The following is a 72,089-nucleotide window of genomic DNA, read 5'->3' on the forward strand; positions in this document are numbered from 1 at the left end:
AAAGTGTTCAGATGAGCCCGGGGTGGAGGGGTCCGGGGGGAGAGGGGGGGGGGGGGTTGGGGGCGGGGATGGGTTTGGGGGGGGCGGGAGGGGGGATGAAGGAGCAATAATCAGATCTTCACGCCTCTGGCGCAGCGTTTGTTATGTAGGGATAAAACATTTTCTAAGTGCGTGAACATTGTGCTGTGCATCGAGCCGCCGGAGATGACAGGAATCACACTGATTTGTGCGCCAAGAACGCCCCTTTGTCGTTTTTTTCAGAAGATTCCGCCCAATGTCACATGATCAGCTCCATTTGGCCTTTTGTCATTTAAATCTCATTTAGTGTTGAAGAAATGTGTCAAAACATATTTTATTGGCCACAAAATGCAGCTGTCAAATCTTAATTATGAAAATGCTTTATTAACTCAGGAAAATTGTTAAATATTTGACTTTGAGTTACAGTTCTGAATATTTAATTGACTGCACATTCATTTGAATTCTGCTTGCGGGTTCCTTCTGTGGGTCCATTGGTATGTGCACTCAATGAGGAAGAAATTCAATTCATACTGCCTGTTTACTGGTTGAAAAACAGGTGCCTCACAGTTGACAATTGAAGGAGGGGTGGGGGGGGAGGGAGGGTTCACCTCAGCCTCCCTGTTGGTATTCACAACCACATCAGACAGGGGACCAAAATCGGGGGTGAAAGAATAAGGGACACTTCACTGGCAGAGAGGATGTGTGAGGTGCTGACACGGCTGGAGGAGTGAGAGAGGGAGGGGGTAGTGGTGAAGAAGAGTCATGGGGACAGAGATTTCAAGGGATCTACACTCACAGCATTGATGGCCTGGAGGAGGCCCAAATGAATTGCTCAAATAAAAGATTGTACCCTTCACAACACTGCACATGTAAAAGTCTTGTCTTAAGTTCTGCTTCATCCACTCTGTCAACACTGTTAGGACACCATGGGCAAGTGCTCAGTCAATTCCAGCCCCATTCGTCTCAGAGTCACAACACAAGTGAATTAGCCAATAATTCTTATAAACATACCCGAAATCTTTGGCCCTTGGCTGTCCAATAATTACAGTCACAGGTTTGCAAGTTTAAACACAATTACTGTCTATTCATAACCAGAACAAATATGAAATATGCAGTAAATACAGCTGCTTAACAACAAGCTAATACCTGACTCCCCCTTTAGCTGCTCCACCATCTATCCACACACACAAGACAAAAGCACACAGAGAGGTGAAAAGGGGTAAAAAATAGTAAGGATTAGGATCAAAAGATATGAGTTCTTGCTTCAGATGATGAATTCTTTAGTGCATTTTCTACACAATATACGTGTGGATTAAAGTCTCTGGTTTACAGCCAGTAATGATCTTCCTTGCAGTTAGCAATACCTTACTCGCAGCTTTTCTAGGAGAGGCCCCTGGCTTCACATCAGCCAGATTCTGGTCTCTGCTTGAATCAGCCTTTTCTGCAGAGAGCATTGCTTCCCACAGTGACCTTATGCTGAGAATTAGCTGATTATTTCTGGAGCAAACAGAATGGGGAAAAGAGAAGTCTTCTCCCATAGCTGCCAAAGTGACACTGAAAGCCCTTTCATGGGAACAGATCTGATCATCACCTGTTACCAGGCAGAGCACTGCATTTTAGGCCAATTCTTTGGTCACCAGCTAAAGCAGTCAAACTGAGTCATCGCTGATCTCTCCTATTACTGAAATCATCTGTTTGCATTAAAGGAATAGGCCATGGCTTCTTTCTGCTTGAATTAAAATGGCATGCTGCCTTAAAGACACATGTCCATAAATAATACATGGATCAAAAATGAAACAGCAAAAATAAAAGAAAGGGGACATGAGGGGATAAACAAGAAAAAACTGTTAGGACACTTACAACATCCTTCTCCCTTGAAGTTCCATGCTGATCCTACAAAGGTCTGTGAAGCTCCCAGTTACTCCTTGGACTCCCCCAACATACAAACTCTTCCCTTGACAGACATACTGACAGTCCAAATTCTCCGACCTTCTTGTACCCCACGCATTCACAATCCCCTTTCCCTACCCCACTTTCACACAGAAGCCCCTCTCCCCGCCCCTCCGCCTGGGGCTTGCAGGAATTGCCCTATCCCGTCGGCCTGCCAGACACCCACTTCCCCTTGAGAGAGCCTGGCAGATATCCCCACCTCCTTGGAACTGCTGGAGACCCCCTCCCACTCCTTGCACCTTCCCAAAATCCCCTTCCCCATTTCTGCCTGCCCAGGGTTTCCTTTCCCCTTAGGTTTTCCTGGACTCCTCCCCCTCCCAGACTTGCTCTGATTCCCCCTCCTCTGTGCTGGACCCAAATACTCACCTTGGACTCAGGTCTGAGGGCTTCCACCAGCCTGACCCTCCCCCCACTACCAGACTCCCTTCCTGCCACCAGACTCTCCGAACCCAAGCCACCCACCTTCTGGAGCTGGATGATACTCAGGGAGGAGAATGCCAGCCAGTGCTGTTGCTCCATCATAGCTGAGTGTCTAGCATGCGTGTGCTGCGCTGGCAAGATGTTCAGACAGTGTCAAGTGGTCTCCTGAGGAATCTCTTCACTTGCTGCCCGAAGAACTTGGGACAAAGGACATTCCAGGAAGCCCACACCCAGGTCAAGGGAGAGGAAGCTAAATTCCAGGTCAATTTCAGAATATTTGGTCACCCTGACACTGGACCATAGATTAGCATGATCGATGGCACAGACTATGCACACTGGCATACTTCCTTATTTACTGAGATTAAGGACTACTGTCATATGCTCTTGGTTCTGACATGTCAATTCTGCCAGTTTCACATTGACAAAGTGTCACAAGAGTTGAAATGACTAAGAACAGACAGTTTTGTTGATTGAATAAGCTCATCAATTGTGGACATTAAACCAAGTTATTGTGAGGTGCAAAATTGATGAACTTGCATGATGCATCAACCTTACAGTGGTCAATCATTCCAGACAAGTATCCACTTCCTATGATCCAGGAACTATCGGTATCATTTCATGATTCAACAGTCTTCATGAAGCTCGAGATGTGACATAGCAATCTTCTGACAACACTGGTGGAGAAAAGCTGTGATATCTTCGAGCTTTTGTTATTCACACAGGTTTGTTTCAGAACGTCCTCTGAATTAAGTTCACGACCTAGTACATTGCAGAAGATTATCTCTTCCGTCCTGCCAGATGTTGAGGTGATGCTCAACCTACTCGATTATGTCATTGTCCATGGAAGAGACAAAGCAGAAGAAGGTGAGGGATTATCAGCGGTCCTCATTTGATTCGAACAAGACAATCTGAAACTCAATGAGGACAAATGCGCATTTGTGGCATCCAAGATTGACTTTCTCGGGTATAGAGTAACAGCACTTGGAGTAAAGCCTACGCACAACAAATTCAAAACTATTCATGCACTTCTGACCACATCTAATGATAATGAGTTGGCATTGCTCCTTGGTGCTACCATTTTTATCACAAATTCACAGAGATTGCCGAGCCTCTTCAAAAACTATAGCACAAAAATGCACAATGGGAATGGACATATTAATCAGAACAATTTCAAGGTCTAATATCTTGCAGATTGACACATTAGCTGAAATGCTTATACTATTGTAGACAGCATTAGTGATAGCAAAGTGACTGACAACACTGAAGACGTTTGTTGCAGTGATTTCACACAGAAATGTGTGAATTTTGTTACATGAGAAGAGTTAAAGGTAGAATTGGCAACAGACCATGTACTGTAGAAATAAACCAGTAACTAATTAACTTTTTGCCACCCTACACATTTTTCTGTCCCACCGGCTTCGATGCTGCTGGAGTTGGAAAGTCCCGGCCAATGTGCATTGCATTTTACCCATGGAGGACATCCAGTTGTTGCAAAGATGTAACAATAATCCTGTGAAGCGGTTCGGTGGTCAGCAATAGGTTGCTGCATAGAAGAGTTCATTATAAGCAGGGTACCATTTACACTCAGTGAAATTCTGTCAAACCATGTCCCTTACTGCCACAATTGACCCCATGGCCAACAAAACCTTAGTAACAACTACAAGTAGTCATTATTGAAGAAGTACAAACAGTTCTGAGCAATCAACGTTTTATGCTTGTTGTTCAAGATCTATATAGCAAATAGTCGGAAATCGCTATGACAATTTACATACCACCGCTTTGGTCATTGACATTTTATACATGTTGTTTACAGAATGGGGTTTGCAGGAGACCATCACTACTGACAATGGGCCACAGTTTGTTTCCAGTCAGTTCATGGAGTTCCTAGCAAGCTACTGAATTCACCACCATTTGAAATGAAAATCGCTTATTGTCACAAGTAGGCTTCAAATGAAGTTACTATGAAAAGCCCCTAGTCGCCACATTCCGGCACCTGTTCGGGGAGGCTGGTACGGAAATTGAACCGTGCTGCTGGCCTGCCTTGGTCTGCTTTCAAAGCCAGCAATTTAGCCCTGTGCTAAACCAGCCAGCCCTGTGCTAAACCAGCCTACGTCTTTTGACGTAGCAATATCGAATCATTGAATCCCTACAGTGCAGAAGGAGGCTTTTTGACCCATCGAGTCTGCACCAACCCCTCAAAGAGCACCCTACCAAGTCCCAATCCCCTGCCCTATTCCTGTAACCGCATTCAACTTTTGGATACTAAGAGGCAATTTTAGCACGACTAGTCAACGTAACCTGCACATCTTTGGACGGTGGGAGGAAACCGGAGCTCCCAGAGCAAACCCAGGGGGAGAATGTGCAAACTCCACACAGACAGGCAGTCGCCCGAGATCGGAATCAAATCCAGGTCCTTGGCCTGTGTGGCAGCAGTGATAACCACTGTGTCACTGTGTCGTCTAGATGATTATACAGGCTGACATAAGGCAGTCTGAGAGCTATTCTGTCTGGGTGAAAACATTTGAACAATCCATTCAAATCCTACTTCACACACAACGATTAACCCATATTTCTAACTGTAAAGACACTGGCCAAACATATGACTGGTCATAACTTTTGCACATCACTGATCACTCTTAAGCTGTCACCACGATCCGACGAGAATGTCAGAGTGAAAGCAGAAGAAAATTACAAAGTGACCAGGTAAAGCAAAAACATGCTTCAGCAAGCAAACATGTTGCGTTAGGTCTGAATCGAGCAGGCACACCCAACAATTTTGAAGTAGGTTAAAACTTTTAAACAGCTTTAATATTGTATGGTTTACAGATACAGGCATTATAGTTGGGAATGTCATGTCAATACAGATTAATACATCTAGTCATCAAAGAAGCTGTTAGGAATCAACGTTTCGAGTCCGTATGACTTGTTGATGGACTCAAAATGTTAACTTTGACGGTTAATGTTAAGGCTAACTCGGTTTCTCTATCCGCAGATGCTACCTGACCAATCGAGATTTTTTTCAGCATTTTCTGTTTTTATTTCAGATTTCCACCTTCTACAGTATTTTACTTCTATTTGGCTGCTTTGAATTCTTCTTACAAGATTTAAGATTGTGTGCTGAATTTTCGTCGGTGGGATTTCCAGTCCCGCCGATGGCAGACCCCCCCCCACAATTTGCCAATTTCCATACCAGCCTCCCCGAACAGATGCCGGAATGGGGCTTTTAACATTAACTTCATTTGAAGCCTACTTGTGACAATAAGCGATTTTCATTTCAATTGCGATGCAACTTAAATCTAATTTCAACGTTTTGCATGTTCCAATTACAGACAAGAACTTCTAGCTGTTCACACCGGTGGATCTTCCTGTCCTACCGACGGCGCAATCCCGCCGTGGGTTTGCCAGTGGCGTGGGTTGGATTCAATGGGAAATTCCATTGACAGCAAGACCGGAAGATCCCACCACCAGCTAATGGTGGGTGCCTCCCGCAGCCGAGAAACACGCCATGGAGAAGCCAGAGAATCTCACCCTACCGAGAATCTTTAATTGAAAGAGTCTTTTCACTCTTTCCAGTTGTAGTATCATAATTATCACAAACTCTCTGTCTGGAGTCCATTTAAAATAGGTACAACACATAAGAATAGAAAAGACATCTGGACTGCCCCAAACTGTTGCTGCATAGGTTGCAAAGTTTGTCATTCTTGTTTATCTGGTAAAAGGTTTGAGGAAACAATCAAACAATCAAAATTGTAATCTCAAAAATATACAAGTTTCATTCTTCATGGATATAACATTCTTTTTTTAGTGAAAACTGGCAATTGTGAGTTTCAAAGAGTGATAACCAACGTTTTCAGTGAAATATGGTAGAACACATTTAAATCTTCACAGAAAGATTTAGCTATTTATTCATTTGTAAAGTTTGTTGTCACAATCTTCCATTATTTCCCTTTAAAGAAGATACATGATACAGGTTTAAGGACATCGATAATAGTGTTTCAAAGAGCTAGATGATAAGTGTTTCTACTATCCATGTATTATAAATATTGACAATAGTGCATTCTTATATATTTTTATTCAATAAATTTGCTTTAAAATTAAAAACAGAAGGCAGGCTGATGTGGTGCTTCTGCAGTAGTCGTCACCAAAGTAACTAACAGGCAGGGTTTTCTTATTGTTATCCTGAATGTGTTATTAATTATTTAGACATCTTAGCTAGATGCTAAAGGCATCCTAAAATACAGATTTGAGATAGTAAAACTAAAAGTTCTAATGAAAAAAATTAGAAAAAAAGAGAATTTTAAAATATTACAAACATTGAAAATGTTTTGATTAGCAATCCTGCAGAAAAGGATCCAAGTGCATGTTTTCATTTGGGCTGGATTCTTCTGGTAGTCACTTCCATTTCCCTTTGAATGGTGACTTGATTAAGCAAACAGCCTGTTTTAGTATTCAATTCCACCTAACATAACCATGCACTAAAGGACATTTGAAGTCCTAATTTGGGATTGAAGAAAAATGATTTAAAAGGAACAAAATTCATTTGTGTGGGACCACTGGAGGCAAAGTATGAGGGACAGAGCACTGCTTTCTGTGTCACCAGTGGCTTCTGGTGCAGCCTGCATGGCTAGCCCTGTCCAAAATTATACCTGTGTCGCTGTCCCCAGAATATGCTGGCAGACTGTGGAATGACACCATCCTGACGTTGCACAGCCAAGAAACCAGGATCCCAAATTTAGGAAATACCACTCCGGGCAACAAATTCATGCATTGGTCTGGGAAAAAAAGGCAAGCATGAAGCTGCCAGATGGCGGCACGGTAGCACAGTGGTTAGCATTGTCGCTTCACAGCTCCAGGGTCCCAGGTTCGATTCCCGGCTTGGGTCACTGTCTGTGCGGAGTCTGCACGTTCTCCGCGTGTCTGTGTGGGTTTTCTCCGGGTGCGCCGGTTTCTTCCCACAGTCCAAAGACGTGCAGGTTAGGTGGATTGGCCATGCTAAATTGCCCTTAGTGTCCAAAGGGGTTGGGTGGGGTTACGGGTATGGGGCGGAGTTCTGGGCTTAAAATGGGGGTGCTCTTTCCAAGGGCCGGTGCAGGCTCGATGGGCTGAATGGCCTCCTTCTGCACTGTAAATTCTATGTAATCTATGTAATAGATAGGCCTTGAATTACCATTATTTAAAAGATCAAGGACCCCAAACTGTGATCAATTCTTTCTGCTACAAATCACCTGGAATTACTGTGGGGTATTCTGGAGATATTTTGTATTCAGTTCCTGGATTTTCTGGAGAGTGTTGCTGCAGCTTCAAAGGCAGGGCAGAGGGTCTGTGCACGCAAAGGCTGCAACAGGGATAGGGGGTCCACTGACAGTGAACCTTGGCCTACAGTATGAAAGGGAAATGGAGGAGAAGCTATGGACAAGGCAGGTTCTGCACCATCCCCTCTGCCAACTTGGAGCCAAGCTCCACCTTGCTACTTGTCATTTGATGAGATTTGAGGATACCTTTTCATGCCTTCATCCCATCACAGACATTAATTTAGTTATTTTAAATGGATTAACTACTTCGCTCAGAAAACTCTAAAAAGGAATGTCTCACAAATGTGTTACATTCATCGACTAATATTACCCACAGTCATTCCAGAACTGCAATTATTTTAATTCACAAGGGAGATGAAAGGCAAATAACAGAAGCTCTGCAACAAAGTGGTGTCTTGCAGCAGGCATTATCTCACAAAACTGCAGTAAATCATTCGGAAGACAAATAATTCGAATGAGGTTAATGAGGTGCTACTGTATCAGAACTAAGCATCTGTCCCGTAAAAATAATGATCAAATTGCAAATCTTACAATGAACTAAAATTAATTATCTGTCTCACACATAAATATAAAATAAATACATAAAATATACAGATATATTTGTGGAAAATATAATTACTCAGCTTATTAATTGCCATTGTTGAAATTAACCTGCAGGAGTTAGGTTGTTGGGAACCATGACTGTCTCAGAAGATGGTTTAAAGGTCAAATTGATCATCATTATCATCAATCAACCTGAGGTCGTTCCAGAGATCCAAAAGTTTGATTTGCCCACTTGTCCATGGGTCAGTTGGCAAGTGACTCATAATAAAGTTTCTTGTGCCTAATTAAATGAGACTGCTGGTGCTCATTGCACATGGACAAGAATTGCTGCTTGGTTAGAATGTGAATTTTACAGTTGATTCTATTTTATGTTATGTATTATTGGGTCCTTCAGCTTTTTAAACTGGATTTGGCGTCAGCTGCCAACTGCATCAGGTAGAACTGAGAGGGGACAATTGTTAACGTTTAAATCTATCAAGATTAGGTGAGACTTCCAGAATATATCACCATTAGACGTTACCACACTCGAGCTTGGCCCTTAGTTGTTATGTTTCAAACAAAAACCATTGTTGAATATGGAATTGTCAAATATCTGAAAGGCTTCACGTCAGTATTGTTGTGTTATGTACTCTGGGATAACACAGGCTGCAACTGGATGCAGCTTTAACCAAAAGATACTCCAGACCTTGAAGTTAGTTCAATTTGATTTATTGAACCAGTAGCACAGTTAGCACAGTTCTCTATGCGTTCGACTCTCTGCTAACCAAAGTGTGGTTACTCTGTCTGTCTGACTGAACCAGACTAGCTCTTCGCCGCGTGTTGGAGGTGCGATACTGTACATACACCCTGACTCGCTCTGTAGATGATCATCAGTGGAAAGAGGCGGAGTGTGAGTGCCTCATGCCTTTTATAGTGAGATACCACCCCTTAGTGTCCTGCCTGTTCATTGGTCATGTCCTTTACTCTGTGTTCATTAGCTGCCTGTCTGTGCCTGTCTGTATAATGACAAGTATTTTGTCACAGGAGGCGCTTGTTTTCTTTTTCTAACATCTTCAGGTCCAGACTCTATTTTTAAATAAAGACCGCCCAAATTATTTGGCTTTTTTCGCTGTCGGGAGCTTATGGTCCCACCTACGCCGTACCCCCAACCTGCGGCAGTTAGGGTTGGGTTCAACAGGAAACCTTTTTGACAACGGCAGGAACAGAAGATCCCACTGCCAGTCACTAGTGAGCCGCCCTCCGCCGCTGCAGAACACGCCACAGTGGGGGAAGAAAATCCCGCCCACCTACTTCATACAGCTAACCTGGCGCTGAAAAGGTGCAGGCCAGGAAATATACAGGATGGTCAATAAATCCAACATTTTGATTGGCAGGATTCCCACTGGGAATTTAAATGAGGGCACTGTCCATAAAAGGGACATCAGCCAAGTGTTTAGCTGGACTGTTCTAATTTGCATATCAATAGCCTCTGGTGTGCACTTCAAATTATCAATAACATTTAAATTTTCCATTCTCTGTTTCCTAAGGCAGGAATTTACCTTTCAAAATCCATTACATCCCCAAATATTCTTAATTATTTCAAGCTCACATAGAATCCATACCTCTTAGCTGGTACAATAATCTATTATGGAGACAGAAAACAAATTTGGAATATTTTAAAGGAAGGATGATTTGAGACTTGGAATGAGCTCAATATAAACATTATTGACTGAAGTGACTGATCTTTCTTTACTCAGACCTTGTACACAGTTCTTTTCTAGATATTCAGGACTTCTGGTGATGGATAAATTAGTGCATCTTCAAGAAATGGTTGATCATTTACTACAGCTAATACCTGTGTAGAAGGTTTTACAATACATTGTTATTTTCTGCACAACATTATCATATAGACCACTCATGTTTGAATTAATTCACTTCAGTTCATTCCACAGATATGAATAAAATGGAAAGAAGGTACTCAACAATGTCACATTTTTGTTAGTTCAGACAGATGTTTCTATGATGATACAAAAAACACCAATTACTCAATAAGGGATTGCATAAACATGTTGTCAGTTCATTTATTTAGACCGGACACTTAAGAATGTGTATACATGGATGGAAAGCTTGAATACATCAGAGCTGCGCTGTATTCTTTTCAAAGGCAAATGTGAAATTAAAAATGGATCACGTGCTCCAGTGGCGAAATCGGTCCGTGCACGATACTTATACGACAGTGCAATCAGCGGGCAGTGCTGAGATTGTGAATTTGAGCCTCACCTGGAGCAGGTGTTTTTTGTGGAAGCCCTTGACCCACCCTCAGAATTGACGGCGCTCAAAAGGCATCTCGACAAATACATGGATAGGATGGGTATAGAGGGATACCGCACCAGGAAGTACTGAGGGTTTTGGCCAAGGGTGGTATCATGACCTGTACAGGCTTGGAGGGCCGAAGGGCCTGATACTGTGCTGTATTGTTCTTTGTTCTTTGTTATAGACTTCCCTTTTAGCGATGGCATGCTGATATCCCTTACAACTTATTACAACATCCCCCTTTCTTTTAAAAGACAATTGAATGTTGCAAAGAAGTATAACTATTTACAATAAATGTTCATGTTTAGTTACCATTACAGAAGCGTAGAGGTAATAGAACATAGAACATAGAAAATACAGCACAGAACAGGCCCTTCGGCCCACGATGTTGTGCCGAACCTTTGTCCTAGATTAATCATAGATTATCATTGAATTTACAGTGCAGAAGGAGGCCATTCGGCCCTTTGAGTCTGCACCGGCTCTTGGAAAGAGCACCCTACCCAAACTCAACACCTTCACCCAACACCAAGGGCAATTTGGACATTAAGGGCAATTTATCATTGGCCAATTCACCTAACCTGCACATCTTTGGATTGTGGGAGGAAACCGGAGCACCCGGAGGAAACCCACGCAGACACGGGGAGGACGTGCAGACTCCGCACAGTCAGTGACCCAAGCCGGAATCGAACCTGGGACCCTGGAGCTGTGAAGCAATTGTGCTATCCACAATGCTACCGTGCTGCCCTTGAGAACAAATAAATCTACACTATATCATTTAACCGTAATCCATGTACCTATCCAATAGCTGCTTGAAGGTCCCTAATGTTTCCGACTCAACTACTTCCACAGGCAGTGCATTCCATGCCCCCACTACTCTCTGGGTAAAGAACCTACCTCTGATATCCCTCCTATATCTTCCACCTTTCACCTTAAATTTATGTCCCCTGCTGATACGCACGGATGTTTTCATGGTGATCTTCCCTGAAGGTTTTATTAATGGCTCACAGTAATCTGTGGGATTGTCATTCTTGTACATTGTTCCTGGTTGAATTAGGCTCTAGACCTTGATGCAACAGGTTGAGGAGCTGTAAATGATCTGATTTATCTTCACTTATGCCTCACCATTGTGTAGTGACTTCATAGGACCTTGATTCCAAATGAATCCTTGTCAGCTCGGCTGGTTGCCTTCTGTGGAATCCTGGATGTGAACGTATTGTCCCAACTGTAAATTTAGCAGTTTTGTACTTGCATTTGTATCATGCACATTGGTGATCTTCTCTTGCAGTTTGAAAAGTTGCTCCCTAGTTTCTGAGAGAGTAGAATGGATAAGAGTAGGTAAATTGTATGCACTGGGCTGCCAAACATGAGCTCTTCTGGAGATGAAACAGTTGCAACTAACGGTGTTACACCCAGACTCTTGATTGGTCTGTCCTAGTTTGAGAATTTGGGATTTCACTGTTCATATAATTCATTCAGCTAGATTGTTAGATCTGAAAAATGAAAAAAAAAAAGAAAATCGCTTATTGTCACATGTAGGCTTCAAATGAAGTTACTGTGAAAAGCCCCTAGTCGCCACATTCCTGCACCTGTTCGGGGAGGCTGTTATGGGAATCGAACCATGCTGCTGACCTGCCTTGGTCTGCTTTCAAAGCCAGCAACCCTGTGCTAAACAGCCCCTCTAATATCTAATATCTCGAGGAGAAAAAATAGTATGACCACTTCTCACACATATCCTGGAATGTCTCATCAATAATTTTCAGACCATTATCCGTAATAATCTCCCCGGGCATACCAAATCAACTGAAAATAGCATTTTGAGTGTGCACAGCAGTTGTGCTTGATGTATTGTGCAATTGTCAAATAATAGGGACGATGAAGATGAAACCAGTGCCATGGACATGAAAGAGGTCAGATGCAATTTTGGACCAAGGATGGGTAGGAACTTAATGTGGACTCAACGGGTTTTACTGACTTGGCGTGTGCACTTGGCATGCCTTGCACTTCTTTACGATGACTTCAATGTCTCCCAGCCAACAGACTGTCCTTTTTGTGAGTCTTCTCATCCATGTGTGAGTGATGAAGTTGTTGAAAATATTCTGCGATGGTGACCTGCCAGCCTTTAGAAATTACTCCTTGGAAGATGTCTAGCTCATCCGGGTAAGACCTGAATTGAGCCCAGCCATCCTTCAATGATGGTTGTCCACAGTATGGAATACTTTGCCATTACCTTTTGTAGCTGATGGCAGTTGCATTGCACTTAATGGACCAGATCAATTTGAAGAACATCTTCAAGTTTGATGTCAATTAAGTTAAATTGTATACCCAAGGATATAGGGAAGGCGGTGGCGAAGTGGTATTGTCACTGCACTAGTGAACCAGAGTGTTCTGGGGTCCAAGGTTCAAATCCCACCCCTGCAGATGGTGAAATTTGAATTCAATAAAACGGAATCTGGAATTAAAGGTTTAGTGATGACCATGAAACCTTTGTCGATTGTTGTAAAACCCACCTGGTTCACTGGTGTCCTTTAGAGGAGGAAATGTTTTCATTTTGAATACTGTCCTTGACTGTCTCAAATGTTGCGAATAATGCAAGTAAATGATATGAGGGTAGATTCAACGTTTGAAACAACCTCATAACTGAGACCAGGCATGAAGTAGGGAGTTTGAATGTGGGACAAGAGTCGCGGGAAAGATAAATTAACTTGGAGTATTTAATTAATGTCTAATTAACCAATCGCCTGTTAAGTGACTGACTCTTTCCTGAACAAATCAAGGGGGGGAGGTCTCAGCTGAGAATTAGAACCAATAAAACTAAGTAAGGGGCTAAACCCAGATAAGGATTCACTTAAGAATGTGATCCATTTGACTGATTAGAGAGAAGAATTTTAGCCATCGGAGGTCCTTGAAGCATTCGTGAAAATTACTTTTAAAAAGGCCTTGTGTTGAAATGACTTTTAATTTGTAAATCTGGAGTCACTATTATTTTGAAGTTTTTGCTTTCACTCTTCAGTGTCCCAATGTACACTTGATACTATCACTTTGATCCTGCACCTTGTTTTATGCAATTTACTGTTCAGCAACTCCTGAAGCCACCCGTTATAATCACATTCACTCTCCCTTCCTTGCTGTTGATCTCGCCCACACCCTGGTCACTCAACTATCCCAACCCAATGCTGGGTTGATGTCACTCGATGTGCTGTCCCATTCACTGAACCGACAGGCGGTATGGATCCATTTGCTTACAAGTTATTTACTTGAGCATTATCTTGCCGTGTGTCTTTCTGTGCAGCCTCCACACTTAGAATTCAATACTCTGCGATGCTGCAACCAGAACATGGAGGGTCATCTCACGCCATCTAATTTGATCGAAGGCCGTTCACCATGTCATTCCTATACTTAATTATGCAAAGAAATTAAAATACTGCAGATCTTGGAAATTTGCAGGAAGCAAATAAAGTACCAGAAATACTGAGCAGGATTGGCAGCCCCTATGGAGAGAGAAAGAAGGTTAATGTTTTGTGTTGAATATGGCTTCCAAAGTAATGGCATTGGACTAGAAACATTACCTGTGTCAATCTTCACAATGAGCAACCTGATCTGAAGGTAAAACAATAGTTTGATTCGTAGATCATGGAATTTACAGTGCAGAAGGAGATCATTTGGCCCATATGAAATGAAAGAGAAAATGCTGTTACCTCCTCAAAAAACTCTATCAAGTTAGCGAGGCAGGACTTCACCTTCATAAAACCATGCCGTCTATCACTTATGAGTCCATTTTTTTCCAAATGAGTATAAATCCAGTCCCTGAGAATTCTCTCCAATAATTTACCGACTAACGACGTAAGGCTCACTATAGTTTCCAGGATTATCCCTGCTACCTCTCTTAAACAGCGGTACCACATTAGCTATTCTCAAGTCCGATGGGATCTCACCTGTAGCCAATGAGGATATAAAGATGTCAACCAAGGCCCCAACAATTTCCGCCCTTGCTTCCCTCAGTATTCTGGGGTAAATCCCATCCAGTCGAGGAGAATTATCTACCTTAATAACTTTTAAAAGACCCAGTAACTCCTCCTTTTTGATACAAAGAACAAAGAACAAAGAAATGTACAGCACAGGAACAGGCCCTTCTGCCCTCCAAGCCCGTGCTGACCATACTGCCCGACTAAACTACAATCTTCTACACTTCCTGGGGCCGTATCCTTCTATTCCCATCCTATTCATATATTTGTCAAGATGCCCCTTAAATGTCCCTATCGTCCCTGCTTCCACTACCTCCTCCGGTAGCGAGTTCCAGGCACCCACTACCCTCTGCGTAAAAAACTTGCCTCGTACATCTACTCTAAACCTTGCCCCTCTCACCTTAAACCTATGCCCCCTAGTAATTGACCCCTCTACCCTGGGGAAAAGCCTCTGACTATCCACTCTGTCTATGCCCCTCATAATTTTGTAGACCTCTATCAGGTCGCCCCTCAACCTCCTTCGTTCCAGTGAGAACAAACCGAGTTTATTCAATCGCTCCTCATAGCTTATGCCCTCCATACCAGGCAACATTCTGGTAAATCTCTTCTGCACCCTCTCTAAAGCCTCCACATCCTTCTGGTAGTGTGGCGACCAGAATTGAACACTATACTCCAAGTGTGGCCTAACTAAGGTTCTATACAGCTGCAACATGACTTGCCAATTCTTATACTCAATGCCCCGGCCAATGAAGGCAAGCATGCCGTATGCCTTCTTGACTACCTTCTCCACTTGTGTTGCCCCTTTCAATGACCTGTGGACCTGTACTCCTAGATCTCTTTGACTTTCAATACTCTTGAGGGTTCTACCATTCACTGTATATTCCCTACCTGCATTAGCCCTTCCAAAATGCATTACCTCACATTTGTCCGGATTAAACTCCATCTGCCATCTCTCCGCCCAAGTCTCCAGACAATCTAAATCCTGCTGTATCCTCAGACAGTCCTCATCGCTATCCGCAATTCCACCAACCTTTGTGTCGTCTGCAAACTTACTAATCAGACCAGTTACATTTTCCTCCAAATCATTTATATATACTACAAACAGCAAAGGTCCCAACACTGATCCCTGTGGAACACCACTGGTCACAGCCCTCCAATTAGAAAAGCATCCCTCCATTGCTACCCTCTGCCTTTTATGGCCTAGCCAGTTCTGTATCCACCTTGCCAGTTCACCCCTGATCCCGTGTGACTTCACCTTTTGTACTAATCTACCATGAGGGACCTTGTCAAAGGCCTTACTGAAGTCCATATAGACAACATCTACTGCCCTACCTGCATCAATCATCTTAGTGACCTCCTCGAAAAACTATCAAGTTAGTGAGACACGACCTCCCCTTCACAAAACCGTGCTGCCTCTCACTAATACGTCCATTTGCTTCCAAATGGGAGTAGATCCTGTCTCGAAGAATTCTCTCCAGTAATTTCCCTACCACTGAAGTAAGGCTCACCGGCCTGTAGTTCCCGGGATTATCCTTGCTACCCTTCTTAAACAGAGGAACAACATTGGCTATTCTCCAGTCCTCCGGGACATCCCCTGAAGACAGCGAGGATCCAAAGATTTCTGTCAAATCTTTATTATGTTAACATAATCCAGACTGTCCACACACCCTACCCACGAATCGTTTTCCACAAAGTCCCTTTCCTTGGTGAACACTGATGCAAAGTACTCATTTAGTACATCGCCCATTTCTTTTGGCTCAAAGCAGAGATTCTCCCCACTGTCCTTAAGTGGTCCAATCTGCAGTCATAGTTCAGAAGTGGATTTTACAAAGTTTTCCAGTGCAGGTCCCACCCCAATTTGAATGAATTATGGGCGCGATTCTCCCAGCCCCGCGCCGGGCCGGAGAATTGGCGCAACCGCGCCATGCAGCCCGACGCCGGCGCGTGATTCTCCGAGGTGCGGAGAATCAACACCATTTGCGTCGGCGCGTTTGGCACGCCGCTGGTCACGGGTCGCTGTCCGCTGCAGGGCCACCGATTCTCAGGCCCGGATGGGCCGAGCGGCCACGCGGAAACGGCAGAGTCCCACCGGCGCCGTTCACCCCTGGTCGCTGCCGGCGGGACCACTGCGTGAAGGGTCGGGGGGGCGGCCTGAGGAGTGGGGAAAAGCGCTCCTTCACCGGGGAGGGCCTCTAATGGGGTCTGTCCCGCGATTGGGGCTCACCGATCGGCAGGCGGGCCTACTTTGTTCCGCTTCAGGCCCCAGAACCCCCGCGCCATGAAGCATCTGGGCCGGAGCGTTGAAGAAGTCCCCCGCACATGCGCGGGTTGGCGTGGCCCAACTGCGCATGCGCGGGTTGGGGGGGCCAGAATCGGTTGTCCCCGTGCCCATTTCACGCCGTCGTGAAACACAACAGCGTCACGATGGCGCGAACACTTAGGGCGCTATTCTCCCCCCCCCCCCACACCGGGTGGGAGAATCGCTGGGGCGGCGCGCGAATCGCGCCATGCCGCCCCGACCCCCGCGGAAACCAGCGGTGCGCGATTCGCACCGGGCCGCTCGGAGAACCGGCAAGTGGCGATTCTCCGGCCGGATGGACAGAGCGGCCGCTACAACACAAAATATTCTCGCCGGCACCGTCCACCCCTGGTCGCTGCCGGCGGGAACTCTGTGGGAACGCTGGGGGGGGCGGCCTGTGGGGGGGGCAAGGGGGGCTCCTTCACCGGGGTGGCCTCCGATGGGGTCTCGCCCGCGATCGGAGCCCACCGATCGGCGGGCGGCCTCTCCCCCCCCCGGGCCTACCTCCTTCCGCGCGCGGCCCCAGAACACCGGCTCCATGTTGGTGAGGGGCCGGTGTCCGTAAGACATTCCCCACGCATGCGCTAGATGGCGCGACCCAACTGCGCATGCGCAGGATTGGGCTGCCCCAACTGCGCATGCGTGGGTTGGCACGGCACCCATTTGGCGCCGTGTAAGGACGCTAGAGCGGCGTGAACCACTCCAGCGCCATGCTGGCCCCCTATGGGGGCCAGAATAGGTCGTGTCCGGGCCCTGTTTGCGCCGTCGTGAAACGCGATGGCGTTCATGACGGCGCGAACACTTGGCCTCAATATCGGAGAATCGCCCCCTTAGTCTCCATTTTGGAGAATCACGCCCCATATGCTTTAGCAGGGTTTCTAACAAATATCCACAAAAACTCCAGCAATTGGAGCAGGAGACGCCAGCAAAAGTTCGAAATCCTTTCTGGCCAGAAAATCTTTAAATGCGATAACATTGCAACATTGATAATTTCCAAAGGTTTCTTTCAACTCGAAAGGTGTGTATCAGAATATAAAATTATCAGATATGAATTACTTTGACAATGGCCCGATGCTACATTTGTTTTTCTTAGTGCTTAGTTCACTTGGACACAGACCTCAATTGTCCAACATTCTTCCTGCTATTAATTCTCCTGTTGCAAGACTGACAGTATACCTCTGCTACAGCTCAATCATGACCAAGGACACTAAGGCACTGATCTTCACTCCTCCAAGCCTATTCCTGCCCGTACTCTTTATATTGTAGGACCAGCAATGCACACTTCACCCTTGTCTAGTCCATAATCTTGGGTGGTCTTTGTGGTGTTGGGTGCTCTGAGGTACAGATGAACCAACACGGTTGCGATTGGTACAACGCAGTTTTATTCCAACTAGTTATTTACACATCTGACTTGGTACTCAGCACGTGGTGACTGTGTGAGTGTCTTGTTTATGAGGTCCTGGCCTTGTCCTGTCTCCAGATGGACTGGCCAGCAGGTGTCGTGTTTCTTGTCTTATACTGTGTCTGCTCTTGTCTGTGATTGGCTGTCATGTTATGTGTGCTAATTGGTCTGTTGGTCTGTCTATCATGATGTGTGTTGTGATGTGTGTTTGAATATCATGACAGTCTTGTTTATATTCACTAAGGTGCTGCCCCTTCCATCAAAGCTGAGATAACACTGAGGATTTACAAGTCAGTCGACCGAGTTTTTGTTTTGCAGAATCCAAGGATTAACTCTTCATTTGACACAATGTAGGCAGATTGTTTTCGAATAGTCGCATTTACTATGAAACTGACTAAGTTTGAAACTCATTCAACTTCTTTGCAGTAATCAAGCAATCAAAATAGAAATAATGACAACAGTAGAGGATGGTTTGTAGTTCCTCTCCCGGAATACCATTGGATTGTCTACACACATTAATCTGTATACAGTAACTTTTTAAAACCATATTACTACATCCCTCTAGAAAGAAATACATTGTCAAACATTTGTTGAATTTATATAAAGCAAAGCTTTAAAATCGGAAATTTTCCTAGGTCTATTTCCAACTACATAGTGTGATGTTCTTTGCTTTCTGAATGAGGATGGCTTCGAAGTGTAGTGTCTCACAAAGAACATCAAGCTGAGTTTTGAACAAAGCTAATTTATTTACACTACAACTAAATAATTTGACATACTTGCTCAGATATAAAAGATTACAGATTCATTAAAACTACGATTCTATGATTCTAATTAAAGAACTCCTGACAACACGACTATTCTCTACCTCGCCTAACAACGTTCTCCCCGAATCAAGAGTATCACCATTGATCGCCATGTCGTGGTTGGATGCAGTTACAGTAAATTGTTAAGCCTTCAATATTCTTGGATTTGGATTTGGATTTGATTGTTTATTGTCACATGTACCGAGGTACAGTGAAAAGTATTTTTCTGCGAGTAGTTCAACAGATCATTAAGTACATGAAAAGAAAAAGAAAGAAAAGAAAATACATAATAGGGCAACACAAGGTACACAATGTAACTACATAAACACTGGCATCGGGTGAAGCATGCAGGGGTGTCGTGTTAATGAGGTCAGCCCATAAGAGGGTTGATTAGGAGTCTGGTAACAGCGGGGAAGAAACTGTTTTTGAGTGTGTTCGTGCGTGTTCTCAGACTTTTATATCTCCTGCCCGATGGAAGAAATTGGAAGAGTGAGTAAGGGAGGGGTCTTTGATTATGCTGCCCTCTTTCCCCAGGCAGCGGGAGGTGTAGATGGAGTCAATGGATGGGAGGCAGGTTTGTGTGATGGACTGGGAGGTGTTCACGACTCTCTGAAGATTCTTGCGGTCCTGGGCCGAGCAGTTGCCATACCAGGCTGTGATGCAGCCTGATAGGATGCTTTCTGTGGTGCATCTGTAAAGGTTGGTGAGAGTTAATGTGGACATGCCAAATTTCCTTAGTTTCCTGAGGAAGTATAGGCGTTGTTGTTCTTTCTTGGTGGTAGCGTCGACGTGGGTGGACCAGGACCGATTTTTGGAGATGTGTACCCCTAGGAATTTGAAACTGCTAACAATCTCCACCTCGGCCCCGTTGATGCTGACAGGGGTGTGTACAGTACTTTGCTTCCTGAAGTCAATGACCAGCTCTTTAGTTTTGCTGGCATTGAGGGAGAGATTGTTGTCGCTGCACCACTCCACTAGGTTCTCTATCCCCCTTCTGTATTTTGCCTCGTCGTTATTCGAGATCTGGCCCACTATGGTCGTATCATCAGTGTTGGGGGACATTTTCTGATACTGGACTATGATATAAATTATAGGTGGCTCTGTAACTACATTTTTGCTCGTATATTACTTTTGAATAGTTCTGCTGAGACAAAAGGTACTCATTGGCTTAGATCCCTGTTTAGAAGAGGCAATTTGTAGAAATAGATAGTGTATACACAATGCTTGTTAATATCAGAAAGGACACAAAATGGATGTCAGCTATTAAAGCAATACTAAAGACACAAAATGGCTGAACTAGCCACTTTCCTGAACAATAAGTTACAAACTGTGTAAACTACCTCATGAGAACCTAGGGAGTATCTCAACAGCTGCTGATAACAGCTTCACAGAACAAGGAATGCAATGTATAAGCTCAAGGTCCCCCGCTGTAGGCAGGACATATCCTTGTGTTAGTTTTGAATGACTGCTGTATGAAGTTAGGGGCGGGTAAGACAACTTTAACCACATATGTGATAACTGGGACTGCATGTAATGGATTGTGACGCGAATATAGTTGATTGATTGTATGTAAATGAGAATACAACTAATTCCACCCCTTGAATCTGTATATTAACCCAATGCGAACCTTAGCTCAAGTGAGAAAGAGGATTTGCGTAGTCTCCAAATCTTTCTCCCAGATCTGAAATAATAAACTGCTTCTTTACTTACTCAAACAGGCCTACGTGTGAATATTTTCACCTCTAACAATCAGCAAGCTTGTAGATGGAGTTGGAACCAAATTTTGCCACGCAGTCATGTGTGTACAGGGAGTATAGTCGGGGGCTAAGTATGCAGCCTTGTGGGGCCTCGGTATTGAGGACTATTGTGGAGGAGGTGTTGTTGTTTATTCTTTCTGATTGTGGTCTGTAGTGAGAAAAGTTAGGATCCAGTTCCAGAGTCAGGAGCCAAGTCCTAGGTTTTGGAGCTTTGATATGAGCTTAGCTGGGATTATGGTGTTGAAGGCGGAGCTGTAGTCAATAAATAGAAGTCTGCTTTAGGAGTCCTTGTTGTCGAGATGCTCTCAGGATGAGTGTAGGGCCAGAGAGATGGCATCTGCTGTGGACCGATTGCGGCGGTATGTGAATTGCGGTGGATCAAGGCGTTCTGCGAGTATGGAGGCGATGCGCTTTATGACCAATCTCTCAAAAACTTCATTACGACTGAAGTCAGGTCCACCGAACGGTAGTCATTGAGACATGTTGCATGGTTCTTCTTTGGCACTGGTATGATGGTGGTCTCCTCGAAACAGGTGGTGATCTCGGAGTGGAATAAGGACAGGTTAAAGATGTCCGCAAACACATCTGCCAGCTTGTCCGCGCAGGCTCTGAGTGCACGACAAGGAATCCCGTCCGGACCCATTGCCTTTCGAAGGTTCACTTTCAGGAAGGCCTATCTAACTTCGGAAGCTGTGATGGTAGGTATGCGTGTGTTGTGGGCTGCTGGGACACTCAACAGTGGATCGTTGGTTTCCTGCTCGGTCCGAGCATAAAATGCATTGAGTTCATCGGGAAGGGGTGCGCTGCTGCTGTATTCTTACAATATACATATTGTCATACATAGGATTATCTGGGGCAACAAACAACATAAGATTTTTTTTTATTCGTGGGCTTCACTGGCAAGGCCAGCATTTGTTGCCCATCCGCATTTGCCAGTGACCTGAGTGGTTAGCTAGGCCACATTGCTGTGGATTTGGAGTCATGTTGTTAAGGGACCAGGGTTTAGAGAACCCCAAAGTTTATCATGGAGTTCACCTGACCCACAACTTTTAATAGATTGTGGTATGGGGAGCACACGGCCCACTCTACAGGTGTGGTACAGCAGAAATGGAAAAGTATTTTTTAAAGCAAAACAATGTTTATTCTATGAACTCAAGTTAACCTTTTTAAAACATACAGTGAACATCTTAGCAACCATTAATTCAAACACAACCCCCAAAGAATACAACACTAAGTAATCCTTTAAGTTTTCCTTTTATCATCCATAACACTTAAAACACCTTTTACCAGAAGCACATCAGGTTAAAGTCCCTACTGTTATTAGTTTTAAATCACCAGGATCGATTTACAGTCTTTAGATTACAGAGAGAGACTCTAATACACTTTCTGGCTGTGACTGCAGCTATCCAGCTCTGAAAACGAAACTGAAACACACCCTGCAGCAAACAGCCTAAAACGAAAATAAAAAGCTGATAGACAGCCCAGCTCCACCCACTCTCTGACATCACTGTAGTAATAAACACCCATTTCTTAAAGGTACTCTCACTACAGATACTTATATACACACCCATGTATAAACACCCATTTCTTAAAGGTACTCTCACATGACAATATGTAGGTAAGGAAAGAGAGATTCCTTCCTTAAAGAACATTCGTGAACCAGATGGGTTTCTACAACAATCGGCAATGGTTTCTTGGTCATTATTAGACTTCAAATTCCAGATTTTTAAAAAAAAAATCAAATTAAATTTCCCCATCTGCCATAGTGGGATTTGCACCCAGGTCCCCAGGGCATTAGGCTAGGTGACTGGATTACTAGCCCAGCAACAGTATCACTATGCCACTTCCTCCCCTAGATGGTGGGATTGGAGAGTATAGCATGAAGGAATCTTGATTGTCTTTCTATTTAAATTTAATTCTGCCTGGACTCGAAACCCAGCAACACGTCTCATAAAATGTTGCAAGTCACAGTTTATTTTGCACTCTCAGTGGGATTTCTCATTATGATTGATTACATGTCAATTTAATTTCCAGTTTAATCCAATTAATTGAATAACTAACATATTAGCCATAACGTTGTTGCGAGGTGATAAACAGGAGAAAGAAAATTAGTATCTTGGATAAAGGCTGGGATAACAGGATTTTTTGCAGACAATAAGCCAACACAGATGCCATCTGTCTCCAATGTAAAAACGTGTGCCCTTTGTCTTTCAACTGCTCCTGGTATCTGCCCTACCAGTCAAAATATTACGAGATTAGAAGATCAAATGCAGGGATGTGCAAGCAGGGATGTTGTGCACATGGTAGGCTGGATTCTCCGATTTTGAGGCTATGTCCCCACACCGGCGTGGGAACGGTGGTGTTTTACACCAGAACAAATGGCGTAAAAATGGCCACCGCTCCTCCGTTTTCTGAGGCTAGCACCAAGACAGCATGCAGCACCCGGTTCTAGTTGCCAAAAGGCCCGGAGAATTGCTGGGTCCGTGGCTGCGCACGCGCAAGGCGGCGGCCTACAGCGGCCACACCGTGCAACATGGCGCCGGCCGCTCGCCGACCCGGCCTGCAAAGTAGCGTCCCTTCTTTAACCGGCCCGCGCACCCCGGACCACCCCCAACACTGCCCCCAGCCTCTGGCAAAGTCCTCCCTGTCCGCGGATCGGCCCTCCACCGACTGTGGCGGCGCTGGACTGAGTCCGCAGCCGCCACGCCGAGTTCCCGACAGACGAGACCAACTGCGACCGATGCCATTGTGATCTTGGTTGGTCGGGGGCAGAGCATCAGGAGGTGGGCCTCAGGCAATGTTCTGAGGCCGTCGACATGGCGCGTGGCGTATTCTCTGGAGGGGCGGAGCATCGCGAAAATGGCACCCCCCCCCCGATTTGGTTGTGAATGGGGATTCTCCGGCCGATCGCTGAACGCGATTTCGAAGTCGCCGACCGGAGAATCCCGCCGATATCTTTGTGATTGGGTAATGGCAATGACATGAACAGAAGTTTATAATCCTGTGGTGGCTGAAGACATACATTGGAGGCTTCCAGTAGTCAACAAAGGAGTTTATTCATGAAAGGCAAAGGCAGTTATGTAACAGGCACAGAAGACTATAGAACAGGTCTTAACACTTCAGCTCCCTGGTCCACACTGCCCAGCGCCCTGCTCCCAGGGCCTCATGCAAATTCCCTATTGGTCGGGGTTCATGTGCTCCTGCGCGATTGGCCCCGAGCTGGTCATGTGGTCCGTGGAGCCCGCCTCCTTAAAGGAGGCCCACCACCATATCCCTCCCCTCTAAAGTTCCTTATTATAACTACACCAAAAACTATATACAGAAGTTACAAATGTTAACAGAGACAACAGGGATAAAAGAGTCCATCAAAAAGTCAATTAGTCCGGTGACCTCCAGGTTCTCCGAAACATCCGAATCCCTGCCACAGGCTTGGCACTCTTTTGGGAGGTTGCGTGTTCAACAGTCTTCAACCACAGGCGAACTGGCCTCACCAGCCATGACAATTACTGCTGGGTGTCCCTGGCTCCACTTGGCTGGACAGAGTTACTGGAGTCTTCACAATGCTAGCTGGACTTGTCCACTCCAAGTTGGGGGTCACCACCCCTCGACTCCTCAAATGGTCGATATAGTTGCAGATTGTCTTCCAGTTCACATTGACCACATAAGACATCGGCCCTGACTGGGTCAGAATCCGTCCGTTTAAACAAGGCAAAATTACAGACCAAAACCAGGGCTGCTACCTAGAACGACCTGTCACCCCTCTGTTCGGAATATTGACTCTTACATTGAGGAAGTAACTAGCAGAGTTTATGAAGGGGAGCCAATGGATGTGGTTTATTTGGACTTTCAGAAGGCTTTTGACGAAGTCCCGTTTAAGAGATTAAGAGTGTAAAATTAAAGTGCATGGGATTAGGGGTAGTGTATTAAGATCGATAGAAAACTGGTTGGCAGACGGAAACAAAGAGTAGGAATTAACGGGTCTTTTTCAAATTGACAGGCAGTGACTAGTGTGGTACCAAGGGTTTGGTGCTAGGACCCCAGCAATTCACAATATATATTAGTGATTTAGATGAGGGAACAAAATGTAATGGGTGGGATTCTCCATTGGCTGATGCCAAACTCAGGAAACGCGATTGGGCGGAGAATTGGTTCTGATGCCGAAATCACATTGGGCGTCGATTTGACGCCAAATCGCAATTTGCCATCACCTCGACAGGGGTGCCAATGTGGTCCGAACGCACGTCCAGTAAACATCTTTTACATATTATTAGCAGGTGCGACCCGGTATTCTCCTGGGCCTACGCGATTCTCCACCTCCAATGGGCTGGGTTCCTGACGGCATGGTTCACTTGTGCTTTTAAAAATCGTGAAACCGACGTCGTGGCTGATGAGGACGAGGAGATAGGACACAGAGAGGAGCAACCGTGGGCTGCCAGGCCGGACACTGGTCGGGCTGGGGGGGGGAGGGCAGGGATGAACGGGGAACGGGGTGAGTGGCTGGGGTGACCCTGCCACGGGACTAGAGTGGTGTCCAGGCACGGACCACCATTGCCACGGCTAGTAAGGAAGCCGTCTTGCTGCGCACCCCAGTGACCACCCACCTTGGTCCCTGGTTCTGCGGAAAGATCGGAGAGTACTGTACTTAGCTTTCACATTTATAGTAGAAATCTAGTGCTAGGAAACATGTAGTTAACAGTAACTTTTTTTTTAAATTTAAAATTTAATTTACTAATTAATTGACGCAGTGGGGTGCAGTGCTCTGACTGTGAGATGTGGCAGGTCCGGGAGGCTTCCAGAGTCCCGGATGGCTTCATCTGTAGAAAGTGCACCCAACTAGAGCTCCTCACAGACCGCATCAGTTGGATGCACTTAGGAGCATGCAGGTGGCGGAAAGCGTCATAGATAGCAGTGATATAAATGTGGTCACACCCAAGGTGCAGGCAGAGAAATGGGTGACCACCAGAAGGGGCAGGCAGTCAGTGCAGGAATCCCCTGTAGTTTTCCCCCTCTCAAACAGGTATACCTCTTTGGATACTGTCGGGGGGATAGCCTATCAGGGGAAAGCAGCCAGAGCAGTCGCACTACGGCTGGCTCTGATGTTCAGCAGGGAGGGTCAAAGGGCAGAAGAGCAATAGTCATAGGGGATTCTATAGTCAGCGGCACAGATATGCGCTTCTGTGGACATGAAAGAGACTCCAGGATGGTATGTTGCCTCCCTGGTGTCAGGGTCCAGGATGTCTCCAAACGAGTAGCGGGTATCCTGAAGGGGGAGGGAAAACAGGCAGAGGCCGTTGTACATGTTGGTACTAATGACATCGGAAGGAAGGGGCATGAGGTCCTGCAGTAGGAGTTCAGGGAGCTAGGCAGAAAGTTAAAAGACAGGACCTCGAGGGTTGTAATCTCAGAATTACTCCCTGTGCCACATGCCAGTGAGGCTAGAAATAGGAAGATAGAGCAGCTAAACATGTAGCTAAACAGCTGGTGTAGGAGGGAGGGTTTCTGTTATCTGGACCACTGGGAGCACTTCCGGGGCAGTGTGACCTGTGTAAGAAGGACGGGTTGCATCTAAACTGAGAGGCGTAAATATCCTGACCGCAAGGTTTGCTAGTGTCACACAGGAGGGTTTAAACCAGTATGACAGGGGGGTGGGTACCGGAGCAATAGGTCAGAAGATGAAATCATTGAGGGAGAACTAGGGAATAAGGCCAGTATGGCTCTGAGGAAGAGCAGACAGGGAGATGTTGCTGAAAACAGCGGGTCTGGTGGCCTGAAGTGCATATGGTTTAATGCAAGAAGTATAACGGGTAAGGCAGATGAACGTAGAGCTTGGATTAGTACTTGGAACAATGATGTTGTTGCCATTACAGAGACCTGGTTGAGGGAAGGAAAGGATTGGCAGCTAAACGTTCCAAAAATTGCCCCGGGACCAGGGATTAAATTCTAAAAAATCAAGCCTCGAGCAGGAGCCATCCAACGTGCGACCTCCTCTTACATGCTGCCACCGGAAGTCCCCTGTGTATTGTAGTTATTTGATCTAATGCCTAGCTTTTTGGCATACTTCAGAATTCGCAGTTTATAGCGTAGTGTAAATAAATTGACTTTGATTTAGTACAAAGTATGTATGTTCTTTGTAGCAACCCTTCAACCTTAATCATATTAATTTAAACAAAGAACATCACAACACACACACCAACTCCAAGGTTCACACACACAAGCTCACAACTAAGTTACAGGATAGGAGGATAGATTAAGCAATTTAAAGTCCAGCAACATTAAATGGATATACGAATCTTGAAGGTTGCTGACTTGGATGCCTTCAGGCTGAGCTCAGTGATATTTCTAGATTTGGTGCCTAGATTTGGTGCCTAGATTTGATGGTCGATTATGTTTTCTTCCAGGGACAGCAGCTTCTATGTGGATTCTTTACACTTTACCTTTAATACAAGGATAGTCAAAAAGGACATAGTGCTCAAAACTTGCAATTTGGATGGAGAGGGAGATGGAGGGGAAACCAACTCAGGGTCTTGTTGCTTCAGTGTCTTCTTTATCTGTGCTGGTCTGAAGAAAAACTGGGGCGGGATTCTCTCAGCCCGCGCCGGTTTGGAGAATCGCTGGGCCCGGCGTGATTCGCGCGACGCTGCCTTTACATAGATTACATAGAATTTACAGTGCAGAAGGAGGCTATTCGGCCCATCGAGTCTGCACCGGCTCTTGGAAAGAGCATCCTACCCAAGGTCTACGCCTCCACCCTATCCCCATAACCCAATAACCACACCTAATCTCCATAACCCAGTAACCCCACCCAACACTAAGGGCAATTTTGGACACTAAGGGCAATTTATCAGGGCCAATCCACCTAACCCCCACATCTTTGGACTGTGGGAGGAAACCGGAGCACCCGGAGGAAACCCACGCACACACGGGGAGGATGTGCAGACTCCGCACAGACAGTGAGCCAAGCCGGGAATCGAACCTGGGACCCTGGAGCTGTGAAGCAATTGTGCTATCCACAATGCTACCGTGCTGCCCATTGACGCTGGTCCGCCGATTCTCCGGTCACTGGAGAATTGGCGCCAGCGAGGTCGCCGCGGCACCGGTCAGGGGCCGCTCTACACGCCCCCCCCCCCCACCCCCCCCAGCAATTTTCGGCCCGGGATGGGCCGAGTGGCCGCCAAGAAAGCCTGGGTCCCGCCGGCACAGTTCAGTTGTGGTCTTACCCGGCTGGACCTCGGCATCCATCCTGTCGGGGGCGGCCTGGTGGGGGAGGAGAGGGGGTCCGAAGCCCAGGGGGGGCTGCACCGTGGCCTGGCCCGCGATCGGGGCCTGCCGATTGGCGGGCCAGCCTCTCCTGGTGGGGGCCTCTTTTACTCCTCGCCGGCTCTTGTAGCCCTATGTCGTGTTGCGTTGGGGCCGGCGTGGAGAAGGAAGCTACCGCGCATGCACGAGGTCGCGCCGGTCGCAGTGCGCATGCACGCATTCGCAGCTGGTTTCTGTAAGGTGACCACAGTATTCATGTTTCCAATGTCCTCACAAATTGTCTCTGATAGCATGACCATTAATATACAACGGGGTTTAAATCTCTGCCACTTGCATCGCCTTGTGATAGAATATCTTTTCCTCACACCAATTTTGTGGAATTTCTTTCTGCGGCCACAAAGTCTATGGGGTCATTGTGTATTAGCCTTCTGTCGGTATTTGAACGATAACAGCCGATAATTCCACAGAAGACATCTACTGAATCTTTGATGTCTTCTCAATGTAATGTTCCAAAGGGTTGTTTATATTTTAATGTGCTGATCAGACAAGCAGGTCAGCTTCTGGATTCGGGCAATTTTTGTCTATATTTTATAAACACAAAGGGAGAAAAGGTCACCAGTCCTCTTGACTCCATTTTCTTTTGAAGTCAATTATCCACTTTCCATTCTGTTTTTAAAAGTGAAGTGCCCATTTTTCCAGAAAGCCGTGGATGGAGCTACCTGACTTCTGTCAGGGGAGTACTAAAAGTAATGGCGGAAACCACTGATTGAATGTTTAAAAGGACTGAAGCCACATTCCAAAGACTTCAGTTCAGTCAAAAATGGCTGAACGTTAGCATTATTGCACTTGCTACACTCCAGCGGCATGATAGCACAGTAGTTAGCACAGTTGTTTCACAGATCCCAGGGTCCCAGGTTCGATTCCTGGCTTGGGTAACTGACTGTGCGGAGTCTGCACATTCTCCCTGTGTCTGCGTGAGTTTCCTCCTGGTGCTCCAGTTTCCTCCCACAGTCCAAACATGTGCAGGAAAGGTGGATTGGCCAGGCTGAATTGCCCTTAGTGTCCAAAAAAGGTTAGGTGAGGTTACTGGGTTACAGGGATAGGGTGGAGGTGTGGGCTTGGGTACGGTGCCAAGGGCTGGTGCAGACTCAATGGGTCGAATGGCCTCCTTCTGCACTGTAAATTCATTGATTCTATGAAAACCATCGAAGTGGAGACAACCTCACCAGGAAAAATTGCCTGGAAGGCGTATGAATTGTAGCCATCCCCCACATAAAGTAGAGCATTCTGAAAATCACCAGGATACTCAAGTCAGTGGAGGCAAACCATAAGAAATAATCACTTAAACAATGGAACTCTGGCTATGAAAAGGAACTGGCCTGGTGGAAATAATCATGCAAGCCAGGTGCTGGAATATACTAACCATGACCATATTTGTGTCACTGTGCAGTTGGAGTGGGAGGGCCATGAGCCACACCAGCTAACCATTTTTGTAAGTTCAAGCATCTGGGGCGGAATTCTCCCTTCTGATGGCAGAGTGTTGACGCCGTCGTAAAAACCGGAAAATTTAACAATGGCATCATCGGACCGCTAAGTGTAGCGATCCTCTGCCCTTCAGGGGGCCGGCACGGCACTGGGGCGACTCACGCCACTCCAGCTGCTGATACTGGCATCAAACGTGCGCCGCGGGTCTGCGTATGCAGTTTTGTTAAATGCAAAGGTGGAACAACTTACAGGAATAAGCAAGAGAATATTAGAGAAAGCAGAGAAAGGTCTAGCCAGGTTGGGGGAAGAGGGCCTGGATATACAATTGAATAGGACAACAGTGTTAGGTACACACACGAAGACATTCAACAATAATTGTTGTGATAACAATAACCAGTTTGTGATAAGAAATGTCAGTGAAACATTTTTGGAGTCGAGGCTCGTGTCAGTCAGCCTGGCAGACAAGGACACCAGAGAGAGAAGAGATTCCATCAACAAAGGAAGACACTAGCCTAGAACCCACAAACAGGCAAAGCTTTGAAGAATATTTGAAGATTTGAAGAACCAAACCAAATATTTATTACAGGGGCTCAACTCAAACTCAACTGGAGCAAAGTCTTCTGCTTTAAAGCAAATTCACACCAAAAACTTCCAACCTCCATTTCAACAGTGAACCAAAAGAGAATCATTAGGCTTGCAGCATTTTAACATTTCCACCTTCCAATTTGAATGATCAAGAGTCATAGTGACTTTTGGACTTTTTAAAAACCGAACTCTTTTGTAATTAGATTTTCTTGTGTGGGTCTTCTGTGAGTGGGTGCTGTTGTGATTACATTCAAGCTGTAGAAAGACATTAATGTGAGGAATTATTAATATTAGTTGTCCGCTTAGAGAATACATTAACATTAGTTGCTATTATTAAAAAGCACTTGCTAAAGCATGCTGGGATTGCTTGCTTCTATTTCAACACTGTTTTTAGCCATATCTTAGAATGATGGGTAATGTACCAAGTACTGCTAAACACAGCTTTTTAGATTTAACCTTATTATGCTGACAAGTTGTTCTAGCCAAGGACGACAAATGCGTACTTTCTCAAGGTTGTTTCAAATGAACATGGTCAGGCCAGATGCTGGGCGGGATTCTCTGATCCTGAGGCTAAGAGTTGACACTGTCGTAAAGGCCACTCGACCCATTGAGTCTGCACCAGCCCTTGGCACCGTACCCAAGCCCACACCTCCACCCTATCCCTGTAACCCAGTAACCTCACCTAACCTTTTCCCAACGGTGTCAACATGGCCTCAGGATCAGCAATTCTGGCCCCGACAGGGGGCCAGCACGGCACTGGAGTGACCCATGCCGCTCCAGTTGCCGATCCTAGCGTCAGACGGGCGCTGCCGGTCCACGCATGTGCGGTGGGACCGGCGCAATTTCCGCGCCTGCACAGTGTCTCCCTTCTCCGCGCCGGCCCCAACGCAACATGGCGTAGGGCTACAGGGGCCGGCATGGAACAAAGGAGGCCCCTAGCCCGAGAGGTCGGCCTCGATCGTGGGCCAGGCCACGGCGGAGGGTCCCTCCGGCATGCCGCCAGTGGGTCCTTCCATGGCGAGGTCCCGCCGGGTAAGACCAGGTTAGAACGGCGCCGGCGGGACTCGCTTTTTCGGTATGGCCACTCGGCCCATCTCGGACGGAGAATCGCCGGGGGGGGGGGGGGGGGGGGCGCCCATAGAGCGGTCTCTGGCCGGCGCCACGCCGACCGCACCGCCGCCAATGGTGCCGATTCTCTGCTCTGTGGAGAATCGCATCCCAGCGTCAGGGCGGCATGGCGTGATTCACGCCGGTCGCGGGGATTTTCCGGCCCGGCCCCCGGCTGAGAGAATCACGCACGCTCTTTTCCCTTTGAAAGCTGTTTATTTCAGAATATAAAGATGTGCTCTTTTCTGCTTGTAACTCAGAGTCCTAATGAATGGTCATTAACCTTGCAGCCTCTCCACGATACTGTGTTAATAAAATTCCTGAAACAAAGCTCGAAGCCTCTGTCTAATATTATTTCCACGACACAAGTGTTGAGGAAAATTGTTTTTTTTTTTAAATTAAAAACCTGTCTTGTATCTGTTCTGGAGAGACACAGCCCTCAAGAGGTTAAAGGCTTTCTGCTTTAAAATACATATTTTTGTGATCTGTCAAAAATCAATACTACCATCTCTTTCCTGTCCGTAACAAACATGATAAGAAAGTTTCACTTTTTCTTAACTGCTCCACTAGATATAATGGTGTGGAACGTCTTTCAAAAGAAACAAACGTGTTATACTGAGTTACCAATGCTGCAACTAAGTAATTTCAATTCCCTGCCGTGTATATTATTCTCCTACGTTATCGGACAGACTCATGAAGAGATCAAGTGATACACTGTGACACAACATTCTGTAGCAAATTTCTACACTTAGCGCATGGAGTGTGATTTGCTATCCAAGTACTCCAGTTCTACTTAGAATTTCCCAAGGGGTACTCCAGATGTGAGTTTCTGAACACACCAGACTTCAAAGAAATCACTTTCTGCAACAAATTATTTGCCCAACTCTTGAATCATTAATCTGACTGAACGGTTCGGGTGCACGGAGGCTGTAAGATTTGTATCTAGGATTACATATGTGTAGCTGCAAGACCACAATATTCACTCAGTACTTTTTCTCTTATCAACATTCACTCCGAGTATTGGAAATCTCGGAATAGCTTACCCACTTGCTTACTTACTTCACTACTCACTCAAACATCACTCTTTCATTTGTTTACTCATTCACTCGTTCATTCATTCCCTACCAAAAGAAAGTGACAGCAATTTTGGCTGAAACCCACTGGCCACAAAAGAAAATACATTTTCCTTTCACCCACAAATCACCAAACTTTTCAACCTCAGCTAGATATATTCAATGCCGCTGGAAACCATTCTTTAGGATTAGAGCAGGCAATGTGCCTCAATGACTACCCTCCGGTGGCCCTGACTTCAGTCGTAATGAAGTGCTTTGAGAGGTTGGTCATGAAGCGCATCACCTTCATACTCCCAGAATGCCTTCATACACTGCAATTCGCATACCGCCACAACCGGTCCACAGCAGACGACATCTCCCTAGCCCTACACTCATCCCTAGAGCAACTCGACAACAAGGACTCCTACATCAGACTCATATTTATTGACTACAGCTCCGCCTTCAGCACCATAATCCCAGCCAAGCTCATATCAAAGCTCCAAAACCTAGGACTTGGCTCCTCACTCTGCAACTGGATCCTTGACTTTCTGACCCACAGACCACAATCAGAAAGAATAAACAACAACACCTCCTCCACAATAGTCCTCAATACCTGGGCCCCGCAAGGCTGCATACTTAGCCCCCGACTATACTCCCTGTATACACAAGACTGCGTGGCAAAGTTACATGGGTGCCATACCTCCTCTGCCTGCTTCTCACTCAATGCTAATGGTGACCTAAAACTGGTGACCTAAAAGGCAATATTTGACCTCTTGGTTGAGGAGTACTCAGCAACCGTGTGCATTTGTTTCACAGAGTTTAAGGAAAATCTCGGCTTAACTACAAATGTCTGCACGTAACAGGAGTTCCATCCGTTCAGGCATATTGCTTCAATGCACCTTCAATATGCATTCAGGATATTTGTTTTATAGCATTTCCACCCAGGCATCTAATCTTTCTCTCTCCCTTTACCATTTTCTCCTTCTCCGGGTGGCATCTGCTATTACTGGAGGGGTTCAAATCCATGGCTTATGTCATGATTTTGTAATAGGTGAGGGCATAAAGACATGCCCCAAGTGTAATTCAGCCGGAACAGAGAGTCAATTCTAAGCCAGCTGTTTCGCCAAATGAGTTAACATGTGCCCTGCCTACCCCATAAGACTATAAAACATAGGAGCAGAATTAGACTACTTAACTCATCGAGCCTGCTCCGCCATTCATTCATGGCTGATATTTTTCTCATCCCCATTCTCCAGCCATCTCCCCATAACCCCTGATCCCCTTCTCAATCAAGAACCTACCTATTTCTGCTTAAAGACCCTCAGAGATTTGGCTTCCACAGCCTTCCGTGGCAAAGAGTTCCACAGATTTACCATCCTCTGGCAGAAGAAATTCCTCCTTATCTCTGTTTTGAAGCACCATCCCTTTAGTTTGAATCAAATAAATGCATATTTTAATTTAGTGTCAGTTGATATTTTCATGTTCAACTGATGTTAAAATAACTTTGGATAACCTGAAACAAAGCATTGATAAGTCAAATCAATTGCATGAGACTAATATAATTTGGTTCGTTAAGAGTAAGTTCAGCCTGAGTACAATCGAGTCATTAATTGTCCTCAAGACTTTAGTTAACTTCCATCTCGCTTACAGCAGTTTACAAGTTGCCGACTATGCACGACTCTTGCAAAAAAAAGGGTTCTTTCATCAATATTTGGAAACTTTACAAAGTTGAATATGCACAAGTCTACCCTCGATTATCTGTTCAGACATTTCCAATTTACCAACCATCTAACCTTGCTGATCTAATCTCATTTTATGAATGTACAAGGTATGTGCGGTGAAGTGCAGCCAGATATTGAAACCACATCTATTATGAAGTTAAGAAACTAGTCAATGCTTTCATATCCTAAAGTTCCTAAAATTCCACATAAATCATGAATGAACCAAAATACGTCTGTGTGGCGTATACACGTTCTCCCCGTGCCTGTGTGAGTTTCTTCCGAGTGCTCCGATTTCCTCCCACAGTCCTAAGATGTGTAGGTTGGATGGATTGGACATGATAATGCACAGGATTACGGGGGAGTGGGCCGAGGTAGAGTGCTCTTTCATAGGGTCAGTGCAGGCTCGATGGGCCAAATGGCCCCCGTCTGCAGTGTTGAGGTTCTATGGATTTATATTCCTCAAGCTGACAATCGGTAGAATTCTTTATTTCTGATTTCTTGGAGAAATGTAAATTATTCATGTTATAATGGGCTTAAATTGTCAGTGAATAGATTTGTAAAAATCTATTGTCCAGAAGATCAGGAAGCCCATGCTACCAGCCTATGTGCAATAGAGTAGCATCCCTGTCCAGCCTCGCCTAAGTCTGGGGACCCCATCTCAAATCGTAAGGACAAGGCTATTGTGTAGCCTGGACAGGCTGCCAGTGTTGGCTTGATCCAGTGGAAACTACCCTCCTTGAGGCTCAAGTGGAAAAAGAAATGTTTAAACCTTTGGTTCTAACTGCAATCACTCTGGCTTGTGAAGGATAGCAGCTTGTTTTTGGGAAAGTGCACAAACACAAAGTGGTTGCTGTGTTGATAACATTTACCTGTTGAAAAGTTTAGTTTTAACTCACAATTCCGGGGCTGGTTAGTGATTCCCATGTTGAACAGGCCTGGAGGCACTGAACCAGATTACTGCATGTTTAGCATTCAAGTGCTGACTAGGAGCAACTTTTATGAATCAGTATATGCAGCTTCCGCACTCACATTTCCAGTGAAGGAATGAAGCATCCTGACAGACGATACCATGTATCCAAAGGGGGACCCCTAGCATGTATTCCTGTGACCAAGTGCTCCCCATCTCAGCTTCTGGTGGCTGCATTGCCAGCAGTTACCACCACTCCCCCAGTGACGCTGCCTGCAATGGAAAGCTGACAACCTCTGATTGATTGGCAGCTCTTGCTGGGGTTCTGGGGTTGGGGGAGAAGGATTTCTGTCCCCAGGCTCCTTAACCCCAGGAAGGACCATGGCTGGCCACCTTTGGCACTTAATACAACAGGGTCTTCCACAAAGATACAACAGGGTCTTCCACAAAGGCGGTGGTGACCTACGGCTCTCACCAGCTCTCCAGCTGGTGGGTGAGACTCCCATCACCCAGACTAAATTCTGCCCATAGTCTCTCAGGAAGGGAAGGTGGTGGCAGTGTGGTAACGTTACTAGTGTTAACTAACGTAATGCAGCCCAGACTAATACTATGGGTTCATGGGTTCAAATCCCACCATGGCAGCTGGTGGAATTCAAATTCAATTAATGGGGAATTAAAAGCAAGTCTTAGAAATAGTGCCAATCATTGCTGATTGTCGTAAAAACTCAGTTGGATCCTTCAGGGAAGGAAATCAGTCACCCTTACCTGATCTGGTCCATCTGTGACTCCGGACCCACAGCAATGTGGTTGACTCGAACCAACCTCTGAAATGACCAAACAGCTCACTCATTTCAAGGGCAATTAGGAATGGGCAACAAATGCTGACCCAGCCAGTGATGCCCACATCCCATCAAAGAAATAATAATAAGTCTTCTGATGTGTAAAAAACAAGTCTTCTTCAAGCATAGTGTAGTCAGTTCATGTCCAGCAACAAGGGAATAGTGGAAGCAGAGTTTGGTTGGCAGTAAAGTTTGCAAGCCTCACAAATGACCTCGTTACTCTTGTTCAGCTTGTCGATGGTAGGAGAGTCATTAATGACAGCGCTAACCAGAAAAACGGCATGCTGACTCTTTAATAAGCATTAGGAGCTACTTAAATTGGTCATCAGTGCTGGAATGATTGACAGGGCAGCTGTACCTAAAGTGCGACTCAGGTCCTTTCCCAATTTGGTATCTTGCGCTAAAGGCAGGTCGAGCATGGCATCTTGGGCACTTTGGAGATTTTTTAGCACCGAAAGTCTTGAGGGAAAACAATGCCCGAGGGCTATCAGCAAGTCTCAAAGGACACACAGCTGGTCTGAACCGGCCCTTCTGAAATTTAAAAGCAGATCAGGGTATGGCCTATATTCTACAAAAAAATGGAAATTACCTCCACGGGAGGCCCAGGAATTTTGGATTCGAAGGGATTTTCTCATTTAACCCACATGGGAATTTGTTCTGCTAATTGTATATTGGCAAAAGGCAAACATTTAGTTTTACAGCCCACCACAGAAATAGAGGTAATAGATTAAATAAGCAGTATCTGGGGTAAAACTGGGCTGTGTGATGTTGGCAGATGGATTCAGTAACACTTTTATGATATTCCTTGTCTACTTTCTAATGGTGATAACTGTTTATTTCAAGCAAGTCAACGTCTGCATTAAAGCAACAGAGGGCCTTTATTGTTTGTATGCTAACATTTTGTGCAAGACCAGTTCATTGCAAATCTTGCAGCCACAGGGGTACTCCAATTGAGGATTCTGCAGGGCTGTACAGCAATAGCCTTATGTAGTTTTGATTTATCTTTTCAATCTAAATTGATAACTGTGCATTGATCAGTTGCTCAAGTGCCCAGGGAATGCAGCAGCTTGAGTTTTTATGAAGTATACACATTGATGGTGGTGTGGTGATGGAAGAAATCGCTGGAGGTAATGGCTGAAGCTGGTCCAGTCAATATATCATTGTTGTAATATGGAAGTTCACCAGAAGCTGATTAGAGAGCACCCAAAATAGAAGAAGAGGATAGAGCTGAAGAGACCATATAACAAAGACGCAGAGTGAGAACAGAGTGGAACCAGGGATTTTATACTGAGGGGATAGCTCTACCTACAAAGTTGGGGACGAGAGGGCGGCATGTGGTGCGGTGGATAGAATTGGGACTATGGTGCTGAGGACCCGGGTACGAATCCCGGCCCTGGGTCACTGTCCGTGTGGAGTTTGCACATTCTCCCCGTACTGCGTGGGTTTCAACCCTGCAACCCAAAGATGTGCAGGTTAGGTGGATTGGCCACGCTAAATTGTCCCTTCATTGGAAAAAGAAATAATAATTGGGTACTCTAAATTTATTTAGACACAATCCTGCATGGCTCAGGTCACTGACATCGTGGCTTCCACCCCCAAGAGGGAGGATGTCCAAGAGCCGCCAATCAGATGGCCAAATGCTCTAAAGCCCCAGCACCACCACCATGAATGGTGGGCACTGCTGGGACTGCAGTTAGGCCTTGAGCAGGAGCATCATTGGAGGCCAGACTTGAACATAATGGGGTGGCATCTCCAGTGCCACTCCAGATGTGCTTGGGAGAGGGTGGTTGTGGAGAGGGGTGATCAGGACACTGGGGGAGGTAAGGGTTAAAACGTTGGGGGGGGGGGGGGGGGTTGGGGGTATTGGCCTTTACACTGAGCACAAGATATTCCCTCTCTCCAAACCCACAGTGAGGTCACCAAGTGGCATGGACCCCATTCCCACCCCTAGCAGTAACAGGATGAGGCCTTTAAGTAGCCATCAATAGACCATTAAGGGCTTCAATTAGTCCACTGCTGTTGATGAAAATATCAGAGAGTAAACCTTGTGTTGGAGAAGATGTCCTTCAAGAGTTTTGATTGCAACCCTCGTGTGGAAGTCAGAGATCCAGTGAGACCAGTTGGCTCACAGTATCACAAACACAGGCGGGGATTTGATGAGAAATCCGCAGAAGTTGCATTGGGTGGCATCAGTCACTTGGTTTCAGAGTGTGGTGGGTCTGACCACATTTCGCCTGTAGATTTACATGGACCTTGTACTGAATGAGAATGTTAGATTATAAAATATATTTTGTAACTTGTGTAATCCTTATAAATCTGTATATACCTCTAAGGGTTTAGCTGAGGTGAAAAAACAATACGGTCAATCTTCTCATGTTTAATAAGTGTTTTATCCTTTTGTTCAAATTCAAGTTAATTGGCAGCCCTGTGACTGTTCATCCACTTCCCCAAACAAAAAATTAAAGTTAGGATCTGTTGAGCCGGTTTCCATTCTGAGGTCTGATTGTCCAATAGTGGCATTAGCTGGGATCATATCATGATATTTTTTATGGTAGGCACATGGAGGGTGCCAAGAATATTAGTTATTGATTAGGATCTGTTGTTTATGTGGATGAAAGTGAAATTGTTACATTTCTTAAATGTAATTTATAATGCATACATGAAACAACTATATTCCATACATTTATCTAAATATTCCCCCATTTTTTAAGTAACTATAAACCTGAAGTGGAGATGCCGGCGTTGGACTGGGGTGAGCACAGTACGAAGTCTTACAACACCAGGTTAAAGTCCAACAGGTTTGTTTCGATGTCACTAGCTTTCAGAGCGCAGCTCCTTCCTCAGGTGAATGAAGAGGTATGTTCCAGAAACATATATATAGACAGATTCAAAGATGCCAAACAATGCTTGGAATGCGACCATTAGCAGGTGATTGAATCTTTACAGATCCAGAGATGGGGTAACCCCAGGTTAAAGAGGTGTGAATTACATCAAGCCAGGACAGTTGGTAGGATTTTGCAGACCAGATGGTGGGGGATGAATGTAATGTGACATGAATCCCAGGTCCCGGTTGAGGCCGCACTCATGTGTGCGGAACTTGGCTATAAGTTTCTGCTCGGCGATTCTGCGTTGTCGCGCGTCCTGAAGGCCGCCTTGGAGAACGCTTACCCGGAGATCAGAGGCTGAATGCCCTTGACTGCTGAAGTGTTCTCCGACTGGAAGGGAACATTCCTGCCTGGTGATTGTTGCGCGATGTCCGTTCATTCATTGTCGCAGCATCTGCATGGTCTCGCCAATGTACCACGCTTCGGGACATCCTTTCCTGCAGCGTATGAGGTAGACAACGTTGGCCGAGTCGCACGAGTACGTACCGCGTACCTGGTGGGTGGTGTTCTCACGTGTAATAGTGGTATCCATGTCAATGATCTGGCACGTCTTGCAGAGATTGCCATGGCAGGGTTGTGTGGTGTCGTGGTCACTGTTCTGAAGACTGGGTAGTTTGCTGCAAACAATGGTTCGTTTGAGGTTGCACGGTTGTTTGAAGGCAAGTAGTGGGGGTGTGGGGATGATCTTGGCAAGATGTTCATCGTCATCAATGACGTGTTGAAGGCTGTGAAGAAGATGACGTAGTTTCTCTGCTCCGGGGAAGTACTGGACGACGAAGGGTATTCTGTCGGTTGTGTCCCATGTTTGTCTTCTGAGGAGGTTGGTGCGGTTTTTCGCTGTGGCGCGTTGGAACTGTCAATCGATGAGTCGAGTGCCATATCCCGTTCGTACGAGGGCATCTTTCAACGTCTGTAGATGTCTGTTACGCTCCTCCTCGTCTGAGCAGATCCTGTGTATACGGAGCACTTGTCCATAGGGGATGGCTTCTTTAATGTGTTTAGGGTGGAAGCTGGAGAAGTGGAGCATCATGAGGTTATCCGTGGGTTTGCGGTAAAGCGAAGTGCTGAGGTGACCGTCCTTGATGGAGACGAGTGTGTCCAAGAATGCAACTGATTTTGGAGAGTAGTCCATGGTGAGTCTGATGGTTGGATGGAACTTATTAATGTCATTGTGTAGTTGTTTCCGTGATTCTTTGCCGTGGGTCCAAAGGAAAAAAATGTCATCGATGTATCTGGTGTATAACGTCGGTTGAAGGTCCTGTGCGGTGAGTAGGTCCTGTTCAAACTTGTGCATGAAGACGTTGGCGTATTGGGGTGCGAATTTGGTCCCCATGGCTGTTCCGTGCGTCTGGATGAAGAACTTGTTGTCGAAGGTGAAGACGTTGTGATCCAGAATGAAGCGGATGAGTTGCAGACTTGCGTCTGGAGATTGGCAGTTGTCGGTGTTGAGTACTGAGGCTGTTGCAGCAATGCCGTCGTCATGGGGGATGCTGGTATAGAGTGCCGAGACGTCCATTGTGACGAGGAATGTTCCTGGTTCAACTGGTCCATGGGTGCTGAGTTTCTGTAGGAAGTCGGTCGTGTCGCGACAGAAGCTGGGCGTACCTTGTACGATGGGTTTCAAGATGCCCTCGATGTAGCCAGAGAGGTTCTCACACAAGGTCCCATTGCCTGAAACGATAGGGCGGCCTGGTGTGTTGGCCTTATATATTTTTGGGAGGCAGTAGAGATCTCCAATGCGGGGAGTACGTGGGATGAGAGCACGTAGGGTGCTCTGAAGATCTGGATCCAAGGTCTTGATCAGTCTGTTAAGTTGGCGGATGTGTTCCTTGGTCGGATCTGCGGGTAACTGTCTGTAGTGTTCTTGGTTGTTCAGTTGTCGGTATACTTCTTTGCAGTAGTCCGTTCTGTTCAGTACAACAGTGGCCCCTCCTTTGTCTGCTGGTTTGATGACGATGCTGCGGTTGGTCTTGAGAGCGTGGATGGCATTGTGTTGTGCTTGGGTGACGTTCGGGGCTGTCTTGTGAATGCGACTGATGAATCTGGCATTGACGCGACTCCTGACGGCTTGAGCATACATGTCGAGTCTAAGGCTTCCGGAGGGGTCCAATTCGACTCTTTCCTCTTCGGTTGCCGCACCGCAGATCTCTCGGTCTGCTGTTCCGGTTCATTGATAGTCTGCTTGGGTTCGCTGTTGGCCTCTTGGGGTCTGTGGAAGAATTCCCGGAGCCTCATTCGCCTGATGAATTCCTCCGTATCTGCCGCGAGACTGATGGGATCCATTTTGGTGGTGGTGCAGAAATTGAGCCCTCTGCTGAGGACTTCGATTTTGTCTGGTTGAAGGGTGTAGTCTGACAAGTTGACAATAGATTTCCCTGTATTGTTTTCTACTGTGGCACCGGGGGTGGCTTGGTTGCTGCCGGTGGTGATGCCAAGTTTCTCAAGCTTTCTGTTCTTGGTGTGCATATAGGTGGCATAGTATTGTTGTCTCACCTGTTTGGCGGTGTTCCGCAGCTGGTCTGCTGCATCCTGAGCGCAAGTTGAGAATATGGCCTCTATCTTGGTTTCCAGGTTGCGTCGTCTGCTGTAGAGCTGGCGGACGAGGTGGTTGAGGAGCGTGAGAGAGGTGCGACGGCAGAGTCTCTCAGCATAGTCTGTGTTGTAGGTCGACTTGAGTGGGTTTGTGATCTGTAGCCCTTTCGGGATCTTGTCTGCTTTCTTGCATCTTTGTAGAAACTTAATGTTAGTGTCTATATGCGCGATCTTCCTGGAGACCTGGTCACATTCACGTGAGAACACCACCCACCAGGTACGCGGTACGTACTCGTGCGACTCGGCCAACGTTGTCTACCTCATACGCTGCAGGAAAGGATGTCCCGAAGCGTGGTACATTGGCGAGACCATGCAGACGCTGCGACAATGAATGAACGGACATCGCGCAACAATCACCAGGCAGGAATGTTCCCTTCCAGTCGGAGAACACTTCAGCAGTCAAGGGCATTCAGCCTCTGATCTCCGGGTAAGCGTTCTCCAAGGCGGCCTTCAGGACGCGCGACAACGCAGAATCGCCGAGCAGAAACTTATAGCCAAGTTCCGCACACATGAGTGCGGCCTCAACCGGGACCTGGGATTCATGTCACATTACATTCATCCCCCACCATCTGGCCTGCAAAATCCTACCAACTGTCCTGGCTTGATGTAATTCACACCTCTTTAACCTGGGGTTACCCCATCTCTGGATCTATAAAGATTTAATCACCTGCTAATGGTCGCATTCCAAGCATTGTTTGGCATCTTTGAATTTGTCTATATATGTGTTTCTGGAACATACCTCTTCATTCACCTGTGGAAGGAGCTGCGCTCCGAAAGCTAGTGACATCGAAACAAACCTGTTGGACTTTAACCTGGTGTTGTAGGACTTCGTACTGTATAAACCTGAAGACAGTGCAATATAGGCCATATATATCTGGGTTATCATAATACGCTATGTACCCATTGCTCCCTTATAATCACATAGTTTGCCTGGTATTGCGGTCAAATGCTCACATTTCTATAGGATCTGGTAAATCTGACCATGAATGTCAAAACATCTATATTCACAAAACACTGCTAATTTTCGCAATAGTAACTGTTCCGATCAATTTTAAAATTCAAGTGAATATTTAATAATTAAATGGCAACCATAAATCAGTTAGCTGAGAGGTTGTGTTTGGAGGTATGTTAATTATGCACTTATTTTGTTTTTCTGAAACTAACAATTTTTGTTTTTATCATTTCAGAGATAAGGACAGCTGTTGTGCTCGGCTTTGGAACTTACACGTGTTGATTAACAATTTTAATTCCATAATCTGGTGTAGTGGGGCTGGTTTAGCACAGGGCTAAATAGCTGGCTTTTAAAGCAGACCAAGGCAGGCCAGCAGCACGGGTTCAATTGCCGTACCAGCCTTCCCAAACAGGCGCCGGAATGTGGCGACTAGGGGCTTTTCACAGTAACTTCATTTGAAGCCTACTTGTGACAATAAGCGATTTTCATTTCATTTTCATAGTGCGTGGACAATAGCAGATCAATATTAGCTTCAGATACTTTCAAGTTGGACAAGTACGGCTGATGGCAAATGCATGGTTTGTTTCTAAAAATAACTTAACCAATCTCCAATATTTAGGAGCAGATACCTGCAATTATGTGTATTTGGCAAGTTGCCACCAGAAACAACGATTCACCTTCCAACCCATTAAATGTGCAGAGCTGTTGTAGGTACAAGCCACTATTTGCTTCCAATAAAAATAACATTTGTGATACTATGCCCTGGGGAATAGGTAGGAACAGTCCTCTGTCAATGGCTTTGTAGACAGCCAGTACAGACAAGGTGTCATTGTGAAATGGCTATATTTTCAATTGCTTTGTGAATTACTGAGGGCAAGTTAGATAAGTACTTGAGGGAGAAATAAATTGAAGGTCCTAATAGTTGAATCATAGACTTTACAGTGCAGAAGGAGGCCATTCGGCCCATCGGGTCTGCACCGGCCCTGGTTCTCGGAAAGAGCACCATACTTAAGCCCACGCCTCCACCCTATCACCGTAACCCAATAACCCCACCTAATGTTTTTTTGGACACTAAGGGCAATTTAGCATGGCCAATCCACCTAACCTGCACATCTCTGGACTGGGGGAGGAAACCGGAGAACCTGGAGGAAACCCAAGCAGACACGGGGAGAACGTGCAGACTCCATTCAGGCAGTGACCCAAGCTGGGAATCGAACCTGGGATCCTGGAGCTGTGAAGCAACAGCAACAGTGCCAACCACCGTGCTACCGTGCCTCCCTATTGGGTTCAGTTAGATGAAGTAGGATAGGAGGAGGCTCATGTGGAGCATAAATACAGACTTAAACCAGTTAGGTCTATTCCTGTGCTATAAATGCTGTGTAATTCTATGTAATACTAATTTGTTTGTTTAAGTTATGTTATGCAAATTAAATTATTTTTGGTCTGTGATGACCCCTCGGAGGTCATGGGGTGTGCACCATCCGTGACTACCTCAGAATACAAACCTCCCTGATAAATGGGATGAAGCTTCCCACTTAACAAGTATGTAAACCCCCACCTGGGTGCAGGTGGAGGAAGGAAACCATTCAGGGAGTGAAGAGATTGCTGTATGATAAATAAACCTTTGTTAATTTTGCATACAACTGGGTGTTCCCATGTGGTCACTTCATCGGCATCTACACTGGCGACGAGGTTGAAGTAGAGCTGCCATCGGCATCTGGTATTGCACACCTGGACCACTTTGTCTAGGCCTCAGGAGGTCTCTCTTCAGTCGACTGAGATGTCCCATATTGGGAAGTTGGAGCCGTTCGATGTGAGGGGATTCGGTATATTGAGCGAACGCAATACTTTACAGGACCTCCAGGTTATTGCTGTCCTAAGCCTGAGATGCCAAACTGAGCACCGATCAGGTCTTCCAAGATCAGGACCCCTGACAGTGGGATGCATACCGCAAAGACGGAGACCATCGACGCCGCAGGGTGCCTGAAAACCGCCAGAACAGCTCTCCTGGACTGGGAAACCAAGACAGCAGACAAAGGCAGCCAGCTGGATGCCAGGACCAAGGCCTCAGATGGCCAAGTGAGGACCCACCCCCTGCCGTCCCTCCCGACATGACTGGGCATGCTATGTGGGCAATGAGGACAACACCTATCAACAGCTGCAATGCATAACCGCGGCACAGGTGGCCCTGATCCAGGTGAGAGTATGCGTAAATGGACTCTCGATTAAAATGAAGCTTGATACTGGAGTGGCGGTCTCAGTAGTTAGCCGCCGCACATTCGATAGAAACCGGGTCAGCCTGCAAACGCTGACACTCTACGATATCGACGTCAGGCTGGCCACATTCACGGGGGCAGATGTTGGCTATTCCAGGAACATCTTTGGTCCCAGTGACATATGGCCAACAAGCGACATGTCTGCCATTGCCGGTGGAGGACCAAGTTTGGTAGGCTATGACACCTGAAACTGGACTGGCAGAGAGTCTACCGTATGTGCCTGAATGGCCCTGAAATGATTCTGGTAAACTTTCCTGGGGTTTTTGAGGAATGTTTAGGAACGATCAAAGGAGCTATGGCCAGGATCAGCGTGGACCCACGAGCGACGCCCTACTATCTCTGTGATCAGCCAGTCCCATACGCCTTACAGCTGAAAGTGAACACCGAGTTGGACCGTTTGGAGTGACTGAGCATTATACGCCCCGTCAGTTTACCGACTGAACCTCTCCTGTGATACCCGTACTGAAACTTGATGGTTTTGTGTGCCTGTATGGCGACTACAAGATGACGGTCAACCGCATTTCCCGCTTGAATCATTACCCAGTCTCTATGTCAAGCGGCGGCAGGACTTTCACAAATCTCAACATTAGCCATGCGTACCTGCAGTTGGTCTTGGACTCCACCTCCCGGCATTTTGTCACAATAAACGGCGACAGTGGGTTATACGAGTATATTAGTCTACCGTTTGAAGTTTCCTCGGCATGCGTGGTTTTCCAACCAGTGGTGGAGAACATGCTGCAGAGGTGACTCAGAGTGACCATCTACCTTGATGATGTCATCATCACCGGATCATCCGACCAGGAACATTTGTAGAACCTGGCCGAGGACGTCCAGTGCTTCGAGAAGGGCAGCATCCATCTCTGTCGGGAAAAATGTGTTTTCAATGCCCCCGAGGTCACGTATTTGGGGTACAGGGTGGACCGCCATGGCTTACATCCTGTAGAAGACAATGGGCCATCAAGCAGGCCCCTGTACCTGGAGGAAAAGTGGAGTTGTGTTCTTTCTTGGCTTCAGTTAACTATTATGGGAAGTTCATCCCAAACCTGGCAACGCTACTTCATCCCCTGCACCAGTTGTTGAAGAAGGGGCACCATTGGGAATGCGCGCAGCCACAACAGGAGGCATTATCTGCTGTGAAATAACAGTTATCTTCCTCCAAACTGCTCACCCATTTTGACCCTTCCAAGCCGCTACTTTTTATCATCCTATGGGGTAGGGGCCGTCCTTGCCCATCGCATGGGGGTGAAGGCTCAGAAGGACCTATAGCGTTTACATCCAGAACGCTCGCCGGTGCAGGGTGAAATTATGCGCAAGTTGAGAAAGTTGAGAAAGAGGGACAGGCTGTTGTCTTTGACGTGAAGAAGTTTCACCACTACGTCTACGCATGTATGGTCCACACCGACCATAAACTGTTGCTGGATTTATTTAAAGAGGAGTGGGCGATTCCCCCGATCGCATTGGCAAGGATCCAGCGGTTGGCACTGCTGCTGGTGGTGTACGAATTTATTTTGAAGCACTGACCAAGTACAAAGATTCCCCATTCAGTTGCGCTGAGCTGCCTCCCCCTCTCCACTAGACCAGCGGCACATGCGGCAGCCATGGAAGTCATCACCGTCTGCCATTATATGGGCACGGCGGGTCGCAAGCGTCCATAACACTTTTCTTAGTTATCCTCAAGTAGTTTTGACAAAAGCTATCAATACCCAATCCTTACACTTCTGTTCTGACTGCAGACAAGGTGCCTTGAATGCCATGACCAGTGCATTGGGAACATGGGAGAATTGTGGGGCTCCTGTTGCCTCTGTGCAACAGACATGGCCATTGCATGTTTGACCACAGACCCATTTTGACATGCCTTTGTAAAGATCAGATGCCAAATAAGATAATATGCCACACAGCGCCTAACTGAATAGAACCTACAGCATGGTCTCAGCCCCAAGGCAGTCTATTCATTATGCCCCTGACAACATGTCCTCATCCCCAGAACATTCTCTTTAATATGCTCCCAACAGCATAGCCTCCACTCCAGCACAGTCTGTTTATATGCCCCTAACAGCAAAGCATTAACCCCAGATGAATCTGCTCAATGTGCTCCCAACAGCGAGGACTCATCCCCAGAACAGTCTCTTCAATATGCCCCGAACAGCATGGCGTCAGCCCCAGGAGAGGCTGTTTAATATGCCCTCAACAGCATGGTCCAAAAGCCAGGATTGTCTCAGATGCTTCCTTAGATGATCTTATAACTCTGGCTCCAGGAGAGTCTTCCAATACTCTACTTTGTTGCTTGACCAGACCCTTACTCTGCCTCAGCCTTCCCCTCCCCTCCTCTCCTGTGTTCCACAACAACACGAGACATCAATAAAGAGCGCGGAGAGAGAGAGGGTGAGACTTCAGCAAAGGGCGTGGAGAGAGAGGGCGAGACTTTGATAAAGAGCGCGGGGAGAGAGGGCGAGACTTCAATAAAGAGCGCGGAGAGAGAGTGGGCGAGACTTCAATAAAGAGCGCGGAGAGAGAGAGGGCGAGACTTTGATAAAGAGCGCGGGGAGAGAGGGCGAGACTTCAATAAAGAGCGCGGAGAGAGAGTGGGCGAGACTTCAATAAAGAGCGCGGAGAGAGAGAGGGCGAGACTTCATTAAAGAGCACGGGGAGAGAGGGCGAGACTTCATTGAAGAGCGTGGGGAGAGAGGGCGAGACTTCAATAAAGAGTGCAGAGAGGGCGAGACGTCAGTGAAGAGTGCGGGAAGAGAGGGCGAGACTTCAATAAAGAGCGCGGAGAGAGGGCGAGACTTCAATAAAGAGCGTGGAGAGAGAGTGGGTGAGACTTCAATAAAGAGCGCGGAGAGAGAGAGGGCGAGACTTCATCAAAGAGCGTGGGGAGAGAGGGCGAGACTTCAATAAAGAACGCGGAGAGAGAGGACAAGACTTCAATAAAGAGCGCGGAGAGAGAGAGGGCGAGACTTCAATAAAGAGTGCGGCGAGAGAGGGCGATACTTCAGTAAAGAGCGCGAAGATAGAGAGGGCGAGACTTCAATAAAGAGTGCGGAGAGAGAGAGAGGGCGAGACTTCAATAAAGAGCGCGGAGAGAGAGAGGGCGAGACTTCATCAAAGAGCGTGGGGAGAGAGGGCGAGACTTCAATAAAGAACGCAGAGATAGAGGGCGAGACTTCAATAAAGAGAGAGAGAGGGTGAAACTTCAACAAAGAGCGCGGAGAGAGAGAGGGCGAGACTTCAATAAAGAGCGCGGCGAGAGAGAGGGCGAGACTTCATCAAAGAGCGTGGGGAGAGAGGGCGAGACTTCAATAAAGAACGCGGAGAGAGAGGGCGAGACTTCAATAAAGAGAGAGAGAGGGCGAGACTTCAATAAAGTGCGCGGAGAGAGAGGGCGAGACTTCAATAAAGAGCGCGGAGAGAGAGTGGGCGAGACTTCAATAAAGAGCATGGAGATAGAGAGGGCGAGACTGCATTAAAGAGGCGGGGATAGAGGGCGAGACTTCATAAAGAGAGTGGAGAGAGAGAGCGAGACTTCAATAAAGAGCGCGGAGAGAGAGAGGGCGAGATTTCATTAAAGAGCGCGGAGAGAGAGAGGGCGAGACTTCAATAAAGAGTGTGGAGAGAGAGAGGGCGAGACTTCATTAAAGTGCGGAGAGAGAGAGGGCGAGACTTCATTAAAGAGCGCGGGGAGAGAGGGCGAGATTTCATTAAAGAGTGTGGAGAGAGAGAGGGTGAGACTTCAACAAAGAGCGCGGAGAGAGAGAGGGCGAGACTTCAATAAAGAGCGCGGAGAGAGAGGGCGATACTTCAGTATAGAGCGCGGAGATAGAGAGGGCGAGACTTCAGTAAAGAGTGTGGAGAGAGCGAGAGGGCGAGATTTCAATAAAGAGAGTGGAGAGAGAGCGAGACTTCAATAAAGAGCGTGGAGAGAGAGAGGGCGAGACTTCAATAAAGAGCACAGAGAGGGTGAGGCCGAGACTTCATTAAAGAGCGCGGAGAGAGAGAGGGCAAGACTTCATTAAAGAGCGCGGGCAGAGAGGGTGAGACTTCAATAAAGAGCGCGGAGAGAGAGGGCATGGATTCAGTAAAGAGCACGGAGAGGGAGAGGGTGAGACTTCAGCTAAGCGCGTGGAGATGGATGGCGAGACTTTGATAAAGAGCGCGGAGAGAGGGCGAGACTTCAGTGAAGAGCACGGAGAGAGAGAGGGCGAGACCTCATTAAAGAGCGAGGGGAGAGAGAACGAGACTTCAATAAAGAGCGTGGAGAGAGAGTGGGCGAGACTTCATTTAAGAGCGCGGAGAGAGAGGGCGAGACTTCAATAAAGAGCGTGGAGAGAGAGGGCGAGACTTCAATAAAGAGCGTGGAGAGAGAGTGGGCGAGACTTCAATTAAGAGCGCGGAGAGAGAGGGCGAGACTTCAATAAAGAGCGTGGAGATAGAGAGAGCGAGACTGCATTAAAGAGCGCGGGGGTAGAGGGCAAGACTTCATAAAGAGAGTGGAGAGAGAGAGCGAGACTTCAATAAAGAGCGTGGAGAGAGAGGGTGAGACTTCAGCAAAGAGCACTGAGAGAGAGAGTGAGACTTCAATAAAGAGCGCGGAGAGAGAGAGGGTGAGACTTGAATAAAGAGCGTGGAGAGAGAGAGAGGGCGAGACTTCAGCAAAGAGCGCGGAGAGAGAGAGGGCGAGACTTCAATAAAGAGCGCGGAGAGAGCGAGGGCGAGACTTCAATTAAGAGTGTGGAGAGAGAAAGAGCGAAACTTCAGTAAAGAGCGCAGGGAGAGAGAGAGAGGGCGAGACTTCATTAAAGAGCACAGAGAGAGAGAGGGCGAGATTTCAATAAAAAGCACGGAGATAGAGAGGGCGAGACTTTAATAAAGAGTGTGGAGAGAGAGAGGGCGAGACTTCATTAAAGTACGGAGAGAGAGAGAGCGAGACTTCAGTAAAGAGTGCGGAGAGAGAGAGAGGGTGAGACTTCAATTAAGAGCGCGGAGAGAGAGGGCGAGACTTTAGTAAAGAAGGTGGAGAGAGAGAGGGTGAGACTTCAATAAAGAGTGTGGAGAGAGAGAGGGCGACACTTCAATAAAGAGTGCGGAGAGAGAGGGCGAGACGTCAGTAAAGAACGTGGAGAGAGGGAGTGAGACTGCAATAAAGAGTGCGGAGAGAGAGAGGGTGAGACTTCAATAAAGAGCGCGGAGAGAGAGGGCGAGACTTCAATAAAGAGCGTGGAGAGAGAGAGGGCGAGTCTTCAATAAAGAGCGAGGAGAGAGAGGGGGCGAGACTTCAATAAAGAGCGTGGAGAGAGAGAGGGCGAGACTTCAGCAAAGAGCGCGGAGAGAGAGAGCGAGACTTCAATAAAGAGTGCGGAGAGAGAGAGCGAAACTTCAGTAAAGAGCGCAGGGAGAGAGCGAGAGGGTGAGACTTCAATTAAGAGCGAGGAGAGAGAGAGGGCGAGACTTCGGTAAAGAGTACGGAGGGAGAGAGGGCGAGACTTCAGTAAAGAGCGTGGAGAGAGAGGGCGAGACTTCAGTAAAGTGTGCGGAGGGAGAGGGCGAGACTTCAGTAAAGAGCTCGGAGAGAGAGAGAGGGCGATTCTTCAGTAAAGAGCGCGGAGAGAGAGAGAGGGCGAGACTTCAGTAAAGAATGCGGAGAGAGAGGGCGAGACTTAAGTAAAGAGCACGGAGAGAGAGAGGGCAAGACTTCAGTAAAGAGCGCAGAGAGCGAGAGGGTGAGACTTAAGTAAAGAGCACGGAGAGAGAGAGGGTGAGACTTCAGTAAAGAGTGCAGAGAGAGCGAGGGCGAGACTTCAGTAAAGAACATGGAGAGAGAGAGGGCGAGACTTCATTAAAGAGTGCAGAGAGAGAGAGGGTGAGACTTCAGTAAAGAGCGCGGAGAGAGAGAGGGCGAGACTTCATTAAAGAGCGCAGAGAGAGAGAGGGTGAGATTTCAATAAAGAGCACGGAGAGACAGAGGGCGAGACTTCAATAAAGAGTGTGGAGAGAGAGAGGGCGAGACTTCAATAAAGAGCGCGGAGAGAGAGAGGGCGAGACTTTGATAAAGAGCGCGGGGAGAGAGGGCGAGACTTCAATAAAGAGCGCGGAGAGAGAGTGGGCGAGACTTCAATAAAGAGCGCGGAGAGAGAGAGGGCTAGACTTCATTAAAGAGCACGGGGAGAGAGGGCGAGACTTCATTGAAGAGCGTGGGGAGAGAGGGCGAGACTTCAATAAAGAGTGCAGAGAGGGCGAGACGTCAGTGAAGAGTGCGGGAAGAGAGGGCGAGACTTCAATAAAGAGCGCGGAGAGAGGGCGAGACTTCAATAAAGAGCGTGGAGAGAGAGTGGGCGAGACTTCAATAAAGAGCGCGGAGAGAGAGAGGGCGAGACTTCATCAAAGAGCGTGGGGAGAGAGGGCGAGACTTCAATAAAGAACGCGGAGAGAGAGGACAAGACTTCAATAAAGAGCGCGGAGAGAGAGAGGGCGAGACTTCAATAAAGAGTGCGGCGAGAGAGGGCGATACTTCAGTAAAGAGCGCGAAGATAGAGAGGGCGAGACTTCAATAAAGAGTGCGGAGAGAGAGAGAGGGCGAGACTTCAATAAAGAGCGCGGAGAGAGAGAGGGCGAGACTTCATCAAAGAGCGTGGGGAGAGAGGGCGAGACTTCAATAAAGAACGCAGAGATAGAGGGCGAGACTTCAATAAAGAGAGAGAGAGGGTGAGACTTCAACAAAGAGCGCGGAGAGAGAGAGGGCGAGACTTCAATAAAGAGCGCGGCGAGAGAGAGGGCGAGACTTCATCAAAGAGCGTGGGGAGTGAGGGCAAGACTTCAATAAAGAACGCGGAGAGAGAGGGCGAGACTTCAATAAAGAGAGAGAGAGGGCGAGACTTCAATAAAGTGCGCGGAAAGAGAGGGCGAGACTTCAATAAAGAGCGCGGAGAGAGAGTGGGCGAGACTTCAATAAAGAGCATGGAGATAGAGAGGGCGAGACTGCATTAAAGAGCGCGGGGGTAGAGGGCGAGACTTCATAAAGAGAGTGGAGAGAGAGAGCGAGACTTCAATAAAGAGCGCGGAGAGAGAGAGGGCGAGATTTCATTAAAGAGCGCGGAGAGAGAGAGGGTGAGACTTCAATAAAGAGTGTGGAGAGAGAGAGGGCGAGACTTCATTAAAGTGCGGAGAGAGAGAGGGCGAGACTTCATTAAAGAGCGCGGGGAGAGAGGGCGAGATTTCATTAAAGAGTGTGGAGAGAGAGAGGGTGAGACTTCAACAAAGAGCGCGGCGAGAGAGAGGGCGAGACTTCAATAAAGAGCGCGGAGAGAGAGGGCGATACTTCAGTATAGAGCGCGGAGATAGAGAGGGCGAGACTTCAGTAAAGAGTGCGGAGAGAGCGAGAGGGCGAGATTTCAATAAAGAGAGTGGAGAGAGAGCGAGACTTCAATAAAGAGCGTGGAGAGAGAGAGGGCGAGACTTCAATAAAGAGCACAGAGAGGGTGAGGCCGAGACTTCATTAAAGAGCGCGGAGAGAGAGAGGGCAAGACTTCATTAAAGAGCGCGGGCAGAGAGGGTGAGACTTCAATAAAGAGCGCGGAGAGAGAGGGCATGGCTTCAGTAAAGAGCACGGAGAGGGAGAGGGTGAGACTTCAGCAAAGAGCGTGGAGATGGATGGCGAGACTTTGATAAAGAGCGCGGAGAGAGGGCGAGACTTCAGTGAAGAGCGCGGAGAGAGAGAGGGCGAGACTTCATTAAAGAGCGAGGGGAGAGAGAACGAGACTTCAATAAAGAGCGTGGAGAGAGAGGGCGAGACTTCAATAAAGAGCGTGGAGAGAGAGTGGGCGAGACTTCATTTAAGAGCGCGGAGAGAGAGGGCGAGACTTCAATAAAGAGCGTGGAGAGAGAGGGCGAGACTTCAATAAAGAGCGTGGAGAGAGAGTGGGCGAGACTTCAATTAAGAGCGCGGAGTGAGAGGGCGAGACTTCAATAAAGAGCGTGGAGATAGAGAGGGCGAGACTGCATTAAAGAGCGCGGGGGTAGAGGGCGAGACTTCATAAAGAGAGTGGAGAGAGAGAGCGAGACTTCAATAAAGAGCGTGGAGAGAGAGGGTGAGACTTCAGCAAAGAGCACTGAGAGAGAGGGTGAGACTTCAATAAAGAGCGCGGAGAGAGAGAGGGTGAGACTTGAATAAAGAGCGTGGAGAGAGAGAGAGGGCGAGACTTCAGCAAAGAGCGCGGAGAGAGAGAGGGCGAGACTTCAATAAAGAGCGCGGAGAGAGCGAGGGCGAGACTTCAATAAAGAGTGTGGAGAGAGAAAGAGCGAAACTTCAGTAAAGAGCGCAGGGAGAGAGAGAGAGGGCGAGACTTCATTAAAGAGCACAGAGAGAGAGAGGGCGAGATTTCAATAAAAAGCACGGAGATAGAGAGGGCGAGACTTTAATAAAGAGTGTGGAGAGAGAGAGGGCGAGACTTCATTAAAGTACGGAGAGAGAGAGAGCGAGACTTCAGTAAAGAGTGCGGAGAGAGAGAGAGGGTGAGACTTCAATTAAGAGCGCGGAGAGAGAGGGCGAGACTTTAGTAAAGAACGTGGAGAGAGAGAGGGTGAGACTTCAATAAAGAGTGTGGAGAGAGAGAGGGCGACACTTCAATAAAGAGTGCGGAGAGAGAGGGCGAGACGTCAGTAAAGAACGTGGAGAGAGGGAGTGAGACTGCAATAAAGAGTGCGGAGAGAGAGAGGGTGAGACTTCAATAAAGAGCGCGGAGAGAGAGGGCGAGACTTCAATAAAGAGCGTGGAGAGAGAGAGGGCGAGTCTTCAATAAAGAGCGAGGAGAGAGAGGGGGCGAGACTTCAATAAAGAGCGTGGAGAGAGAGAGGGCGAGACTTCAGCAAAGAGCGCGGAGAGAGAGAGCGAGACTTCAATAAAGAGTGCGGAGAGAGAGAGCGAAACTTCAGTAAAGAGCGCAGGGAGAGAGCGAGAGGGTGAGACTTCAATTAAGAGCGCGGAGAGAGAGAGGGCGAGACTTCGGTAAAGAGTACGGAGGGAGAGAGGGCGAGACTTCAGTAAAGAGCGTGGAGAGAGAGGGCGAGACTTCAGTAAAGTGTGCGGAGGGAGAGGGCGAGACTTCAGTAAAGAGCTCGGAGAGAGAGAGAGGGCGATTCTTCAGTAAAGAGCGCGGAGAGAGAGAGAGGGCGAGACTTCAGTAAAGAACGTGGAGAGAGAGGGCGAGACTTAAGTAAAGAGCACGGAGAGAGAGAGGGCAAGACTTCAGTAAAGAGCACAGAGAGCGAGAGGGCGAGACTTAAGTAAAGAGCACGGAGAGAGAGAGGGTGAGACTTCAGTAAAGAGCGCAGAGAGAGGGAGGGCGAGACTTCAGTAAAGAACATGGAGAGAGAGAGGGCGAGACTTCATTAAAGAGTGCAGAGAGAGAGAGGGTGAGACTTCAGTAAAGAGCGCGGAGAGAGAGAGGGCGAGACTTCATTAAAGAGCGCAGAGAGAGAGAGGGCGAGATTTCAATAAAGAGCACGGAGAGACAGAGGGTGAGACTTCAATAAAGAGTGTGGAGAGAGAGAGGGCGAGACTTCATTAAAGTGCAGAGAGAGAGAGAGCGAGACTTCAGTAAAGAGTGCGGAGAGAGAGAGAGGGTGAGACTTCAATTAAGAGCGCGGAGAGAGAGGGCGAGACTTTAGTAAAGAACATGGAGAGAGAGAGGGCGAGACTTCAATAAAAAGTGTGGAGAGAGAGAGGGCGACACTTCAATAAAGAGTGCGGAGAGAGAGGGCGAGACGTCAGTAAAGAACGTGGAGAGAGGGAGTGAGACTGCAATAAAGAGTGCGGAGTGAGAGAGGGTGAGACTTCAATAAAGAGCGTGGAGAGAGAGAGGGCGAGACTTCAGCAAAGAGCGCGGAGAGAGAGAGGGCGAGACTTCAGCAAAGAGCGCGGAGAGAGAGAGCGAGACTTCAATAAAGAGTGCGGAGAGAGAGAGGGCGAGACTTCAGTAAAGAGCGCGGAGAGAGAGAGAGGGCAAGACTTCAGTAAAGAGCGCAGAGAGAGAGAGGGCGAGACTTAAGTAAAGAGCACGGAGAGAGAGAGGGCGAGACTTCAGTAAAGACCATGGAGAGAGAGAGGGCGAGACTTCAGTAAAGAGCGTGGAGAGAGAGAGGGCAAGACTTCAGTAACGAGCGTGGAGAGAGAGAGGGCAAGACTTCAGTAAAGAGTGCGGAGAGAGAGGGCGAGACTTCAGTATAGAGCGCGGAGAAACAGGGGCGAGACTTCAGTAAAGAGCGTGGAGAGAGAAGGCGAGACTTCAGTAAAGAGCACGGAGAGACAGGGGCAAGACTTCAGTAAAGAGTGTGGAGAGAGAGAGGGCGAGACTTCAGTAAAGAGCGCGGAGAGAGAGAGAGGGCAAGACTTCAGTAAAGAGCGCAGAGAGAGAGAGGGCGAGACTTAAGTAAAGAGCACGGAGAGAGAGAGGGTGAGACTTCAGTAAAGAGCGAGGAGACAGAGAAGGCAAGACTTCAGTAAAGAGCACTCTTGGGTAAGACAGCTGTTTGGCTGTTTCAAAATTGAAAAAAAACAGGTAAAGTGACGTCGCACAAAACAGTGACCTGATTGGCTGAAAGGCAGACTGGGAGAAATTTGAATATCTGTGGAGTTACTGATTTAAAGTTTTGATTTGACTTAGAATACTATTTTTAAGTTGATTTGAATTACTGTTTTTTTAATTTTTAATTTGACTTAATTAACTATTTTGGGTTGATTTAAATTACTATTTTTAAATTGATTTAAATAACTATTTTAAAATTGATTGAAATAACTATTTTAATATCAATTAAATAACTATTTTTAATTTGTTGTCAGATCAAGAGGTATAAACACTCAGTTTAAAAAAAAAAAATCTCATTAAATAGTATACGGGGATTGGATTTAATCTGACACAAAAACAGATTTCTAAAGTTTAATTTCAAATGTTTAATTTAAAGGAATAATTAATGGCAGGACAGCTCCAAGGTGTGGTCTGCTCCTCTTGCTACATGTGGCAGGCTGGGTACAGTTCCAGTCCCCAGGGTCAGCATGTGTGCAGGAAGTGTCTCCAATTACAGCTCCTGGAAGCTCGAGTTTAAAGCTGGAGCGGCGGCTGGAGATACTGTGGAGCATCCGCGGGTCAGAGAGCATCGTGGATAGCACGTATACAGAGGTGGTCACACCGCAGGCTCAGACTCCGCAGGCAGGAAGGGAATGGGTGACCACCAGACAGAGCAAGAGAGCGAGGCAGGTGGTGCAGGAATCTATTGTGGCCATTCCCCTGCAGAACAGATATACCGCTTTGGATACTGTTGGAGGGAATGGCCTCTCAGGGGAAAACAGCAACAGCCAAACTGTTGGCACCACGGTTGGTTCTGCTGCAGAGGGGAGGGGTGATAAGTGTGACAGTGCAATGGTTTCGGGGATTCAATTATAAGGGGAATAGGCAGGCGTTACTGTGGCCGCAAACGAGACTCCAGGATGGTATGTTGCCTCTCTGTGCTAGAGTCAAGGATGTCTCGGAGCGGGTACAGGACATTCTGGAAAGGGAGGGTGAACAGCCAATGGTCGTGGTACACATCGGTACAAACTACATAGGTAAAATAAGGGATGAGGTCCTAAAGGCAGAATACAGGGAGCTAGGAAGGAATTTAAGAAATCGGACCTCAAAGGTAGTGATTCAGGATTACTATCGGTGCCACTTGCTAGTCAGAGTAGAAATGACAGACTATATAGGATGAATACATGGCTGAAGAAATAGTGTAAGGGGGAGGGTTTCAGATTCCAGTGGCATTGGGACCGGTTCTGGGGGAGGTGGGTGTAGCGCACAAAGACTCCCGAGAGATGAATAGAGGTGAAGTCGATGAGGCTTTATTAAGCGTGACTCGTTCCCCGCAGTTCAGCAACAGACTGGAGCTGCGGGGAGAATTCCTGGTTCTTATACTCCGCCTTCAGGGCGGAGCTAGAGATCAACAGCCAACCAGGACCCGGGATCTGTCAGCCAATGACATCACGGCTTCACAGTACCACATGACCCCTAATGCATACTACCACATTCACCCCTTGTTAAAAATGAACCCGGCGGGGTGGTGCTTCGCATGGTGGTAGGGGTTTACAAGGCTGGTCCTGGGAGGAAAAAAAACTTTTGCATGTCATTACAGGGCCCTACACTGGGCTATGTACAGGGTTTTTTTGTTTTGAACTATTTACAGTATTCGTAAGAGGGAAAAGGAAAAAAAAAACATTCTCGTTAAAGTCCACAACATTCTAGTGTTACACCGATGCCACGAGTCGGGCGGGCGGTCTGGTCGTCCTTGTCGATCGCCTCAGCCCCGGTGGTGGTGGTGCTTGTTCCAGTGTTGTCGCCTCCGGGAGCTTTACGGTTTCTGCTTCAGCTTCACTTCTGGTCGGACCTGGGAGGAGGACCGATCCTCCCGGGAAGGGGGCTGTCGCGGGCTGCGCAGGTGGCAGGGAGGGGTGATTGGTGTCGAGGGGGTGTGTGTGTTGCCGGCGGGCGCCAGATCTCGCAGGGAGACCATGTCCTGTCGGCCGTCGGGGTACTCCGCGTAGGCGTACTGCGGGTTCGCGTGGAGGAGGTGAACCCTCTCGACCAACGGGTCCGACTTGTGCGCCCGCACATGTTTCCGGAGAAAGATGGGTCCTGGGGCCGCCAGCCAGGTTGGCAGCGACGTTCCAGAGGAGGACTTCCTGGGGAAGACAAGGAGGCGCTCATGAGGCGTTTGGTTAGTGGTGGTACACAGTAGCGACCGGATGGAGTGGAGGGCGTCCGGGAGGACCTCCTGCCACTGTGAAACTGGGAGATCCCTGGACCGTAGGGCCAGTAGGACGGTCTTCCAGACCGTGCCGTTCTCCCTCTCTACTTGCCCGTTCCCCCGGGGGTTGTAGCTGGCCGTCCTGCTCGAGGCTATACCCTTGCTGAGCAGGAACTGGCGCAGCTCGTCACTCATGAAGGAGGACCCCCTGTCGCTATGGACGTATGCGGGGCAACCGAACAGTGTGAATATGGTGCTCAGGGCTTTAATGACTGTGGCCGCTGTCATGTTAGGGCAGGGGATGGCGAAGGGGAAACGGGAGTACCCGTCCACCACGTTCAGGAAGTATGTGTTGCGGTCGGTGGAGGGAAGGGGCCCTTTGAAATCCAGACTGGGGCGTTCAAAGGGACGGGAAGCCTTGATCAGGTGCGCACTATCCGGCCTGAAAAAATGCGGTTTGCACTCTGCACAGATGTGGCAGTTCCTTGTGACTATACGGACCTCCTCCACGGAGTAGGGGAGGTTGCGGGACTTTATAAAATGGTAGAACCGAGTGACCCCCGGGTGGCAGAGGTCCTCGTGCAGGGTTTGGAGACGGTTAATTTGTGCGTTGGCACATGTGCTGCGGGACAGGGCATCGGACGGCTCGTTCAGCTTTCCGGGACGGTACAAGATCTCATAGTTGAAGGTGGAGAGTGCGATCCTCCACCTTAAGATCTTGTCATTTTTAATTTTGCCCCGTTGTGCATTATCGAACATGAAAGCTACCGACCGTTGGTCAGTGAGGAGAGTGAATCTCCTGCCGGCCAGGTAATGCCTCCAATGTCGCACAGCTTCCACTATGGCTTGGGCTTCCTTTTCCACTGAGGAATGGCGGATTTCTGAGGCATGGAGGGTTCGGGAGAAAAAGGCCACGGGTCTGCCCGCTTGGTTAAGGGTGGCCGCTAGAGCTACATCGGAGGCGTCGCTCTCGACCTGGAAGGGGAGGGACTCGTCGATGGCGCACATCGTGGCCTTTGCGATATCCGCTTTGATGCGGCTGAAGGCCTGGCAAGCCTCTGTCGACAGAGGGAAGGTCGTGGCCTGTATTAGGGGGCGGGCCTTGTCTGCGTACTGGGGGACCCACTGGGCGTAATATGAAAAGAACCCCAGGCAGCGTTTTAGGGCTTTTGAGCAGTGAGGGAGGGGAAATTCCAAGAGGGGCGCATACGTTTGGGGTCAGGGCCTATTATCCCATTGCGCACTACATATCCCAAGATGGCTAGACGGTTTGTGCTAAAAACGCACTTGTCCTCGTTGTATGTGAGGTGCAAGGCTTTAGCGGTCTGGAGGAATTTTTGGAGATTGGCGTCGTGGTCCTGCTGATCGTGGCCGCAGATGGTTACGTTGTCGTGATACGGGAACGTGGCCTACAACCCGTGTTGATCAACCATTCGGTCCATCTCCCGTTGGAAGACCGAGACCCCGTTTGTGACGCCAAATGGGACCCTTAGGAAGTGGTATAATCGTCCGTCTGCCTCGAAGGCTGTGTACTTGCGGTCACTTGGGCGGATGGGGAGCTGATGGTAGGCGGACTTGAGGTCCACGGTGGAGAAGACCTAATATTGGGCAATCCGATTGACCATGTCGGATATGCGGGGGAGAGGGTACGCATCTAGCTGTGTGCACCTGTTGATGGTCTGGCTATAGTCTATGACCATTCTTTGCTTCTCCCCTGTCTTTACTCCTACCACCTGTGCTCTCCAGGGGCTATTGCTGGCCTGGATTATGCCTTCCTTCAGTAGCCGCTGGACTTCGCACCGAATAAATGTCCGGTCCTGGGCGCTGTACCGTCTGCTCCTAGTGGCGACGGGTTTGCAATCCAGGGTGAAGTTTGCAAACAAGGATGGGGGCTCAACCTTGAGGGTTGCGAGGCCACAGACAGTGAGTGGGGGTATTGGGCCGCCAAATTGGAAAGTTAGGCTCTGCAGATTGCACTGGAAGTCTAATCCCAGTAATGTGGGCGCGCAGAGTTGGGGAAGGACGTAGAGCCTGTAGTTTTTAAACTCCCTCCCCTGCACCGTTAGGGTCACTATGCAGAAGCCTTTGATCTGTACGGAGTGGGATCCTGCAGCTAGGGAAATCTTTTGCGCACTGGGACGGATGGTCAAAAAACAGCATCTTACCGTGTCGGGGTGGATGAAGCTTTCTGTGCTCCCGGAGTCGACCAGGCATGGTGTCTCGTGTCCGTTGATCAGCACCGTTGTTGTCGTCGTCTGGAGCGTCCGGGGCCGTGCTTGGTCCAGCGTCATTGAGGCCAGACGTGGTCGTAGTGCTTCAGCGTCTTCCTCGAACCCCGTGGAGCCATCGATGCTGGGGTCCATTGTTGCCGTCCAAGATGGCGGCGGGGGTGAACAAAATGGCCACCCCCATGCATCGCACATGGCTGGGGGGTCACAAGATGGCGGCGGGGGTGGAGAAAATGGCCGCCCCCAAGCGTCGCGCAGGGCTGGGGGGTCCCAAGATGGCGGCGCCCCTCCTCCCCTCGTGGTGGCTGGGACCCAAAATGGCGGCGCCTGCGGGTCGCACATGGAGCGCTGGGGGGGTTGGGGAGCGTTTGGAACGCGCAGGACTCCTTCTTCTCCGGGGACAGCGGCGACCCCCTGGGACCGGCACACAGCCGCGAAATGGCCCTTTTTCCCGCAGCTCTTGCAAATCGCTGCGCGGGCCGGGCAGCGCTGCCGGGGGTGTTTTGCCTGGCCGCAGAAATTGCAGCGGGCTCCCCCGGGACGACTTGGCGTCTGAACCGCGCAAGCCTGTGGGGGGGGGGTTTGTCGCGACGGGGGTCCACGGAGCCCAAGGGGCTGCCGCGCGGTCGGGGCCGTACGCGCGGGCGTTTCGCGCGGCCACATCTAGTGAGGCTGCAAGGGCCCGTGCCTCTGAGAGTCCTAGCGACTCCTTTTCTAAAAGTCTTTGGCGGATTTGGGGAGAGTTCGTACCAGCCACAAACGCATCGTGAATTAACATGTCCGTGTGTTCAATCGCGTTTACCGGCAGGCAGCTGCAGGCGCGTCCCAAAATTAGCAGCGCGGCGTAGAATTCGTCTAGCGATTCTCCGGGACTTTGCCGTCTCGTTGCGAGTTGGTAGCGAGCGTAGATCTGGTTCACTGGGCGAACATAGATGCTATTTAGTGCTGCGAACGCCGTCTGGAAATCCTCTGCGTCTTCGATGAGAGGGAAAATTTCTGGGCTTACCCTCGAGTGCAGGACCTGTAGTTTCTGGTCTTCTGTGACCCGGCCGGGGGCCGTTCGGAGGTATGCTTCGAAACAAGTCTGCCAGTGTTTAAAAACCTCTGCTGAGTTCACTGCGTGGGGGCTGATCCTCAGGCATTCCGGGACGATCCTGAGCGCCATAGTCCTTTAAGCACGCTTCATAAATTGTAGCGCACAAAGACTCCCGAGAGACGAATAGAGGTGAAGTCGATGAGGCTTTATTAAGCGTGACTCGTTCCCCGCAGTTCAGCAACAGACTGGAGCTGCGGGGAGAATTTCTGGTTCTTATACTCCGCCTTCAGGGCGGAGCTAGAGATCAACAGCCAACCAGGACCTGGGATCTGTCAGCCAATGACATCACGGCTTCACAGTCCCACGTGACCCCTAATGCATACTACCACAGTGGGACCTCTACACACTGGACAGATTATCATAGATTATCATAGAATTTACAGTGCAGAAGGAGGCCATTCGGCCCATCGAGTCTGCACTGGCTCTTGGAAAGAGCACCCTACCCAAGGTTAACACCTCCACCCTATCCCCATAACCCAGTAACCCCACCCAACACTAAGGGCAATTTTGGACACTAAGGGCAATTTATCATGGCCAATCCACCTAACCTGCACATCTTTGGACTGTGGGAGGAAACCGGAGCACCCGGAGGAAACCCACGCACACACGGGGAGGATGTGCAGACTCCGCACAGACAGTGACCCAAGCAGGAATCGAACCTGGGACCCTGGTGCTGTGAAGCAATTGTGCTATCCACAATGCTACCGTGCTGCCTTACAACTGGGCAGGACTGGAACTGATGTCCTAGGGTGGCTATTTGCTAGAGCGGTTGGGGAGGGTTTAAACTAATATTCCAGGGGGGGGTGGGAACCTATACAAGGAGTCAGAGAAAGAGGGAGCATGGACAAAAGCAAAAGGTAGAAAAGTGAATAAGAAAAGTGGAGAAACCAAGGACAAAATTCAAACAGGGCCGTAGAGAAAAATATTGGGAGCAAGACAAGCATTGTGAAAAAGACAAACTTAAAGGCTCTGTGCCTTAACGCACGGAGCATTTGCAATAAAGTGGATGAACTAATCGGGCATAGATATAAATGGGTATGATATAATTGGGATTACGGAGACATGGCTGCAGGGTGAACAGGGATGGGAACTGAATGTCCCAGGATTCTCAGTATTTAGGAAGGACAGGCATAAAAGTAAAGGTGGTGGCGTGGCACTGCTGGTTAAAGAGGAAATTCACACAATAGTGAGAAAAGATATTAGCTCTGACAATGTGGAATCTGTACGGGTAGAGTTGAAAAATACCAAGGGACAAAAAACATTAGTGGGTGTCATATATAGACCCCCAAACTGCGCTGGTGAGGTAGGGAATGGCATTAAATAAGAAATTAGGGATGCATGTAATAAAGTTAATCTTCACATACATTGGGCAAATCAAATTAGCCACAATGCCGTAGAGGAGGAATTCCTGGAGTGTATACGGGATGGTTTTCTTGACCAATATGTGGACGAACCAACTAGAGAGCAGGCCATCTTTGACTGGGTACTGTGTAATGAGAAGGGAATCATTGCCAATCTGGCTGTACAAGACCCCCTTGGGGATGAGCGACCATAACACTGTAGAATTTTTTATCAAGATGGAGAGTGAAGTAGTTGATTCGGAGATGAGGGTGCTGAATCTTAATAAAGGGAACTATGAGGATATGAGGCATGAGTTGGCCTTGATAGATTGGGGAGAGCTACTTAAAGGGATGACAGTGGATAGACAATGGCAAACATTCAAGGAACGCATGAAGGAACTACAGGAACTGTTCATTCCTGTCTGGCACAAAGGCATAAGGGTGTAAGAGGGCCAATCGATGGCTTACAAAGGAATTTAGAAATAGTATCCGATACAAGGAAGAAGCATACATATTGGCCATGAAAAATAATAGGTCTGAGGATTGGGAGCAGTTTAGAATTTAGCAAAGAAGGACGAAGGAATTGATTAAGAAGGGGAAAGTAAGTACGAAAGGAAGCTTGCAGGGAGCATAAAGACTGACACTAAGAGTTTCTACTGATATGTGAAGAGAAAGAGATTGGTAACGAGAAATGTAGGCCCACTGCAGACAGAAACAGGGGAATGCATAATAAGGGACAAAGAAATGGCTGAGCAATTGAATACATACTTTGGTTCTGTCTTCACAAATGAGGACACAAATCAGATCCCAGAAATGTTCTAGAATGAAAGGTTTAGTGAGAGGGAAGAACTGAGGAAGATCAACATTTGTCGAGAAATAGTGCTGGGAAAACTGATGGGATTGAAGGCAGATAAATCCCCAGGGCCTGAGAAGCTACATCCAGAGTGCTTAAGGAGGTGGCTCTGGAAATAGTGGATGCATTGGTGGTCATCTTCTGGGATTCTATAGGCTCTGGAACTGTCCTGCAGATTGGAGGGTAGCTCACAATCACTCCGATATTCAAAAAGGGAGGTAGAGGGAAAGCAGGGAATTATAGACCAGATAGCCTAACATTGGTAGTGGGGAAAATGCTTGAATCCATTGTGAAGGACTTTATAGCGGAACATTTAGAAAGCAGTGGCAGGATCAGTCAGAGTCAGCATGGATTTATGACGGGAAAATCATGCTTGACAAATCTGTTGGAATTCTTTGAAAACGTAACCAGTACAGTCGACAAGGGGGAGCCAGTCGTGTGGTATATTTGGACTTTCAGAAGGCGTTTGACAAAGCCCTGCATGAGAGATTATTGTGCAAAGTTAAAGCGGATGGGATTGGGGAAATGTATTGAGGTGGATAGAAAACTGGTTGGCAGAGAGGAAACAAAGAGTCGAGATTAATGGGTCCTTTTCAAATTGGCAGTCAGTAAACCAGTGGGGTCCCACAGGGATCGTTCCTGGGACCCCAGCTATTCACAAAATACATTAATGATTTGGATGAGGGAACAAAATGTAACATCTCAAAGTTTGCAGATGATACCAAATTAGGTGGGAGGGTGAATTGTGGTGAGGATGCAGGGATCCTACAGCAAGATCTGGACAGGTTGGGCGAGTGGGCAAATCAATGGCAGATGCAATATAATTTGGATAAGTGTGAGGTTATTCATTTTGGAAACAAAAACAAAAAGGCAGATTACTACCTGAATGGTTGTAAATTGAGAGAGGGGAGTGTGCAGCGGGACCTGGGTGTCCTTGTGCACCATTCGCTGAATATAAGCATGCAGGTGCAGCAGGTGGTAAAGAAGGCTAATGGTATGTTGGCCTTCATTGCAAGAGGTTTTGAGTATAGAAGCAGGGATGTGTTGCTGCAATTATACAGGGCCTTGGTGAGGCCACACTTGAAGTATTGTGTGCAGTTTTGTTCTTATTCTCTGAGGACGGATGTTCTTGCTCCCGAGGGAGTGCAGCGAAGGTTTACAAGACTGATTCCAGGGATGGCGGGACTGTCATATGAGGAGAGATTGACTAGGTTGGGATTGTACTCGCTGGAGTTCAGAAGAATGAGGGGGGATCTCATAGAGACTTATAAAATTCTAACAGGACTAGACAGGGTAGATGCAGGGAAGATGTTACCAATGATGGGTGTGTCCAGAACCAGGGGCCACAGTCTGAGGATTCAGGGTAAACAATTTCGGACAGAGATAAGGGGACATTTCTTCACACAAAGAGTGGTGAGCCTGTGGAATTCATTACCACAGGAAGTAGTTGATGCTAAAACTTTGAATGTATTCAAGAGGTGGCTGGATATAGCACTTGGGGAGAGTGGGATCAAAGGCTATGGGGAGAAAGCAGGATTAGGCTATTGAGTTGGATGATCAGCCATGATCGTGATGAATGGCGGAGCAGGCTCGAAGGGCCAAAAGGCCTCCTCCTGCTCCTATCTTCTATGTATCTATGTATCGATGTAACACCAACCCCCCCCCCCCCCTCCACCTCTCCCCGTGGTAGTCCTGTGACCATCTACCCTCACCCACACCCCCATCACTGATAATGCTTCCTGTACCCAACTTTGTCCCAGCTTTGGCATCCAAAATCTCGGGCCAATACTCATGAAGATAGGTGAAACCAGCATCTACTGATCTCAAAGTTGTTCATAGAAGGAAGCTCGCCAGATGCCTGCCAGTTATATACAGCTGGGCATCAGATGGTTCTAATTATCTGCTGTTAGAGTAGTTTATTTGGAAAGGAAAAATGATTGCATTAGTTGGTCTTTCAATGACCATTCATGAGATGCAAATGTGGGGCAGGATTCTCCGGCTCCCAGCCACGTGTTTCTCAGCAGCAGGCGGTGGCATGTCGTTCTCTGGTGGCCAGAGAATCCTGCCACTAGAAAAGAGTCAGAGAATTCCAGCCGTGGTTCCCAACATAGATCAGCAGGAAAGGTGTAGGTCACTCGGCCCTCGAGCCTACTCCGCCATTCAATAAGATCATGGTGGATATAATTGTAGCTTACTCATCAAGAGCGGTATGGCGGCACAGTGGTTAGCACAACTGCCTCACAGCGCCAGGGACTCGTGTTCAATTCCAACCTTGGGTGATTGTTGTGTGGAGTTTGCACTTATTCCCCATGTCTGCATGGGTTTCCTCCGAGTGTTCAGTTCCCTCCTACAGTTGAAAAATGTGCAGGTTAGGTGCATTGGTCATGCTAAATTGCCCCTTAATGTCCAAAGGTTAGGTGGGGTTAAGGGATTACAGGGATAGGGCAGGCGAGTGAGCCTAGTAGGGTGTTCTTTCGGAGGGTCGGTGCTGACTCAATGGGGTGGATGGTCTCCTTCTGTGCTGTAGGGATTCTATGTCATGAACTGTCTTTAACCTGTCATCAAAGTCAGGAGAACACAATTCCAAACTATTTTCATGACAGTGAGAAAATGACTTGTTCCATCAGGAAAAATTTAGTGGACCCTATTGTTATGGGCCCGGGTTTATAGAACCCCAAAGTGTATCATGGAGTTCACCTGACCCACAACTTTTAATAGATTGTGGTATGGGGAGCACACGGCCCACTCTACAGGTGTGGTACAGCAGAAATGGAAAAGTATTTTTTAAAGCAAAACAATGTTTATTCTATGAACTCAAGTTAACCTTTTTAAATCATACAGTGAACATCTTAGCAACCATCAATTCAAAAACAACCCCCAAAGAATACAACACTAAGTAATCCTTAATAACTTCCCAAACAACATCCAGAAGACAAAAGAAACATCTTTTAACAGAAGCACATCAGGTTTGCATTCACTACTGAGAACATTTATAATTCTGAATTCACCAAATGATCAAGAGATAGTCTTTTCATGGCAGAGAGAACAGCAGTACACCTACTTTGTCTGGCTTTAACTCCAACACTGAAAACGAAACTAAAACACAGTTTTAGGCAGCAAACAGCCTAAAACAAAAGTAAAAAGCTGACAGACAGCCCAGCTCCACCCATACTCTGACATCACCGATAAACACCCATTTCTTAAAGGTATATTTCTTAAACACCCATTTCTTAAAGGTTCTCTCACATGACACTGTTGTGTTTGGTCTTCTCTACCTCTCAAAGGAATCCACCAAACACCTTGACTTGTCCAAACCAGGATCTTTATTGAGTCTCGTGTGGTAAGATAGCAATCTGTTAGAGAGCACGTTATCATTGAGTCTCCTTGTTACTCCTCTGGAACTACATCCAGCATCGACCATTCACCTGTATGTCTTACTACCATCTGCCGATGGCCAGATGTGTCTCCCCTTATATGGGAGTGGCTTGTCACATGTCCATGGTCTTGAGCCCGCTTGTTGTGTCTGCACCACCACGTGCTGTTTGGAGGTCGTAACCATCCAACTATGATGTTGCCCACAGGCATGTCACCACAGACCCCAGACCCCCACCCCCCTGCTACTCCGCGCAATGATTCTTGCTTCTGGCAGAGTGAAAAATTCTGCCCAATAAGAGGATAGAAATTTGTTTTTAACTATGAAGCAATTCGATGAGGTAGTTCTGGAGAAACTCTTCTCTTGCTGATGAGCCCTGGAGTATAGTGTCTAACTATAAAATAGCCAATAACAGATTACAGAAAGGCGTGATGTGGAAATCACTGCCGCAGTGACCATGTGGCAACTCTGATGGGAAGAGTGGTGCGCAGCCTGCCAGCTCCACTGTTGTCTTTTCCTGTCATTTTTGTGACAGATGGTAGAAAGAAATCCTGGAGGTGGCTTCCATGACACCAAACTGGCAGTGTGGGCTCTGAAGGATCCCGCCCTGCCAACAACCTCAGAGCATCCCAATCTGAAGGAAAAAAAATGAAAAAAGGATTCCCCTCACAACAGAGACGGGTCCCTCCCCCCTCGGCTAGACATGGGACCCACTCCCCAAAGGATATGGGACCCTTCCCTCCCCCTCAGGAAACTCCCCAGGGAGCTCCCCCACCATGAACCTCCTCAACGGAAACCCCCTGGCAGTGCCCCCTTGACACTGCCCCTGGTGTGACACTCTCCCGTGAGGGCTATATTTACCTGTGCGCTCCCAGCAGGTTTTCTTCTCCAGGTCACAGACCTATTGTAAACTCTACCATTATATCATGTCTGCGAGAGGAGGGGGAATTCCCTTTGTGGGGGTTAGGATGGTTCAGTGGGAGGCCCGCTAATGACATTTAAAGGTAAACTAATGCAGTTTTCACGGCACAGACCCCATCACATCATTGGCAGTGTGCGGGAACTACCTCAACAGGAAATCCTGCCAGCATAAATGCTGCTTTGGGGCTCCCACTAGACTTTACGCCCCCTCCGGCCTTTAGGCCCACCGAAAACAGGGGCAGAATGGTTGAAAGATATATCTTTGATGCTTTGAAGAACTGACTTGATGCACCCACCCTTGAGAGAGTAACGATTAGAACAACATGGTGGAGCGGGGAGGGGAGTGGGAGGAAATTAGTGTGGAATATAAACACCGACCAAGAACATTTGGGCCTAATGGCCTTTTTTTGTACTTTAGATTCAATTAAACGTAGAGATGAAGGTGTTGAGATTAAAATGTTCAGGGAGAAAATGTCAATGGACATGGATGGAATGAATGAACAAACAGCCTCAATTATATATTCAAAGGAGCAAGTATTCATTCAAGGTGAAAGAGGTCAAATCCATCTAAGAACAAGAAAGCTAAAAAGATGAGTCATGCTCTGGCAGGATCAGAATAAAGATGGTTATATTCACACTTGAAGAAACATCAAAGTTGCCAACAGAATCTGGAGTTAATATTATTATCCTTGCTTTCCTTTCATTTTGACTTCGAAGGATTGCTGATCATGGCCTGAATTCGACAGATGTTTTTTCCCAGAGGTAGAAACAGCACCTTTTTATTAACCTTGGAATTTTCTGCGTGTTCTCTGCAGCATTTGGCAAATCTTATTCTAAGTAGATTCTTTGAGTAGATTTCCAAAGCCCAGGGCAGTTGTTATTTGTTTCCAAGACGTTTCTAGCGGCTTTGATGTGGGAATTATACACAAAGTCCATTTGGAAGGTATAACCCACCCAAGACACAAACAGACACAGTAAAGTTTAATTTTTATCATTAAATTAGATCATTACATTTCATTTCAAAACTGCTTTTGCCAGTGACTGTATGCATTACTTTTAAGTTATTTTTTTTCCATACAGAATTAATGGAATGACTGGTCTCTGGGTACTTAGACTACTGTTAATACATGCCTGGTGGCAGATAAATCTTTTCAGGTGCCTCTGTAAAGCCATCACCATTGCAGAGTACAGTTCGTACCAGAAACAGCATCAGTTAAAGTCATAATTAGACTAAGTTCTACTAGAATTTATATACCCATTATTCTCTTTACCTGCCATTTCTTTACTGTTTATTTTCCCTTTTGCTCCTCTCTTGAAGGCTCAGAGAGTTGCGAGCACACAGTTCTACATCCAATTCAAGGATGTTACGAAAGCACCCATTCTTCATGTGTCAGCATAAGCACTGACTGTGAACGGGCAATTAACTATGGAGATTACCATTACTGACTCCAATCCTACCCTCAGTTGATGCCGGCACCTACAAGAACAAAAGAAATAAACTGCGTTTCTACAGTAGTTTCACATCCTTTTTACTTTAATGTGCAGTCACTTGGGGTTGCAAACACGAGTTAGCTGGAGGTTTCATCATATGATCCTGACTCTAATCACTTCAGACAATCAAGCAGTGCTTTATTCCATCTCCAATCTCAACATTTCTAATGCCCTTTTTTTCCCTCTGGATAACACACAAGATTAATGTTCAATTCCTTGGGAGTCCAGAATATTCCTGGGTGGTTGGCAACCTCTAATGCTCCAACAGCATTCCATTGTCAAGCGTCTGCTAGTTTCTTTTCTTCAGTCAATTCGTTATCCATACTTTTTTTTTAACCATGAATGGCACTGGGTTTTTTTTTCACTTAAAATTTGTTTCTGAGATAAGTTTCAAAGGCTTAAAGCAAATCATATGATTTTCCACTGTCTATTCACGATGTAGGTTCCTCAATTTAAAAAAATGTTAAGGGAATTAATCTTTCCTGATTAAACCATAAAACTCCCAAGCAGATAATCCTCAAATTTCCACGTAATAATTATTGTAATGCTTCAATCAGGTTTCGGTGTAAGAGTAATGTGTGTGTGTTTGCAGTGTGCGTCAGATTTTCATGGAGTTGGGAGGGCTCCACGCCTTAGCAAAAGCGGGCTCCAGAGCCCAGATTCTGGAAGTCCTGTCTCCAAATCCAGCACTGCTATTTTTTGTCATGGGGGGGAGCAGGGGCGGCTTGTTGTTTGCACATCCATGGATCATGGAAACAGCTGCACATGTAAAAATGCAACTGCCTTTAAACAGATCCAATTTTTGTTAGTTGGATTCCACAACACAACTCATAGGCTTTCGACATTTGAGTAAAACGTTGAAAGCTGCCAAAGTTATTTGGAGAGGTGGGATAGTCATTTGGACAGATCCAGGAACCCCTTTAGAATAAGTGAGGTGCCCTTTGGGATTATTAACAGTAGACATGAAAGTACAAGACATTTAACTTCACAAGCTTGGAAAACAGCACTGCAGTTAAACCCATTTTCATAGTGGGCGGGCTTATACATTCATAGTTTAATTGAAGGCTCTTTTTGATGTGAGTTAAGAATACAAATGCATATTTTTATAAGGGATTAAGGACTGGAATGAAATGTTTGTTCGATTTAGGATTAAGTACTTGAAGGATTTATTTACCACAGCTCCAGGGTCCCAAGTTCGATTTCCGGCTTGGGTCACTGTCTGTGCAGAGTCTGCGCGTTCTCCCCGTGTCTGTGTGGGTTTCCTCCGTGTGCTCCGGTTTTCTCCCACAGTCCAAAGATGTGCAGGTTAGGTGGATTGGCCGTGCTAAATTGCCCTTCGTGTTCAAAAAGATTAGGTGGGATTACGGGGATAGGGTGGAGGTGTGGGTTTAGGTAGGGTGATCTTTCTAGGGTCTGGTGCAGACCTGATGGGCCGAATGGCCTCCTTCTGCTCTGTAAATTCTATGTAAAAATTCTAAAGGTATCAGTAGTTGAAGGGATTTAAATGTAGTGAATGGGTGTTTGTCAATAAGAGGTGGTGGCGTAGTAATGTTTTTGCAGTCTAGTCGTTCAAAGGTCCTGAGACCCAAAATAATGCTCTGAAGTCCCAGGTTCAAATCTCACTATGGTAGATGGTGGAATTTGAATTTAATAGAAATCTGGAATGAAAATATTCAATGATGACTATGGGTGGCACAGTCGTTAGCCCTGCTGCCTCGCAGCACCAGAGACCTGGGTTCAATTTTGACCTTGGATAACTGTCTGTGTAGAGTTTGTACATTCTCCCCATGTCTGCATTGGGTTCCTCCGGGTGATCCGGTTTCCTCACACAGACCAAAGATGTGCAGGTTAGGTGGATTGGCCATGCTCAATTACACCTCAATTAGTGTTCAAAAGGTTAGGTGGACAGAGGCAATAGGGGGGGGGGGGTCGGCGTTGTCGAACTTGCTTCATTATTATTGGGTGGCGAATGTGGACAAGGTGCGGCGGTGGTGGGAAGGAGAAGGGGTAGAGTGGCTTAGGATGGAGGAGGAATCTTGTAAGGGGTCTAGTTTGAGGGCTACGGTGACAGCAGCATTGCCAATGGCTCCGAGTAGGTATTCAGGGAGCCCAGTGGTTCAGTACACGGTGAAGATATGGAATCAGCTCAGGAGATATTTTAGGATGGAAGGGATATCGGTGCTAATGCCGCTGTCGAGAATCATGGGTTTGAGCCGTGGTGGGGATGGATAGTGTATACAGGAGATGGAGGGAAGTGGGGCTGGTCAAGGTGAGGGATTTGTATTTGGAGGAATGGTTCGCCAGTCTGGGGCAACTAAGGGAGAGTGTAGAGCTGCCGATGGGGAGTGAGTTCAGGTATCTGCAGATTATGGACTTTGCGCAAAAGGTCTGGGGGGGGGGTTCCCTCGGTTACTGGGATACACCCTGCTGGAGTGACTGCTGCTTCCGGATGTGGAGGGGGAGAAAAGAATTGGGGATATATACTGGGAGCAGGGAGGTGAGCGGGTGGTGAAGATCAAGGAAAAATGGGAAGCGGAGTTGGGAGTGGAGATCAATTGGGGAGTATGGAGTGAGGCACAGTGAAGGGTAAACGGGACCTTCTCTTGTGCAAGGATGAGCCTGATACAGTTTAAGGTGGTGCACAGGGTGCATATGACTCGGGCGAGAATGAGTGGGTTCTTTCAGGGGGTAGCAGGTGAGTGTGAAAGGTGTGAGCGGGAATCATGCATGTATTTTGGGGTTGTGAAAAACTGGGAACATTCTGGGCGGGAGTATTTGCAGTCTTAGCCTGAATAGTGGAGGAGGAGCTGGACTCGGACCCTTTGGTGGCGATATTTGGGGTTTCAGAGAAGTCGGAGCTCATGGAGAGGAGGAAGGCCGATGTCATGGCTTTCGTCTCTCTGATTGCATGGTGACGAATTTTGCTGGAGTGGCAGTCAGCATCGCCACCGGGGGTAGCAGCATGGTTGGGTAACCTGTACGACTTCCTGCAGTTGGAGAATATAAAGAATGAGCTAAGGGGCTCAGCAGGGGAGTTTGAGAAAAGGTGGGGATGTTTGTGACCGTGGAATAAAAATACATTTTTTTAAAAAGGTTAGGTTGGGTTACAGGGATAGGGCAGGGATATGGGCCTACATGGGGCGCACTTTTGGCGGATTGGTGCAGACCCGATGGGCCAAATGGCCTCCTTCTGCACTCCAGGGATTCTATGGATTCTATTCAACGATTGTCGATTGTCATCAAAAAGATAGCAAATGCCCTTTAGGGAAGGAAATATGCCGTCCTTGTCCAGCTTACACGTAGTTCCAGACCTATACCAGTGTGGTTTACTCTTAAAATCACTCTCAAATGGCCTAGCAAGCCATTGAGTTGTATCCAACCACTTCAAAGTCTTTAAGGAGTAAAAAAGATGGACCACTTGACATTGACAACCAGAAATGACAACGGTAAACTCAGTCTTGTCGACTGTAAAGTCCTCCTTACTAATACCTGGGGACTTGGGAGATCTGTCTCACAGACTAGTCAAGCAAGAGCCTGACATAAGCATACTCACATAATCATACCTTACAGATAATGTCCCAATATCACCATCACCATCCCTGG

The sequence above is a fragment of the Scyliorhinus torazame genome, chromosome 5 (genome assembly GCF_047496885.1).
Source record: "Scyliorhinus torazame isolate Kashiwa2021f chromosome 5, sScyTor2.1, whole genome shotgun sequence".
Taxonomy (NCBI): domain Eukaryota; kingdom Metazoa; phylum Chordata; class Chondrichthyes; order Carcharhiniformes; family Scyliorhinidae; genus Scyliorhinus; species Scyliorhinus torazame.